Here is a 72,089-nt window from a genome sequence, read left to right as displayed (position 1 = left end):
ACACTTAGTTAAATATTGATCAAGTGGCCAAGAGACGTGATAATCAGCAGTTTATAAAGCCTCATGGAAAGTTCGAGACCATTCATGAATAAAACAGCCACACCCTCTCAATTTAATTGGCTAGCTTAAAGTTACACACTAAATCGAAGATGAAGCCTGTGATTGGTAGGAAATTAATTACAGAAATTCTGGATTGGCTAAATTCAAAACTGGTGGAAGGAAAAGCTAAATATTGCCAACCCACAAAAGAATGAACGAAATTTAGTAAAGAAAAAAACTTATGAATACAAAATTTCTGCAAAAAAGTTCCTTCACTTCGCACCAGGGTGCATGATCATAGTTTTTTTGTAGAGGCATCTATGAGAGAATGTCTACACTTGTTGAAGAACGGAAAACAAAACAAGGTGATATCCACACAGTACTGGCAACTTCATAATCACAGAATTAAGGTAGTGACATCTTCTGAGCAAACGTTTAAGGAGGTCTAGTTTTAAGTTCAGTGTTTCTCCTATAGAGGAGGTCTTATTGGCGCAAGATTTAAATGTGCGGCGTAGAGATGTACCTCCCGGTTCAATTATTATTATTATTATTATTATTATTATTATTATTATTATTATTATTGTTGTTGTTGTTTTTGTTTTTGTCAGTCAATCAGGTAAACCGTGAATTCATCCACGAGGAGAGAATCAGGGCCATAACTTATGCGATATGGGCCTGCCTGCCAAAATACAAAATATCCCCCCCCCAAATAAAATGTAAAAACCCATGAATAACTAATATAAATTGAATTACAGCAGGTAGAATCAGTGCAATAGATTATCAAGTTATACAAACAAATGAATTATTCGTTATTGCTAGATCATTTAAAAAACTGTTGAATAGGTTTTATTTGATAACCTCCATGATTTAACTGCTGAGCTGTTGAAGTGTTAACAATGCACCACTTAGTTGTTCGAACTTAACTTTAATTGGTTTCATTTTTCAGTAACTACAGAACTATACTCTATAACCGACACCAAAGTCGATTACTAAGAAAAATAAAGAACAAAATTAAATCAAAAACTGTTTAAATAAAGTTTGAAAAATGTCAAATTGCATAACTGATAAGCCTAATATATTATTAACTTCGTGCGGAGAGAGCTCGCTCAAAACCGAGTTCATGGCATTGTACGTTGTTGTCCAATAAATGTGTGACAAAAGTTAAATGTTCAGCAAAATTTGTGCATAATACGATCACAGGAGCACTACACATTAACAAAGTATCACTTTCTAACTTAAATATATTTCGGTATCAATTTTCATTGCTGTAATTATTTTTCAATAATTTGGTGCAGGTATTTGTAAGGATCTTGTCGCGGTGTTGGGAGAGACTGCAAGGGCAAGAATTGTTTACAATTGTGCTGTGTTACACACAACACAATAAACTGCTGCTAGGTGCATTCAAGTGGCAATTCCTCAAAGTACAATGTTTTAAAAAAATGACTTATTCTACAAAACCGCCTGATCATTTCAGTACAGAGTGACATTAGACTAGATACAAAAAAAAAAAAAATAGTGGATTTTTTTTTGTAACATCTGGTGTGTGGACGTTAATTTGGTAGATGGGGCTCCAATGCTCGTACAGCATACCTTGAGACCTTAGCTACTCAGGGTTTGTCATCGAAGTTATAGTCCATCTGTAGGCGAAACCATGTATTAAACTGTCAGGTGAAACCTCAAAACACAGTGAATAGCGGTGCGTCCGTGTGTCGTTGTGAGGTACACAGACTACTGCGGTCATTTGAGCACGTTGTACGTAAACCAGCCTATCCCATGAGACATCTTAACGAGGTTCAAGTTCACTTTGATCCAGGAAAGATGGATTTTTCGTCATGTTGCTGTGGATCTCATAATAACCCTACAGGATGACCGATATCTCACCATCTGTGCGATGCGGCGTCGTTCAGCAACTGCCAGAGAACTGCAACAAGACCTCAGGAGGGTCACTGGAGTCACGGTGTTTGACCAGACAGTAAAGAACAGGTTAAGAGGAGTGTCCTTACGACCCAGACGTCCTGTTCGAGTGCCCCGTCCAACGCAGCAACATCGCGCAGCTCGCCTTCTGTTTGCCCGTACCCACGTCAACTGGCAACTTCGCCAATGGAGACCTGTGCTGTTCACAGACGAGTCCAGATTTCACCTGACACAGTGTGATGGACGTCAACGTGTATGGAGACGCCGTGGTGAGCAGTACATGCCAAATGTTGTCCAGGAAGGCGACCGATTCGGACAAAGTTCTGTGATGATGTGGGGTGGTATCAGTATTGATGGCCGTACGGATCTTGTCGTCGTCCGTGGTAATCTTACCGCTGCGGGGTACATCGAGCAGAAACTGCTACAGCAGGTGTTGGTTGCTGCATACGGTGTTGGCCCTGAATTCGTACTCATGCACGGCAATGCCAAGGCTCATGTAGCGCGCATCCCCAGAGCTGTCTTGCGAGAACTGGACATTCAAGAGATGGACTGGTCACCAGTAGTCCCGACCTTAATCCCATCAAGCATGTCTGGGATATGCTTGACAGAAGTGTTCGTGGGCGTCTTGTTCCACCACAGACTCTCCATGACCTCAAACAGTCTCTCATTGAAGAATTGGACCTGTTAGCACAACGTGACCATCCTCGACTTATACGGAGAACGCCACGTAGGTGCCAAGCTGTGATAAATGCTCGTGGAAGACATACTGTACACCATACTGAAGCTCTCCAACTGTGATATAAATCCACCTTGGAGGACTGTTATCACTTTGTTTTCGTTTCCGTTTGTGTTCTGAAAATGAACGCGAATCCATCGATGTACTTCAACGGTAATGAATAAAGCTTTAGTTGTTAACATACCTGGGTGTGAGGTATTGTTTTGTAGAGCATAGCATACGTTCAAAAACACGTTCCCCTAATTTTTTTGAACTGAGTTTTTTATTTATTTGCGAGGAGTTTGTGGGGCCCCTTAAAGGCGGGCCCACCTGAATTGCAGGCCCAAGGCCCTAACGTTACGCCTCTGGAGAGAATACTTAGGAATGGTAAGAATGGCAATACAACTGTTATTATTATTATTATTATTATTATTATTATTGCTGCTGCTGTTGCTGTTGTTGTTGTTAGTGAAGGAGAGAAAAAGTGAATTTCATCCCCGAGGAGAGAATACTTAAAAATTGTCCTCGGTCTGAAAAGAATTTTCAGCCTTAGCAATCCTGCTGGTAGATGCATGCACCTTGTAACTGCTCGCTCTAATATTAGCCTTCATTTCACGGGGAAGTAATACGCGATGAATTCCAGAGCATTTTAACCTGGCCATAGCTATTAATAAACTGGAGGCGCCTTGTCATAGCCAGGAATTTCGAGGACCGAAGAAAATAGTGGTATCCTTAACGAGGGAGAAGACTACGTAACTGCTTCCCTTGAATTATTCAGTACTTGAAACCTAGTATGGGCGGAAGCTGAGTTAAAGTGTGTCGGTGCTAGAACAGACAACTTCTCTTCCCTAGTTTTGTATGGATAGAATCGAGGAAAGCAAATTCGTTTATTGCTACACTAATTTCATATAGATTGTATACAGTACCGGTCAAAAGTTTAGGACCACATAAAAAATCATGAAATGTCATCTAGAACCTAAAATTGTGCCACTAGACCTCTGTATTTTTTTCCTGAGCTCTCGCATATAATATGATACAAATATACATCGCCTGATTTCATTGAGTTACACCAAGTATTCTACAAGTTATACAGTTTTAACTGTTGGAAGGTCACATCAGAAGGCAACATTTTTGGATATATATTATGTGCAATATAGAAGCCTCCGTGGCTTAGGCGGCAGCGCGCCGGCCTTTCACCTCTGGGTTCCGTGGTTCAAATCCCGGTAACTCCATGTGAGATTTGTGCTGGACAAGCGGAGATTTTGACGATTGAGTTTCCCGAATTTTATTTCTAGCTCTCTCAATCGGAAGCCATATTTTGGTCATGCTAGGCCGGGAGGGCAATATAGTAAGTGGAGATGCAACTCTCCCCTAGTACCTCGGCACTGCATTGTGCTTATCACATGTCAATGGCTGTCTTTTAAAACCTCGTATGTCCAAATGTTCTTCCTACCCATTATATTCCTTAAGACTGGTCACGCCTCCCGATCATATATTTATATGCAGTCCATCAGAATAATTTTCGCTGTGTTCATTTTCCTTTGCCGATGTCTAAAGGAAAATGGACCTTACCGTACCGTATTGTAGGGATGATGATTGCATGGCAAATTTACTCACTCCTGCAGTATAATGTACTTAAGGTTCATTTTCCTTTACAAAATGGCAGAGGAAAATGACCATAACGAAAACTATTCTTTTGGACTGCATATAAATATGTGACTGCGAGGCGTGACCAGTCTTAAGGAATATAATGGATAGGAAGAGTATTCGGACTTACGAGGTTTTTAAAGAAAGCCATCGATGTATGGCTTGCACTGGTGTCGCTACCGGCGTGCTAGCCGGCCAGTGTCTTCGAAAAGGTGCGGTATCCAACTGATGAGCCCATGCCGCACTTTGGGCGAAACACTGGGAACTTTTGACGATTGAGTTTCCTGAATTTTATTTCAAGCGGAGGCGGGACATGTTTTTCTCCGGGTACTCCAGTTTTCCCTGTCATACTTCATTCCAGCAACACTCTCCAATATCATTTCCTTTCATCTGTCATTAATTAATTATTGCCCCAGAGGAGTGCGACAGGCTTCGGCAGCCGGCACAATTCCTATCCTTGCCGCTAGAAGGGGCTTCATTCATTCCATTCCTGACCCGGTCGAATGACTGGAAACAGGCTGTGGGTTTTCATTAATTTTCATGTGCAATATAGTCTAATTGGTTTCAAGTATCACCACTAAAATTGTTTTATAGACTTAGCAATAGGTGGGGGTCATCTTAGTATAAACAAATACAGTAGAGACAATACACGACACTTACGGATTTCGCCTTGCTAAAACGGGAGACAATTCGACGGTGGCGCTCCTAGTGACTTGACCTGAACAAATCGCGCTAAATTCAAATATCAATGGAAATGTACATAAGGAAATGGATAAATAAATTACGTCTAGAAAGAAAGTGGTATTGAGATATTAACTTCGTAGTTGCTAAAGCAATTCTGGATAAATGAATGAAGAATTATTTAAAATGTTATTATTCAAAGACTGAAATTAGACATATAAACAAGGTGTGACATGGACTGCTGTGAAATGGCTTGATCTTTCATTTATTCATTACTTTTTTAGCTTTAGCATATCTGCCTGAAATCTTACGGTTGGATTTGTCTTTGTTCCTCATTTAAAAACAATGTTTCATCATATTAAGACATTTGTCAATAAAAATATCGGCACATTCCTCACACATATGATGCAATGAATTAACATTTAATAGCTGGACAATTTTCCTCTTAACATGAAGCCTACTAACAGGAAGAAAATCTATAAAATCCCGGCTTTAATCTGAGAAGAGGGATAAAAGAAAGAAAAGTTTGAAAATGTTGTTGATAGTGATGCTTTGAGGAATATTTACGTACAATTAGAGTAAAAATGTAACATGCCTTGGCTGTACATTCGAGGATTTTTAAAGTCGCTGGCCTGGAAATGATCTGAACAGATCTTATAATTCTTATATAAGCGTAACGTCCCTTCTTTCTTGTACACCTTATCCAAATCGCTTCTGTGACATTTCAAAACCCACAGATCACACCTACAACAACACATCGGTATTGAAGGTTAACTGCTGCACTATACAATAAAATATGCGTATTATATTTTAAGCCCGTTAAAACATGGGTCGAGCAGGTCAGAAGATTATGAAGTACTATAAAAATCTCTGTCACTGGAAGAATATATATGCAAACACAATATTACTTACATGTTCTTGTCACGAGGGAAGCTGAGGAAAGAGCGCGCATTTTTCTCTACTTCGTAATTACTGCAGCCAAACACAGCACATACCTTTCCCCTCATGTTGAGAGGAGATATCAAGGAATGGCACACGCTACTATTTAATTATGTCAACTCACTGAAAACGCATAAATAACACCAAAAACTTCACACAAAAATACACGTGCTCTTATGACAGAATCAGTACCGTTCAGGTCTATCCGCTAGAGTGTGCTCCAATAGCTGTCCCTCGATATCTCGCTCAGTGTCGTGTATTGTCTCTACTGTATTTGGTATAAATATAAATGTTCCGAAAAAATGCGGCACCGATTTTTGTTCGTTTTTTTTCAAACCAGCGCTAAGATGGTCAATTTTTCCTTGTTCTTGTCATAGGACCCAGTGTGAGCTATCGGCAACAGAAAGGTGTTCTTGGATGCCATCTGCAGAGTCCAAATGAAACTATCAGGGCAGATAATTCTGACACCGATAGCTCGCCCCAAGACCTTGGGTCATACATGGCAAAGACAAAGAAAAATTAGCCATCTTGGTGCTGCTTCGAAAATAATAAAACACGCAAAAAATAGGTAGTGCATATTTTCGGAATTTTTACATTTGTACTAAAACGGCCCCCATCTACTGCTAAGTCTACAAAAAAAAATCTTTGTGATGATACTTCCAACCAATTAGAATATTCTTTCTTCTTTCTTAATCTGCTTACCCTCCAGGGTTGGTTTTTCCCTTGGACTCAGCGAGAGATTCCACCTCTACCACCTCAAGGGCAGTGTCCTGGAGCTTCAGACCCTGGGTTGGGGGATACAACTGGGAAGGATGACCAGTACCTCGACCAGGCGGCCTCACCTGCTATGCTGAACAGGGGCCTTGCCGGGGGTTGGGAAGTTTGGAAGGGATAAACAAGGAAGCGGCCGTGGCCCTAAGTTAGGTACCATCCCGGCATTTGCCTGGAGGAGAAGTGGGAAACCACGGAAAACCACTTCCAGGATGGCTGAGGTGGGAATCGAACCCACGTCTACTCAGTTGACCTCCAGAGGCTGAGTGGACCCCGTTCCAGCCCTCGTACCACATTTCAAATTTCGTAGCAGAACCGGGAATCGAACTCGGGCCTTCGGGGGTAGCAGCTAATCACACTAACCATTACACCACAGAGGCGGGCACCAATTAGAATATACAGTACATTATATTACCGGTACCCTTTTTTTTTGGTCTAACCTTGCAAGATTTACAGATTTCTACAGTGCTTGGACTAACTCAAGAAAATTAGGCGACATATATCATATTATGTATGTATTAGGATATATTGAACCTTACAGGCCTTCGCCTAATACAGTGTTCAACTCCATAATAGCCTAAGCAAATACAGAATGTATAAACTCCCCTGCTTAAGAACAATCATATATCGTATTAGATGTGAGAGATCAGAAAGAAAATTACAGAGGTCTACAGTAGTTGCACAATTTTACGCAGCTCAGACGATAGATTGCAGGATTTCTGAAATAGAGCTGTGAGGTTCAATCCCGCGTCAGTCTGCTAGTATTTGAATATGCTCAAATATGACAGCGTCGTGTCGGGAATTTACAGACACATGAAGGATTTCCTGAGGAACAAAATTCTGGCACTTCGATGTATTGTGAAACCGTAAAAGTAGTCGGTGAGATACAAAACCAATTTACAGAATTTACAGAATTTACAGAATTTACAGAATTTACAGAATTTACAGAATTTACAGAAGGATGGAAATACAAATTGAAACTGAGTTGAGAGAAGATCAATTTGGCATCAGAAGAAATGTTGGAACACGGGAGCCAATCCTGACATTACGTCTTATCTTTGGGGACCGAATTAAGAAGAACATGCCGTTCTTAGATCTAGAAAAGGCCTTCGATAATGTAGATTGGGCCAAACTATTTGAGATTCTGAAGGTGATCGGTATCAAATACCCGGAAAGAAGAATTATTTACAATCTGTATAAAAATCAGTCTGAAGGGATAAGAATTGAAGGATTTGAAAAAGAAACAGCAATCCAGAAAGGAGTGAGTCAAGGCTGCAGTTTGCTCACACCTCCTTTTCAATGTATGTACGGAACAGGCCGTAAAAAAAATCAAAGAGGAATTTGGAAAGGGAATCAAAATCCAAGGAGAGGAAATCAAAACACTGATATTTGCCGATGATATTGCTATTTTATCTGTGTCTGCGGAAGTTCTAGAGAAATTGCTGAATGGTATGGACAGAGTCTTGGGGAAGGAGTACTAGATGAAAATAAATTTCAAAACAAAAGTAATGGAGTACACTCGAAGGAAGTCAGGTGATGCAGGAAATATTAGATTAGGAAAGGAAGCAGATGAATATTGCTACCTGGGTAGCAAAATAACTAACGACCAGAAGTAAAGAGGACCTAAAATGCAGACTAGCACGAGCAAGGAAGGCATTCCTTAAGCAAAGAAATTTGCTCATTTCGAACATTGATATAGGAATTAAAAATATGTTTTTGAAGACTTCCGTCTGGAGTCTGGTATTGTATAAAAAACTGACACATGGACGATAAATAGCTCAGAAAGAAAGAGAATAGAAGCTTTTGAAATGTGGTATTTCAGAATAATGTTGAAGGTGGGATGGATTGACCGAATCACGAATGAAGAGATAATGAATGGAATTGGTGAAAGGAGGTTGATTTGGCTAAATTTGACGAGAATAAGATATAGAATGGTAGGGCACATCTTAAGACATCTTAAAGAATTGTTCAGTTGGTTTGTGAGGGAAGTGCAGGTGGTAGGAATGGTAGCGTTAGATCAAGCAGATTAGAACAGATGTACTGTAGTAGTTATGTAAAAATGAAAATAGCACAAGATAGGGTAGTATTGAGAGCTGCACCAAAGCAGTGCATTCAGGAGATAATGGGTTCAAATCCCACTGGCGGCAGGCCTGAACATGGTTTTCCATGGTTTTCGATTTTGACCACCGGAACATCTAAATTAAGGCTACGGTCGCTTCCTTCCCACTACTTGTTCTTTTCTATCCCATCGTCGCCATAAGATCTTTCTGTGTCGGTGCGACGTAAAACAAATTATATAGACTAAAAATAAAAAAAAAATCAATAATAATGTTCTTGTACGTGCCAGTAAATTTATCGACACGAGGCTGGCGTATTTGAGCACCTTCAAATACAACCGGACTGAGCCAGGATTGAACCTGCCAAGTTGGGGTCAGAAGGTCAGCGCCTCAGCCGTCTGAGCCACTCAGCACAGCGAACAAAAATGCAGACACTTGACAATAATGGCGTATGGCCTCCGGAAAGATCTTTTTCTAGTAGATGGTCTATAGGTCACATGCATATCTGTGAAGATGGGGCCCTACCAAAGATTTCTAATGCTGAAGATATCACAAACACGCAGCTCCCGAGCCAGCCGAATTAATCAATTAAGGTCAAAACCCCCGACCCGGTCGGGAATCGAACTCCGTATCTTTTGGGCCAATGGCCAGCGCACTGACCATTTAGCCATGGAGCCGGACAGATTAGTGGTGATTGATTGATTGTTTGTTTGATTGATTGATTGATTGTTCTCTCAAACGAAGCACCACCACCACCACCACCACCACCACCACCACCACCGCCAACAACAACAACAACAACAACAATAATAAAACAAAACTAGAAACTTGGGACGAAACATATTGTAGATATTCATCTATGAAGAGGTGGTAGTCGCGCGCTGCGGTGACCAGCTTCCCACCAAAGTCGGCCTTGATTCGAATCCTGGCCAATGGACATGAGATTTTCGCAATGAAATTCACGTCCGTGTGGTTCGGATTCCATATAGAACGGGAGGTCCAACAGCTATGATCTCGACAGCAACAAGTAACATTTTGTTTATCAATATTGTAACACGAGAACTCGTGATGAAGCAAGTACTTGAGCGTTTTTAAAGGGTTGTGAGAACATGTGATTCTCTCCCCTGCTGTCAGCAGTAGGTTCTGGTCTACCACGAGTACGAGAGAGAAATAAACAGAGGGGAACATTACACATGTTTACTGAACTGCAAATATGACACATGTTCCTACAGCTTCTGCTCAAGTCTTATCCTCACCTCAAGAGGGAGGCTAATTGGCTAAACAGACCCTTCTCCATTATCACACGCGAGCCTAATTCACCCCTTAAGGTCACATCTCTCGACACACTTAAGACAGGAAGACTTGTAGTGTGTGTCGCTGTTGTAGTGTACGATAAGACCCATCGGAGACAGAATTTAACTCTTCCGGTGGCGATGGGAGGAGGGAGGAAGAAGTGAATTCTAAGAGGTATGAGTTTACGTTCTAAAAAGTAATAATAAAAACACTAAGATGAAGTAAGAGTTAACGCACTAAAATCTCATTTTTTCATCGAAGTTGCTGCAATAGATCCAGGCTTTACAAAACACAGAACACCCACCTGGACGAGAAAAATTACTATGAAGTTGTCAAAAATGTATCACATCCCATCCATATAGTATTAGATTCAAGACACCGAAGTGCCGCAATTAAACCCTCGTGGTGGTGGTGGTGGTGGTGATTATTGTTTTAAGAGGAAGTAGAACAAGGCAACCATCATCTATATAACACTAATCAAAGAGAAAAAACGGGAAAGAGGAGGCCTTCTGTCCCTGTTAACTGTGAAAAGTATCTAATGTATTTTTTTTAATAGTTGTACAAACCTTCCCATCAGTAAATATTTTTTCCACTTTCCTTGCCCTTCTGCTATTACCTTGCCCCTGTCTCCAAGCCTGAGCTTAATTTCCACACACCCGTCCTCGATGCCACCCGCCTTAAATGCACCAACAACCAAAAACCAAATTCTCTCCATAAAAACAGTCACTGTTGCCCAGGAATTATTGTTCCAGTGCCCTGATTTCATCTGAGGCTGTGTCATAACAACTGGCGAGAGGTGCCGGCGCGGAGTAAGGGCCCACCTTGCTCTGGCCCAGTCTCCTTCACCAAGGCAAAATTGGACACCATCATTTGTGTCAATGGCTGGGACGCGGTAACACAACCGCCCACTTCATCGTTGGGTAGAATTCCTGATTTGATTTGTGGCGACCATCACCTCACCTACCCCTCTCAATGTAGCGGGAGAGAGGTATCTGAGGGTACTTGGCAGGGGGGGGGGGGTCTGGGGGACTCCACCTTTGTATCGACAATGGCGGCCGCTCTTGCTGTCAACTTAGGGCAAAACTGGTAGGACTTCCACGTCTTCATAGTTACATCAAGAATTATTTTCTTTAAATATCTGGTGAATAAAATCTCCATCAAGAATGTTTATTTTTTATTTTTCGATCACTAAATATCAAATTTTTCTCTAATGCTAAATTTCAAAACTGCTTCAACCGTGGAAGGACTTCCAGGGCGAGGGTGAAGGTCTATATCGGAGGTACACCATCTCCGTGCATTTAAATTGAACCCCTTTCAGAAGCCCATCTCTATCGTGTACTTGAAAATGTGCATTGGAAGAAGCTTGAACGTTTATCATCAGATGTCTCTACTGTCGAATTATGTGCCCTCTGTGGTAGGAGGATGGAAAATTAGTTTTCAAGAGAATTTCTTTTGTGTTCATTAATTTTCTAAACTGAATTGTTTGTAGATTGTTTTTGGTGTTCTAAGGTTACTAGCACTTCTACATCTTCCCGCCTGGTTAAAATTTTAGCCAATCAAGAATGTTTGATATTTATTTCATTAACGAATAAGATTTGTGGGTGTGTACAGTGCTTCGCTCCAGAGAATTTTTGAGCTTTCCTCTCAACTATAAAAGCTGGGACCTTTTAGGCCATGTAGACTTTCGTTCGCTCCAGTCAGAAGTTTAGAGTGTGTTCGCCTTGCCCATCTCCGGAAGGCCCACCATCTCAAGGTAATGGCAGACATCTTTTAATCATGTGATAGTTTCAGAAAGCTAACTCGAGGGGAAGGTTTCAAAATTCCTTCTTAATGTAAAAATCAATCTTTCATTGTAAATTTTCAAACAAGTCTAAAGATCTTAGTCTAACTTAGGGAATAAAGTTGAGGTGACTATGATTTCGTAAACCTTAACATTTATCTCTTCGTCTTGTAATTTAAAAATTTCTCTCCATGTAGTCACCTCTGTAGTATATTCTTAGCCTCTGTAACTTTCGGCCATAAGCCCACATAGGATTTTTAAGAACTTTCATGTGAATTTCAGAGGAGTGCAAATGTTCGCCTCATAACCTGTTGGTTTACCGCCGAGATATTAAATTATTTTTTTCATTAAGGCCACGTAGAATGGGCACTTATTGTTAATGTTTAACTATTCGTATTTAAATATAACTTTGTCGAGCGAATAAGACAGTGGAAACTAGTTTTATTTAACGTAATGTAAAAGTTAGACTTGAATCTTGTAAATTTTGGAGAGTAGTCTCCTAGAGGGGCAAAAACGATCTTTTGACATTTGTAACTTGGGAGATTCAAGCTCGTTCTCTAAATCTTTTTACCTGATTATTCTAGACTTTTCTAATAATGTTACTAGAGCTGATGCGCTAACCTTTATCTATCCAATTGTTATTTGATGTTATTCATTTAAGTTTCAATTCAAGAAAAAAAGGTAGGAAAGAATTAAAATTTCAAAATTTTAGAGTTTTAAATGATCTTTTGATATTTTTTCTGTCCACCCATTCATGCCCGCACCTCTGTGCTCTATGGTATTCCCATATCAATAATATAATAATAATATTAATAATAATGATAATTGTACCGGAGATACACCAACTCCGTACATTCAAACTAAGCGCCTTTTAGAAGGCCATCTATAATATGAACAGTGAAACCTCTAGTGGAAGAGGTTTGAACGTTTATCGTCAGATGTCTCTACTATCGATTTAGGCGCTCCCTCTGGTGGGAAGATGAACAATTAATTTTCTAAGAAATTTTTAATGTTGAGGTTTTCAGCACTGAAGTGTTTTAAATTTTTTTGTGTGTTCCTAGATTATTAGCTCGGCTATCCCTTCCTTGTTCTTCTAAAGGTTCAACCAATCAGAAGTTTTTAATATTTATTTGATTATCCAATCAGAACTGTGGGTGTGTATAGGGCTTCGGCCCAGAGAATTCTGAAACCTTCCTCTCCGCTATAAAAGCTGGGACCTTTTTGGGCCATGTTGTCTTTCGGTCGCTCCAGTCCAGCAGTAGAGTGTGTTCATAGAGGAGGCAGGGGACGCGCCTCGCCCATCTCCGGAAGGCCCTTCAGCTCAAGGTACTGGCAGACATCTTGTAATCATGTAATAGCCTCATAAAGCTAACTCGAGGGGAAGGTTTAAAATTCTTTCGCAATGCAATCTTAAATGTAATCTTTCAAAGAACTCTAATGGCCTTAGGGTAGCTTAGGATATAAAGAGTGTAAACCCTCTTGTATTCCCCTTCAACTTGGTATTGAGATGACTATGTTTTTGTAAACTTTAAAATTTTCCTTTTGTAATTTAGTCTTTCTCTACAACTAGTCACCTCCGTAGTATAGGCTTGGCCTCTGTAACTACGGGCCATAAGCCCACAGAGAGTCTTAGGTATTTTCAAGCGTATTTCAAGAAGTGCAAGTGTTCGTCCCCTAACATTTTGATTTCCGGCCAATAACTTTAACCTTTTATTTTTAAAAGGTCAGGTAGAATGGGCACTTATTGTCCCTGTTAATTGTTCTAATACTGATTGTTGTTTACGTAACATAAAAGTTGAACTTGAGAGGCTTGAATCTTGCAAAGTTTGGAGAGTAATTGTGTGGAGCAAGGACGCTCTTTCTTATGTTGTAAATTTTGGATCCGGGTCTCCTTACTTGTAAGTGATTGGATTAGTAGTTCTCTTGGTGATTATGTAAAGTTCGAGCTATCTAACTCGCCCCTTTGCATCTGATTATTTGTTATTGTTCAACAAAGTTTAAATTCTGAAAATAAACAAAAAGCATGGAAAGAAATGAAATTTCGAATTTTAGAGTTTTAAATTAAAATTTGATCTTTTATTTTCCTATCCAACCATTCATGCCCGCACCTTGTTACAACTCTGAAAATCGCGGGATCCCTGTAAAAATAATAATAAAATAGCCTAATATGATAACTAATTATAATACTCGGAGCTTTCTTTGTTTGGCGGGTTGATACATTCTTGTTTCACGTTTTCGCTGGATAAGAGCTGGGGGTAATGTTAGGGGTAGGAAGCATCTCAGTATAATTTGCCAACTCAATTTAATTTAATTCCGTGTGGTTATTGGCAGCCTATAAGTCAGAACCTCTGACGAGGGTGAGCTCCGTCCGCCGTGTGTACAAAATTACGGGTTTGTGTGGTGGAGGATGTGCTGACTGATTTACATGAATGTTGGAGACAGCACATACATCGAGTCCTAGCGCCAAAGTAATTAAACTGTTTAGATTAAAATCCCTTGACCCAGGGGGGAATCGAAGCCGGGATCTCTGGGACTAAAGGCCAAGACGCTGACTACCGTGGAGCTGAACAGGATGGCAATGACCTAAATCTAGGCCATGCATGTACGTTCTTGGATGAAGACACTGCTGTTTGTTTGAATGTTTGTTTGGCCTCGCCTTAAGTTATCGCAGGTTTTCGGCGAGTTGAGGATGGGAGAGGCTAGGACTTTGGAGGTAGTGGCCATGACCTTAATAGGAAACAGTTCCAGCATTTACTCAGTGTGAAAATGGCATACAGCCGTTTGATTAGGGTCACGCAGCTTTGAGCTTGCATTCGGGAGAGAGCGGGATCGAATCCCACCGTCGGCAACCCTGAAGATGGTTTCCAATGGTTTCCATTTTCACACTTTAATTAAGGCCACGGCCGCTTCCTTCCATCCCACCCTTCAGTTACGTCGCACCAACTTAGATTTTTTTCTTCTTACAAGTTTCTTTACGTCGCACCGACACAGAGTTCTTATGGAGACGGAGGGATAGAAAAGGGTTAGGAGTGGAAAGGAAGCGGCCGTGGCCTTAATTAATGATACAGCCCCGGTATTTACCTGGTGAGAAAATGAAAAACCACGGAAAACCAACCTCAGGGCTGCCGACAGTGCGATTCGAACCTACTACCTCCCGAATGGAAGCTCACAGCTGTGCGACCCTAACCACACGGCCAGCTCGCTCGGTTAGACACATCTTATGATGACGATGGGTTAGGGGAGGGTTAGGACTCGGAAGGAAGAGACCTTGGCCTTAATTGTAGTCGCAGCATTTCCGTAGTGTGAAAATAGGTAAACCATGAAATACTATTTTCAGGGCTGCCGACAGTGGGGTTCAAACCAACCATCTCCACAGCTCGGAACGCATTGCCAACCACTCAGTGGGTGAACAGTTGCGCTACGATCCCAGTCATATGGTGAGATAAGGTTAGTTCTAGAAAACGTATTTATTTATTTATTTATTTATTTATTTATTTATTTATTTATTTATTTATTTATTTATTTATTTATTTATTTATTATAATTTGCTTTAAGTCGCCCGATACAGATGAGTCTTATGGAGACGATAGAATAGGAATGGGCTAGGAGTGGGAAGAAAGCGGCCGTGGCCTTAATTAAGGTACAGCCCCAAGATTTGCCCGGTGTGAAAATGGGAAAACACGGAAATCCATCCTCAGGGCTGCCGACAGTGGGGTTCGAACCCACTATCTCCCGGATGCAAGCTCACAGCTGCGCGACCTCAACCGCACGGCCAACTTCCCCAGTGAGGTTTAGAAAAAGAGGAACTATCTTGTATCAGTCAAGTGTAGTTGCAAATCATTGCTTTAAGATGAAATGTCCATTTATTTACAAAATAAATAATATTCCCCATTGCCGAATTATTTTGACAGGTCTACATGAAAAGAAAGTGTTGAAAAAGGGAGGAGAGCCGCATCACCGGAGATGTCAACAGTAGCACACTGACCACTTAAGATGTGCTGGAAGACATCCGACCCATTAGTCTGGAGCCACCCACACGGCTTGTCGGCTGCTGGGCGCCCCAAGGGTTCCTCACGAGTTTTATGTCGGGACTGGTAGTTTACATCAATAAACAACATATGACATTTTAAGAAAATCATAAAACGATCCTAAAAACCGTCTGAAAATTAAGGCTGGGGTGCGCCACCCCTGTCTGGGGTGTGAACGATGTGGGGGGTTGATTCAGTATCGTTCTTTCTGCCTGTCTTCTCTTCCCGTTATCTCATCATGCCAACTACGATGAGGAGCTGACTACTCAAGGAAATGAATCCATAAAGTGGCTTTACTTGATATGCAATATTGTTGTTATATTACGTTAAATGAAATTTTGTTTGGCTTTTAGTGCCGGAAGAGTCTGAGGATATGTTCGGCTCGCCAGGTGCAGATCTTTTGATTTGACTCCCGTAGGTGACCTGCGCGCCGTCATGAGGATGAAATGATGATGACGACGACACATACACCCAGCCTCCGTGCCAGCGGAAATTAACTAATGATGGTTAAAATTCCCGACTTTGCCAGGAATCGAACCCTTTGACCAGAGGCCAGCACTTTAACCATTTGGCCATGCAGCCGGACTCTATTACGGTGACCAGAAATGGTTGGATGGAAAGAAATATACAGGTGTATAAATATTGTATAGGACACGGGACCAAATCAGTATTTGAAATACCATGAATATTTATATATATACAGTATATGTAATGGAAGATACAGTTTTTAATCTGGATGAGTTACGTTTGCCAGTAGTTTTTTTGAACCTCTCTTTATCTTTTCTGGGATTAATTCCCACCTAAAGCATCATGCCTGCCAGATGTGGGATTGAACCATTGTGGTTAATTGGCATAATCTACCACATATTTCTTAAGAAAGTATTACCGTGCCATTGGCCACAAGGCAACAGATAACCTATGGTTTCAATCAATCAATCAATCAATCAATCAATCAATCAATCAATCAATCAATCAATCAATCAATCAATCAATCAATCAATGACCTGGATTTAGGACAGTCCAGCAGGTGACACGTTACCTATCACTTGTTTAGGCGTTTCATTTACAGTAATAGAACAACAATATTACATATCAAGTAATGCCACCCCATTGCGCAAGAGTTCCGAAGGGCTTTGGCCTACCAAGCGATCGCTGCTCAGCCCGAAGGCCTGCAGAATACGAGGTGTCGTGTGGTCAACACGACGAATCCTTAAGGTCGTTATTCTTGGCTCTCTAGACCGAGGTCGCCATCACACCGCTAGATAGCTCTCTAATATTGTAATCACGTTGGCTGAGTGGACCTCGAACGAGCCCTCAGCTACAGGTAATAATAACGGCGTATGGCCTCCGGAAAGGCCTGGTGCAGGTCTTTTTCTCGTAGACGGCCTATTAGGCGACCTGCATGTCTGTGAAGATGAAGGCCCTACCTAGGATGATTTCTAATGCTGAATACGTCACACCCACCAGCCCCCGAGCCATTGGAATTAACCAATTAAGGTTAAAATCCCCGACCCGGTTGGGAATCAAACCCGGGATCCTCTGGACCAAAGGCCAGCACTCTAACCATTTAACCATGGAGCCGGACAGCTACAAATAAAATTCCCTGACCTGGCCGGGAATCGTACCCGAAGCCTCCGGGTGAGAGGCATACACGCTACCCCTACACAGTGGAGCCTGCCTATCAATTGTTTACCTAGTGCTTTTATTAAATGATTTCAAATAATTTAGAAATTTATGGAACACATTCCTTGGTAAATCATACCGATCCCTAAGATTATCTTACTATAGGTGAATATTTGTTCCAATTTGTCCTCTTGAATTCCAAATTAATATTCGTCTTGTGATGTTGCCTACTTTTAAAAACATCGCTCAGATATATTAGTCTACTAATGTTATTCCACGCCATCCCTCCAATACCAGCTCGGATCATAATGCTTACTCGAGCAGCTCGTCTCCTTTCACCCAAGTCTTCCCAGTCTAAACTTTTCAACAGTTTAGTAATGCTACTCTCTTGTCGAAAATCATCCAGAATGCGCCTAGCAGCTATTCTTTGGATTATTTTGGATTACCTCCTTCATTTTACGAAGTGTCGGACCCTTCCCATTTCCCCTCGGGTTAGTGTTGACAGAGGATGGTATAGTAGCTTTACTTCTCCTTAAAACAATAATCACCAGAACTATCACCACATACAAACAACTGAAAAATAATGTACAATAATGATCCAGAGGGGACATTTTTCTCAAAGCAAAATTAAACATATTAGAGATCTCGTCGTAAGAAGCTGTCCTTGACCTTGCTGGAGTTTTGACATCGCACTAATACAAACAATATTTCTGCCACACTCGAAGAGCTAGGACTGAAAAGACATTGCTGCATCGTTTATTAAGGAATAGTCCTAGTAGGTGCTGGGATGATAAGAAACCATAAAAAGCTCTTTCCAGATTGTAAACTTACAGTTACACTCCAGTACCATAGGGCCAAGTCATCAGTAGACCCCAATAATAATAATAATAATAATAATAATAATAATAATAATAATAATAATAATAATAATAATAATAATAATAATTGTACCGGGTGGTACACCTCTACGCCGCACGTTTAAATCTTGCACCAATTAGAACTTCTCTATTAGAGAAACACTAAACTTGGAACTAGACCAACTTAAATGTTTCCTCTGAAGATGTCACTGTGTGAATTTCGACTTGTTTTCGTTTACTATTTATCAAGAAGAGTGGACATTCTCTCATAGATGTCTCTACTAAAAACCTATGATCATGCACCCTGGTGCGAAGTGAAGGAACTTTATTTGAAGAAATTTTGTACTCATAAGTTTTTGTCCTTACTAAATTTCGTTCTTTCATTTGTGGGTTGGCAATATTAATCTTTCCTTCCGCCAGTTTTGAACTTAGCCAATCCGGAATGTCTGTAACTAATTTTTGACCAATCGTGTCTTTCTTCTTCGATTTTGATGTGTAACTGTAAGCTACCCAATAAACGCCTGTGAGTGTGTCTTAATTATTCATGAAAGGTGTCGAACCTTCCCCGAGGGTATAAAAAATGCTGATTTTCCTGTCTCTCGTCCACTTCATCAACATCAAACTTGGTGTATGGACGTGTAGCAGGAGGCGGGAAGCGCCTCTTTCTTCAGGCAACAGTTCTTCAGTAAGCTAATGGCCGCTTAACGTCTTTATTTCTTGCTAGATCAGCAGTTTAACCCGCGGGAAAGGTCCGAATGTAAATTTGTGCCGGCTGATGTAAAAACATATGTCTTTAACTGTAAATCGCGGATAGAGAGTGCTTTACCCTCTCGAGTTCCCCTTCATTTTGATTTGAGGCGATTACGTTTTGGTAACTGATTTTCTACTCTTCCTTAATGTGTTAAATAATTCATTATACGAGTCACATCCATAGTTTGGGAATAGCCCCTGTTTCATCGGCCTAGTGCCTTTTAGGTTTTAAAACTTGTATTTAGGAGTGCAAGTACTCGCCTTCATACCTTTGGTATTGCGGGCCATTCACTTAGTCTTTTCTTTTTCTGCTATGGCCCAGTATATTGGGTACAAGATACCCTCGTTTCAGTGGTGTAATTTGTGCCTTGATGGCAAGTGATTGTAAAGTATGGTATGCCCTTGAAGAGGCTTGAAAACCTGAGAGCGTGTAAGCTCTTTTCTAGTGTTGGAAAAGTGCCTCTAGGAGGCTTGATATTGTAATTAGGAGCAAGTGCTCCTTGAATGAATGGGTTTTCTGCCCTTGAAGGTCTTGTGCTTGGTATATTTGAGCTATGAGCTCAAGGGAATTGTAAAGCGAGGGGCGTAAGGCCCAGAATTGTTCTGTATCTTGGCTTTTCCTGGTCTTGTACCTGGTTGTCTGTTATTTGTTGACTTGTTGTTATTCGTTAAATTTTGAAATTCTATGTGAAAATTGTTAAGTTTTGCTGTTTTCGAAAATATAACCTCCAATGAAATTTTAATTCATATCTCGGCTTTGTAGTTAAACCCATTCGCCCCGGCACCTTCTTTCACCTCTGCTGTTCCACAAAAACCTCAGAATAATAATAATAATAATAATAATAATAATAATAGTAATTGTTACGAGGGTTACCCGTGGAGCAGAAAGAGGTGATGAAAGAAGGTGGGGACTTGAATGGGTCTAACTACAATGTCAAGAATTGAATTTAAAACTTAAACTGAAGGTTATATTTTCAGAACTTCAAACTTAACAATTTTTCATCATAATAATGAAACATCAGGTACAGTGATAATCATAAAACAAGTCTAGGAAAAGACAAGATTAGTAGTCTTAACAAATCCTGGGCTTCAAGCCCCTCGCTTTACAATTCTTGAGCTCCCAGCTCAAATTTACAAAAGGACAACTTGAGTAAAGGGCAGAAATCCCCTAATTCATGGAGCACTTGCTCCCGAAATACAATTTCTAGCCTTCTAGAGGCACTCTTTACGATTACAAAACTAGAAAAAGAGCTAACCGGCTCTCCGTTTCTTTCAGCCTCCTCGAGGCAACCTCAAAAATCTTATACTTTCTGGCCTTCCATGGCCCAACTTACAATTTGAAGCAGGGGTATCTTGTACCAAACCTATAGGGCCTTTGCGGAAAAGAACAGGTTAAGTAAATGGCCCGAAATAAAAAAAAACTGAATTGAAGCGTACTGCGGTTTACAGTTAAAGATTGTATGAAGGTTTTACATTACCCGGAAGAATGTTACATTTTAGGAAAGCTTGTTACATAACTAAAGAGTCGGACTTTTCCCTCGGGTTAAACTGCGGAGGTAGCAAGAAACAATAAAGTTATGTGGCCATTATCTTATAGATGTTCTGGTTGCAGACGAAGAGGCCATCCGCCTCCTGCTAAACATACACACACTCAGATAGACGTCGATGAATTGGCCAAGAAACGTGAAAAGCTGCAGTTTATAAACCCTCAGGGAAGGTTCGAGATCATTCAAGACGGAACGAAATTTTAATGGTAAATTTCAAAAGTAACACTCAGAATCGAACAAGAAGCCTGTGATAGCTGAAAAATTAATTACAGAAATTATTGATTGGCTAGATTCAAAACTGGCAGAAAGAAAAAGGAAATACTGCCAACCCAAAAATAAATGAACATCAATCACTTACAAGAACCTAGAAATAAAAAACCTTTAAATTATAACTTCTTACATTTTGCACCAGGGTGCGCGATCATAGTTTTTTGGTAGTGTCATCTGTGGAGAAAGTCCAAACTTCTTGATGTATAGCAAACAACACTAGTAGAAATTCAGTCAGTTTAGGAAACTTCACAATAACAAAATTACATCATATTTCTGTGGTGACATCTTCTGAGTAAAGTTCTAAGTTGGTGTAGTTTCAGTTTCACTGTTTTACCAATAGAGGAGTTCATTTAGGCGCTGAATTTGAATGCGCAGCTTTGGGGTGTACCTCCCGGTACAATAATAATAATAAATATTAGTGTGAGCCGGATTCAAGTACACTAATGAATTTGGCTAGCTAACACGCTGTGAAAGAAGTGTTCCCATGTAAAATCAGTGGATTCTGAGGTGCTTCTGGAAGCCTATCTTTAAGTACCAACCACGAGATCCCAGATAATGTCATCCTTCTGGCATAGTCTGTTACAAATGCCATTCTCGCTCCACCCGATAATTTGTTGGCGAGATAAGCTCGGTGAGAAGTAAACACTGAAAGTTATTCCGCTTTCCTTATGTCAAGAGCTCCTTCATACTTTCATAAAAGTCTCTTCACACACAGCCAGATTACATGAGTTCGTAGGGGTAAGAAAAGAAGAGTGAATCTATTTCTTACAAAAGCCAAAGCGTTAAGGATCTCTAATTATCGGCATAAGTAAAACATAAGTAGGGGTAGGTGCCAGGAATTCTTTTCGATCACGTTCTACCTGCCGTCGATCCTTTAATAAAATTATACAGGGGCCCGGCTAAGTGGCTCAGGCGATTGAGGCGCTGGCCTTCTGACCCCAAGTTGGCAGGTTCATTCCTGGCTCAGTCCGGTGGTATTTGAAGGTGCTCAAATACGTCAGCCTCGTGTCAGTAGATGTTTTGGCACGTAAAAGGAATCCGACGGGACTAAATTACTGCACCTCGGCGTCTCCGAAAACTGTAAAAGTAGTTAGTAGGACCTAAAGACAATAACATTTTTTATTATTAATTATAAGGGGCATTCAAAAAGATTCCGTTCGACGGCCGTACAGTCCTGAATCGCGGTGCCAATCAGGCAAAATCGCAGTGGACATTGAGGTATTCGTCCCATCAACGCTCCAGGTTGAAGATTCTCGTTGTCCGTGTCCTGCTACATGAAGAAGTCGATAACCACCTGCTGCACATCCTCGCCCGACAGGAAGCGTCGACACTTCAATGCCTTTGAGGGGACCGAAGGCATGATACTCCCATGGGAAGAGATGAGGACTACAGGGCGGGTGATCGAGTGTCTCCTACTTGAGTTGTTGTCCGTAATGGATGAGGCTGGCCTCCCAGATCGACCGACATCTTGCGTCGAAAAGTGACCTGCACGGATTTTGGGGCAACATTACACAACGCCGGTTTTCGACTGACATGCTGCCCCATACACAGTCTTCATTCTCCGATGGATGCCCACCGGTATTTGTCCTTCGTTAGACAACAATAGAATAACAGCACGTTGGTCCTGTTTGGACGCAACGTCGCCATACTTCACGTGGCCGCATTTAACGCACGCACTACGCACGACACGACTGCCACATTAATCCCTTTGCCTACGTGTCCGTCCTTATATACACGCATCGGAGTCGCGCTACGTTCCATGTCTGCTGCAGCAACGCTCTCAAACGGAAATTTTTGATCACGCCTTATACAGGCTTATTCACCTAACATGTTACACGCAAATAACTTCTAAACCATTAAAGATATCAGCATTCTGTTTTCATATTCTTAAATGGTACCCAGGGTCTTGTAAAATAACGTGCTACCTAGTCGCATGGGGTGATTAGCAACTGAGATATTGATACTAACTTCATATTTTTAAATGGAACGGCACAAATTTATACAGCTGATTTAAACGTTCACCTGAGTACAAGTTCAAATATGTAAGTATTTTCAAAATCGGACAATTACTTTTTGAGATATAAATAAGAACAGCATGCGCGGTTTTGCATGCCGCTCAGACGGCGTGCAGTCGGGCAAGGACTTATTGAGGCGCAAGCTGCTTCCTGGCCTTGATTACAGCCACAGAACGGATACCAGGCATGTGTTGTAAACATAATGTGATGTACCGTAACATACCCTAGGTGTGCAACGTTATTGTATGACTGGCGAACACACAACGGGGAAGGGAGATTAAAGTTGTATTGTTTTGTTTTGACATGTAATAGGCTGCGCTCAGTTTAGCGTTTTTCCTGACGGATGGGAATGGGAAGGATTTGGAAAGAAAGTCGGCCGTGGCCTATCACAAAGGTACCTATCCGGTATTTGCCTGGTGTTGAACATGGGACAGCATGAAAATCAATGTCAGGTTGGACGAGGCAGGACTCGAACCTACGCTCTCCCGAATGCACGCAACTACAGTCGCGCTGGAGCTCTGCGGAGATTAATGCGTGTAAAATAAAACATAAATAATAGTGTTGCTGCCATCTCACTACGATCAGCCCTGAACATTTGCTTTTCTATAAGCAGCTCTTCCGGTGTTTTGTGTTATGTTTATTTCTCAACTCATAGAGTAGTATGAACTGTACACTAAAACCAGTGACAATTATAGCTTTCGTTATGTTCCTTTCAAGGCAAAGTATTTATTTTATTCGTTTTAATCACATCAACCCTTTCTGTCCTGTCATGTGTTCGCCTGTCATACACACTTTGCAAACCCATCACATGTGTACGAGGTGCTTACATGCCTGGTACCCATTCTGTGGCTGAACTCACTCCCAGGAAACTGCTTGCGCCTCAATATGTCCTTGCCCGACTTCACGCCGTCTGATGCGGCATGCAAAACAGCGCATGCTGTTCTTACTTATATCTCAAAAGGTAATAGTCCGATTTTGAAAATACTTACACATTTGAACTTGTACGCAGATGAACTTTTAAATCAGCTGTATTAATTTGTGCTGTTCCATTTAAAAATATGGAGTTAGAATCAATATCTCGGTTGTTAATCACCCCATGAGACTAAGTAGCACGTTATTTTACAAGACCCTACGTACCATTTACGAATATGAAAACAGAATGCTGATATCTTTAATGATTTAGAAGTTATTTGCGTGTAACATGTTAGGTGAATAACCCTGTATAGCATATCCGTATGTACAACGTCTCACAATCTGAACTTTCTTCCTCTAGATCAGGGGTTTCCAACTTCCAAGGGGTTGAGAGCCACACTGGAAATCTTAGGCATGATCGTGGGCCTCCCTTTAGTAATAGGCCAAATTTCGAACAATTCTTAAATAGAACAGAGGTAAATTGTCTTCAGTTAGGGTATTTTTCGCTTGATAGCAGTTTGTCTGGTCCACATCTAAAGATCTTCCCTGTGCATTTTATAATATTTAAAACCTAATATTACTGACATTTGTGAGAACTCATCTTCATGGGATTTAAGTATAAAAATCAATCAAATATACTCTATTACTTAAATCAATGTGAACATACTCGTCGCGAAATATATCAACAATATTGTTTCTGCATAAAATCATAAAATGGCCGTATAGACTGTGGTGAATTGCTCACCCGAATTCATTTTAACGTAAGCAAATCAAACTTACCTAGCCGAAAACACTTTAAATCCTTTATCAAAGATATTAATTCACAAGAATTCTTCGTTAATAAGAATGTACTCTCCTTTTAATATACTAGTCAAGAGCCACATTATTTAATTATAGCAATTAATCATGCACCTTATCTGTCTTTAAAACTCTGTGTCTGCACATATACACATATTTGTACATATATACTGCATAACTTGTAGAGGGAATAGTCAATAATTGTAAATCTAAAGTAAAATCTTATCCTGGTCTTTCGTTTAAATCTATTCTTTATTGTTGCGTTATTTTTTCAAATGTATTATTGTAATGCCAACTATGTAATGCTCGTTGTAATAGGAGTACAACTCTGTTACAGGCATAAATAAATAAATAAATAAATAAATAAATAAATAAATAAATAAATAAATAAATAAATAAATAAATAAATAAATAAATAAATTAAATACATAAATAAAAAAATAAAACAGGAAATAATATAAAAGAAAGAATTATTTCTCATTCGGGCCTCTAATGGGTATGCAAATTAATAATACTAGTGACCTGTCGCAGCAATAGCTGACTAAAAATGAAACTGATGACACAGGAAGCGCGAGGAAAATAACGGAAGATATTGAACTCCTGAATGCCATTTATTTGCCTTTAAACTTGCACTTGTGCTAGTCAGTGCATGAAAATGTTATTCAATAACCCTACACTGAATAATTCATTATACATTTCATAATAAAGGACTTTTGAAGGATGGATTTCTTTCCGATCCTCGCTTATTAGAACCAACATGGAGCAACAAATAACATTCTGGTGATAACTTGATTTCACAGAGCCATCTATCGGACTAACTTAGAAAGATCTGCATGGACAATTTCCATAGTCATCTACCGGTGAATACATTTAACTGCAACCATAAGTAACTGCAATCGTAATATTCCAATAAATGCCTGTTTACAAATAAAAAACTTAATGAAATAAATCATATTCTCCTAGTAATCCTGAGAGGGAGACCTTCTTTTGATGTATAATACATAATAGAAATTCAGTTTACTCACAATATTTCTTACAAGTTCAAATAATATAGAGATTTTTTGAAATAGCTTTGAAATATTTTTCGTAAATTTTCTTCAAATTTCTTAAAATATTTATTTTTAGAAATATGTTTTGCGGGCCGCAAATTAGCCTTGCAGGTCTCATGCGTGCCGGGGGCCACCAGTTGGAAAACCCTGTTCTAGATGTAATCCCCTGGAATTCTTGGCACCGTACCTTCTTTAATGGCGCATGCCACCCATTTTGATTAATATGACTTATCGTCTCTATCTGTACTATAATTTCGTGTGGCTATTCCTAGTCTAGTGCAGCCCTTGCAGGGCATTCCCTCCGACGAGGGTGGATGGCATCTGCCTTGTATGGAAAAGTATGTATTATTGTGCAGGATAATACTGTTGTGTGTGGAGTATGAGTTGCGGGTTGCGTGAATTGTTGGGGACAGGGCAAACATCCTGTCTCCAGACAAAGGAATTAACCATTTATATCCCCAACCCGGGCTGGAATAGAACCTGGGTCCTTCTAAACCAAAGGTCACTATGCTGACCATTCATAGAAAGAGCTGGATTCCGGAATATCGGTATTTTTGTTATTAGTCTTCTAGTTCCACCATTCTTTTCTTCTTCAAAGACATAGACTATCATTTGAAACATTTTCAAATTTGTTCTCTTCAGCAACACTTGGTTCTTTTCCTTTAAGTTTATTTTATAACTGTTAGGTTATTTAGTTTGCCGAAAGTATTTTTTTAAATAAATGCATTTATGAACTATGTAACAGGTAAACGTATGGTAACAGAATTATACCTGCAAAAAGAAAGAACTTGCCCAAAGTTCGCAACATTTTCGTAACCATGTCGGAAATCACCAGGGTAAAATCGTGCTGCTTTCCTTTGGACTTCTTCGAGTCCTCGTATCGAATTTTAATGGTGTGGATCCCATACACTGGAACCATATTCTAACTGGAGTCTTCTTAGAGACCTATACAGTGTATAGTGTTCTCCACCTCTACAACTACAACAGACAGACTGAGGTAAATTCGAACATAGTCGCAGTATTTTACTTCTTCCAGAGCTATTGTCTTGTAAGAACATGAATATGTATTCACATATAAGAGTGAGATGTATTTTTCCTCACTTTATTTATTTTTCTGATATCACAAACTTACTTCGTGCAATATTAGACTGAACTCCATATAAGTAGCCTTTGTATAATTCCATATTATTTTAAAGTGATCGAAAATTGTTGATTAATGTATATTCTCACATGACTGAAAGTATACAGTCCAAATCCCAGTAGACTTCGGAAGATTTGTAAATGATAAGAAACTAGACATAAAGTCCGGCTTAATGGCTAAATGATTAGCGTGCTGGCATTTGGTCACAGGGTCCTGGGTTCGATTCCCGGCAGGGAAACCAAACTAAACGAAACTAAAAGCCATACGCCATTTCCTTTCATTTCAACTAACTTACTGTTACGTTCTTTGTGCGGATTGGACTGTGTCGTCGGTCTATGTACATTATGAAGAGGCTGACAATGTTTCGAATACATATTTTTTAATTTTTTTATTTTTGCTATTTGTTCGGGGCGTCGACCCATATGGATCTTTAGCCCCTACTGGCACCATATTATATGAACCTGAGTGTATTTGGAATGGCGGTAGTGTGGAATGTTGTGTGTGAGGAAAGGAAGGACGTTACAAACACCCAGTCCCCAGGCCAGGGATATTAATCATTACAATTTAAAAACCCTGACCCGGCCGGAAATCGAACTCGGGGCCGCCGGGTAACAAGCGAAAGCGTTGCCCCCTACACCGCGGGGCCGGACTTCGAATACGTTACAATGTGTTTTCTCCATGAAGGTGACTGACGTATCAATCCGAGGTAATGACTCTCCCAGACAGCTAAAATTCACTAGCCTACAGCAGCACGATTCAACCAGGGTGGAGAACATAATAATAGTCTAACTTAACGAAACAACATTAGTCGATTGTAATTTTATTTTTATTTTCTGGAATCAGGATCATATCTGGGAGAACAATACAGAAATCATCATCATCATCATCTGTTTACCCTCCAGGTTCGGCTTTTCCCTCGGACTCAGCGAGGGATCCCACCTCTACCGCCTCAAGTGCAGTGTCCTGGAGCTTCAGACTCTTGGTCGGGGAAGATGACCAGTACCTCGCCCAGGCGGCCTCACCTACTATGCTGAACAGGGCCCTTTGTGGGGGGATGGGAAGATTGGAAGGGATAAGCAAGGAAGAGGGAAGGAAGCGGCCGTGGCCTTAAGTTAGGTACCATCCCGGCATTCGCCTGGAGGAGAAGTGAGAAACCACGGAAAACCACTTCCAGGATGGCTGAGGTGGGAATCGAACCCACCTCTACTCAGTTGACCTCACGAGGGTGAGTGGACCCCGTTCCAGCCCTCGTACCACTTTTCAAATTTCGTGGCAGAGCCGGGAATCGAACCCGGACCTCCGGGGGTGGCAGCCAATCACGCTAACCACTACACCACAGAGGCGGACACAATACAGAAATATGGAAATATATCCTTCGCTCAAATTTCTCATGTCCACCGCCGTGGTATAGGAGATAGCATAGTAGTTTACTGCTCGATCGTCAATGGTTCGATCATTGCTAATTTAAGATTAGTCCACGAGACTCGTAAAGATCGCACTTAGCCCTAGGTGGCAGTTTATACGAGGTTAAGTATTTTCTATATTTATTACAACCCCTACATACCCTCATAACCTTGTGAAGTGATCTGTAACCTTTCTTTATAACCTCTTTAATGTGATTACCCCAATGAAGATCATTCCTTGTATTAACACCTAGGTAAATACAGTGATTCCCATGGCGTATTATCACCCCATCACAGATGCGGATATCCGCGAAGTTAGTGTCTTGGCGGATACAAACTGGATGGCAGTGCGGATAATTTGCTGATAATTTCTAAATGATGAAGTTTATTAATTTCCACTCAGGTATTAATTTTGCTTGTAGGCGACCCTTGACAGTGGTATAGGAGAATGGTGATATATAAAGAGCCTTGAGACCATAAAGCCGTAAATCAGACCTAAGCGTAACTGGATCCTGCCTGCAATTAATAGAAGGAAGTAACAAAGGTCAATACGTCGGTAGTTGTCGCAAGAGAAAATCCCTCATAAACCTGTGATTGTGGGAGGTCTGGTGTATTATGTTAACAGAAATATCCGTTTCAATACATTGGATGTAATATACTGTAGTTAAATATTTACAATACCCGCGGATAACCATTCGCGAATGCGGATAATATTTTGTATATCTGCGCAATAATTAAAACTGAGAGGACTTTTCCTCTTGGTGAGGATTACAACCTGACTCTTCATCTCGTTTCGCCTCAATGTGACGTGAACAGAAATGTTGTATAAAGTAGGAAACATAGCTCCGAAGTGAAAGCTGCAGTCGTAAGAGACTCCATGAGGCTGTGATGTGGGAGGAGACGCTGGTAGGCGGAGGAGGCCCGCTACTCGCAAGGAGTGGAAGAGGTAAAGAAAGGGACAGTGTGACAAAAAGTGTCTTGTAGGAGGGCCGTGCTGTGCCACCCACGTCGAGAGGAGAGACCCTGGGGGCGTTATGTGCCCCGTTAATGCTTTATTTAGAGCAGCCAAAGGGATGAAGAACAGGGAGAATGGACACAGCTACTGCACCACCAACACATGTTCGACACGTGTAAACATTACATTCCTGTCTACCAGTGGAAACTGACTCCGAGACTAGGTAAACCTTGTTTGAACTTGGGACATCGTCGTCAACAGTCCTGCTTACTTAATGTTCGAGACGATATTCTGGTGTCGTATGAAGCTGTGGTGTCTATAATAGCGTTTGCAATTATAATAAATAGACTCGGATTTTAAGCAAAAATCTATTTTGTTCCTGAAGAGATAAGATAAGGGACAGAACCACCTATCTCACCAATGTTAAATTTGTTAAGTTCATGTTCCTTTTCCTCAGGATCTAATAAAGTTATGATAATGAAATTTCTGCCACATATTCTTCATAGCTAACGTAATATATTGTCCTGCTCCATGGCTAAATGGTTAGCGTGCTGGCCTTTGGTCACAGGGGTCCTGGGTTCGATTCCCGGTAGGGTTGGTAATTTTAACAATAATTGGTTAATTTTCCTGGCACGGGGACTGGGTGTATGTGCCGTCTTCATCATCATTTCATTCTCATCACGACGCGCAGGTCGCCTACGGGAGTCAAATCAAAAGACCTGCAACAGGCCTCTCTGGAGGCCACACGACACGACTTAACATATTAACGCAGTCGTTACTTGTTTGGGCTTCACGTGTGTCAAAAAAAATCCTTTTAAAATCCCACATTTTAATTACTTTTTCTTAATTTAATAAGCCAAATCTCAAAGAGCACTGCTTAAATAAAGAAATCCCTCCTTTAAAATGTGAATCAATATAAACCAGTTTGATGGTGAAAATTACACGTATCTGTCATAAATAGTCACATACAAAGAACATACACTTTAAAAAATAAGAAACTAAGAAAATTGCCAGCAATGCCAGCGAAACCGAGGTGTATTACATTGCCATAACCGGTTATGACAATTTATAATGGTTAAACTGTCATCGTTTAAAAGGGCAGATTTCAGGGATGCATAAAATATAAAAACATACAATATGATGATTTTAACCATTTTAACCGTTCTGTAAGCCCTTAAAATGAAGTTGTATTTACACGTTTCATGTATTTATAAGTTTAAAAACTGTGGTCCTACAGTGCCTAAAAATTCATAAATTGACGTTAGAAACTTAATTTACCTATATTCCTATAATCCCTATTTTTTATCCCTAAATCGGTTAAAATGCCTTTAATTTATTCCGAGAAACTAAAATACTTGCAGACTCATTTTCAGTATTTTGACCAGAATATTCTTGAAGTACTTTACAAACATAATCTTAAATTCAGGACCCATACACCCCGCAAGTCCTTAAGAGCCTCCCGCAGTAACACCCATAGTTTGGGTCACGAGTGAACACAAGGAAGTGTCATCTTCCAAGTCGTCTTTAATTAAAAGGATGCAGGAGTTTCCCCACCTCACATAGGATCGTACAATTATATTCTGTGACGTTTTTAGCAAAAAGGTGAATTAATTTGTTTTGTATTTCCCCCCTTAAATGTCTACTTGTGTGGTACAACGGTTAGTGTGATTAGCTGTCACTCCTGGAGACTCGGTTTCGATTTCCGACTCTGCCTCGAAATTTGAAAAGTGGCACGAGGGCTAGAAAGCGGTCCACTCAGTCTCGGAAGGTCAAATGAGTAGACGGGGATTCGATTCCCACCTCAGCCATCCTCGAAGTGGTTGTCCGTGCTTTCCCACTTCCTCTCCAGGCAAATGCCGGGATTGTACCTAACTTGAGGCCACGGTCACTTCCTTCTCTCTTCCTTGTCTATCTCTTTCAATATTCCCATCCCCTATTCAGCATAGCAGGTGAGGCAGCCGCGGTGAGGTATTGGTCCTCCTTCCCAGTTGTAGACACCATCACAAAGTCTCACGCTCCAGAACACGCCCTTGAGGCGGTAAGGGTGGGATCCCTCGCTTAGTCTGAGGGTAAAGGAAGAAAGAAAGAAAAATAAAGATTTTCCCCTAAACAGTAATTATAAATAGCAAAACAAAAATGGTATTTTGATTGATAAATGCCTATTAAATACCTGAAATTGAAGCTGCCTAAAATATATTTTAAAACCTATTTTGCATATTTGAGAGAACCTGTTTTGGGTACGTAAAATAACATTTTGTGCACCTAAAAATTCGAGGCCTATTAATAACGTTATGCTTGTACGTTCCACTGAATACTTCTACGAGTTTTTGGGACGCCGAGGTGGCGGAATTTCGTTCCACAGGAGTTTATTTTCGTGCCAGTAAATCTACTGACACGACGCTAGTTTACTCTACCTGAATGATTTCAAATCCAGTACAACCGGACTGAGACGGGGTGGTACCGGCGAACATGGACGTAGGAGACCAGCGCTTGTGCGCTCAGCCTGGTCGTTTGTAATTAGTTGGGGAATCACAGGGAAGGACGAGATGGTAGCTTGTACATTAGGTATAAATCAGATATTTTCTTCGCGTTGAAACACTCTTAGAACAGGTTACTCCCATCTCATAGTTCCGTATCACCTGAAAATAGGGAGAAACGAATCATTTATTGTAATCCAAATAGATTTTGAGCTTCTTCTTCTCCTCCTCCTTAGGACGGCATCTTCCTATGAAAGTTGGCAATCCAATTGATTGTGATAACTCATGAAACAGTGGTTCGAAAGATTTCAATAGAAGTTCGTCCATACCAGCGGAGCAGGTATTTAAGCAGGAATTTCTCCGTCTCCCCACAGGTTCTTTTCCTTCAATTTTCCCGTCGATGATGAGTTGAAGTTCATATCGTTCATCTCTCATGATGTGCCCGTTGTACCAGACATTTCGTTCCTTGATGGTTGTTAGAAGCTTTTTTCTTATTTAACACGTTGATGACTTCCTCATTGGTCTTACTTTCTACCCAGGATATTCGAAACATTCTTCTGTACAAGTACATTTCGAAAGCTTCAATCCGCCTCTCTGGCAAAGTGCTGAGCGTCCGGTCTTCAAAATCATACAGAAAGGCAGGGGAAAAGTAGCATCGCAACATCCAAACTTGCAGCTGAAGGTTGAGATCTCTGCTGGTGAATACAAAGATTTGGCTGCCAATTCCTGGTTAAGATTTCATTCTTTGATATCGCAATGCTCAGTCAATGTACTCCCAAGTATTAGAAGGATGACACTTGCTTAAAAATTGTGTTGTTGATGTGCAGGGAGGACTGCGTAGGAGTTTTCGAAAATACAATCAGTTTGGTCGTTCCGGTACCAACATTCATGAACAGACCAAATGCTGCACTGATCCTTACAATACCATTAATAATAATTTGAAGATCAGCAAGGTTACTGACTAACACAACCGTATAATCAGCAAAGACTTGTACATATTCTTTGTGTGTTGAAAAGCAATTTCCATTTTATGATTCTTAGGGGAACATCCTCGACAGGTTCTCTGAACACGGGCTAAGAGTAGGTATTAAAAAGGAGAGAGGACAGGACACAGTCTTGTCGTACGCTTCTACGTGTAACTATGTCCTCACGAGTGTCTCCCTCTATTTTGACCTCTGCTGTTTGGTTCTAGTAGAGCTGAGTGATGTTACGCAGATCACCAGCATGAACAGCAGTAGGTTTTGAAACGCCAGCAAGTTTTGCATGAGATACAGGCATTATTTTCCACATTAGGATTAGTTTATTTATTACTACATTTATAATTAAGCCCAGTAACTATTTACACCCTATGTCTAAATTGTCGTCTTTTAAGTTTATTTATTTATTTATTTATTTATTTATTTATTTATTTATTTATTTATTTATTTATTTATTTATTTATTTATTTATATATTTATTTATTTATTTTGTCCTAGATGTTTACAATGTTATACAGTCCAAGACAACATGTATCTTACCCTTCATAGGTTGAATTAGTGATTACTTCATTTCCTTTTATTCTTTTCTGCCACGTATTCTTATTATTCTTATTCTGCGCGAATGGGTCACTTAGGACCACGCGGAATTAACATTTGTTGCGCTTTCCTCTTTGCCCAATAGTTCTTCATTTTCATCGATTGTTGTAATTTCTGTTCCTCCAACCAGGTACGTGGTGTTAATTTTTTTTCTCATCTTCCTTAAATCCCCTTGTGTGAACAATTTTCCTGATTACATTTCGATCCTGAAGATTTGATGATCCTACTTCAGTGAGGTCTTTCCCTACTTGCTTATATCATTTTGATCTTGAACGTTTGATTTTTAGAAATTTCTGTATTTGATAATGAAGTCTGGTGATATTCATTATTTCCAAATGGCTTAAAAATTGAATTTGTCGCAGTCTCATAGTATCAGCAAGTTTAGAAAGTTCGGGGAAATGTATTCCATTTTCAATTCTGGGCCCTAAGAAGTTTCTCATCATTTTCCTATCATTAATCTCTAATTGTTCCTTTAAGTTCATATGATGTAAAGTGAGCGTTTCTGAAGCATAACGAGCTTCAGGTTTGACCTCTATTAAGTAATAACCAATTTTATTGTTCTAGGACAACAATTTTTTGTTATAAACATTATTTGTGTATAAAAACCAATTTCTATTTTCTGAATTCATGAAGCTACTCACTTATTTTCATTACCAAAAAATGTTGGTGTACTACCCAGTGCGATCCCTTCTTTGTTTAATAATGTTATTATCGTATAAAATTGTTTCGTTTTATTTTTGCTTTGAAATCGAAACGCAGGTATTTTATCCTAAGTGAGTCTGTTTCCCTACATACTCTCAAAAAAAAACCTTTTTAGAATGGGCAGTAAATGTGTGTTCCCTAGAATAATTTTACTACAATCCAAAATTTTCACATCAGGATTTAAATCCTCTTCACCCCACTGTGGACAACCCTGTCGCCAGTCAATTTGGTCACATGCAAGGGTAGTACCTTAATTAAGGTTACGATCGGTCCCTTCCCATTTCTAACCCATTTCCATCCCATCATCGCTATAAGACCTACCTGCGTCGCTGCGACGTAAAGCAAATTGTTAAAACGAAAATCCTCCTTGATAATGTCAGGACTCGAAATCCATACTCATTTGTAGAACAGTAACCGAACTCCTGAAACACGAAATTACCCACTTACTCCTTTTCCGGTCGATGGTTTCTACATTTTGCTACATTTTTTCTCGATTTTGGTCAACTTAGGACCACGTATAATATGTTAACCCACTGCATCATTTCCGTTTCTACTTTCTTTCTTGCTTTCTTCTTCATTATGTCACTGTGTTTAACCCTTTTCCGTCCTCCCTTCTGCCCATTTGTTATTCCGTTCCTTCTTTCCTTTCTCCTGGAAACACTTCAAACCTTGTATCAATCTCCTAAATAGTTGTTCTATCCTATGTTATTTCTTTTGTTATTCCCATCTCTACCATATGTATGTCTTTATACTTTTCATCCACTGATTGTCATTCTTATTCTAATAAACATGATTAAAATTGTTTTGTGGCATTATTCATCCTCATTGTGTGATCAAAGAACTTAACTCTCTTTTTATTTTACATAATAATGATATCAGTCTGTAAATCATTTTCTTTCCGTTTTCGAGATAGTGGGTCCGATCCAGACTGAGGTCTACAATATTTGAGAGTATTTAACTACGACAATTTCGTGTTGTTGGCTTACGGAACGTTAGAGAAACTCCTGGAGGATAGAGCATATCGTCGTTGCCGGGATAAAACCTCCTATGTGATAATATTTATGGAGATATACTGACCCGCAGCACATAAATTATGAAGAGCGAGAATGCCTTGACAATATTCACTCAATATTGCACCTTAGATGACAGAACCTTACCGGCCACAGTTCCAAGCTAAAATATTTCACATAGGAGGTTTTGTCCCGGCAGCGACGATATGAAGTTCGGTAGCAATTGAAAGTACAATATAATATAAACAAACAATTTATTCAGTAGCTTATGCAAGTGAATTCTGGAGTTGTTGATGTCATTCGGGTTAATTTTTGGATGTAACTGCGCTACACCAAATTACCTTTTAAGGTGAAAAATCCCACCCATAATCCACCAGAATTCGAACTTTCCACAGAGAAAGCTACAACAATGACAAATTATATTCAATGCTTCCTGAATGATATGTTCGCTTCTGGTCAGTATTTCCCGAGAATTATGTCATATAAGTGTTTTTGTAGGCGCAGCGACGAAGTATTTTATTTAGTAGAGGAAACGATGAATTATAAGGCCTTATAATAGTTGCCAACTTCTTCTTGTTTCGTTATGCCCATTCATAGAGTGCGCTGGAACTTGTTCACTGTCTTCCTATTCTTCCAAAATCTCGTTATGAATTCTTTATGAACACATGTCGATCATGGCCTAAGAAAGGGCTATGAGTAAAAAAGAAGCGGCCGTGGCCTTCAATATGGCACAACCTGAGCCACGGAGGCGCTATCATGCTCTTTATAATTGAAGATAGTTCACGTTCACATTCAGAAACTGTTGGTGTGAGCCATTGTTATGTGTTTACGACTGCTTGGAATAAATTTATTGCGCTTCTTCAACATACTTTAGCTTGTGGAAATTGATGTCGACATTTCTATGCTTCAACATTCTAACCGCCAGTTGACGGATTAATTGCATATGTCTCAGGGCGATGCAATAAAATTTCTTAAAGCATAATACTGGTAAATATACAAAACATTATACTCATAGAGAAATAGAGATAGACCAACGTGACGATGATCGGACTCAGGTTTTAGTGATTTAACCTTAGAAACACACTGTGCGCTCGCCCGTGACCCTACTGTCCTAAGGTCATCTATGCAAACACACCAAACGCCATTAGCTTCCTGTAATACAGGCTACATTCAGAGTTTGGGTGAAAATTGGAGTTCCAAAAATAGTCGAACCTCTTTCTTTATTTATTGTTGGTTACTTGCGCTACAGAGCTGATTGTGATAGGCTTATTAACGTTTCGTTCGTGGAAGATTTGACATTCGTATCAATCATACATCGCGTGGATTATGTTGGAGATTTTATCTCGAATGCCGTATTCATTGAGCGTATTCTACATTTCGTTCCAGTTCACCAAGTCAAATGGTTTTTCAAAATCGAAAAAAAAAATCATGTGGAACGTATGAAATTATACGTACACTGCCTGATCAAAAGTATCCGACACCCCTCTGTAACGCGGAATTGAACCCTAGATGTCACGTGAGGCGGACCCGCCTGTATAAAAAGGAGGCGCGGAGTATTGTGTTGTCAGTAGAAAAGCACTAACAGCAGAATGGGTCGGTCAGGAAAGCTCAGTGACTTCGAACGTGGAGTAGCCATTGGTAACCTGAGTAACAAATCCATCAGAGACATTTCAATCCTTCTAAACCTGCCCAACTCGACTGTTGGTGATTTGGTTGTGAAGTGGAAACAAAGGAACAACAGAAGCTAAACCAAGACCAAGCAGACCTCATTTAATGACGGACAGGGATCGCCGGGCATTGCAGTGGGTGGTTGTAAAAATCGTAAGAAATCAACGCAAGGAATCACTCCTGAATTCCAAAGTACCAGCAGCAGTCCAGCCAGTACAATAACTGTGCGTTGGGAGTTAAAATGAATGGGATACAACGGTCGAGCTGCTGCTCAAAAGCCAAACATTTCAGTAGTCAATGCTAAGCGTCACTTGGGGTGGGATAAAGAGTGACGGAACTGGATTGTGTATGACTGGAAACGTGTGATTTGGAGTGATGAATCAAGCTATACCCTATGGCAATCGAATGGAAGGGTTTGGGTTTGACGAATGCCTGGAGAACTCTGCCTGCTATAACTTGCGGTGCCAACAGTGAAGTGCGAAGGAGGTGGTGTTATGGTATGGGGGTGTTTTTCTTGGTTCGAGTTCGAATAGAGGACAAGTTCGGAGACGGTGATGGTTTGTATGAGCATGACAATGCACCCTGTCATAATGACATGTGGACAATAATATTCCTGAAATGGACTGGCCTGCCCGGAGTCCCGACCTAAACCCACTTTTATTTTTTTGTGCTATTTGCTTTACATCGCGCCGACACAGATATGTCTCATGGCGACTATGGAACAGGGAAGGAAGCGGCCGTGGCCTTAATTAAGGTACAGGCCCAGCATTTGACTGGTGTGAAAATGGGAAACCACGGAAAACCATTTGCAAGGCTGCCGACAGTGGGGTTCGAACCTATTATCTCCCGAATACTGGATACTCGCCGCACTTAAGCGACTGCAGCAATCGAGCTCGGTCGTAAACCCACTAGAACACCTTTAGGATGAGTTAGAATGTCGAATTCTCTCCAGACCCCAGCGTCCAACATCACTATCTTCTCTAGTTTCAGATCTTGAGGATGAATGGGCTGCCATTCCTCCACAGACATTCAGAGACCTCATTGAAAGTATCTTCAGCAAAGTTAAAGTCATCATAAGCCCAAAGGGTGGACCCACCCCATATTAATGTCCAATGATATGGAACGTAACAAGGGTGAATTCTAAGTGGAATTTCAGATAGGTGTCCGGCTAGTATTGACCAAGAATGTAAGGTTCCTCATTATGTACTACAGAAGGTCGTTCGGGATGTCTAGTGACGAGTTTGAAGGCCACAGGCGGCACTGTTGTCAACTTAAGCACGTCAAAAACGGAGAGGGATGATTCATACCAGTACTGAGAACTTTTGTGTAGAGTTTCGTGACATTAGCTGCAACGATGCCGAAGAGGATTCATCCTTACGGGGAGGGCTACATAACAGCCCTTTCTGATGCTAAATATAGCTATTATGCAATCCAAGTAATGTGCAAGAAGCGTGATTTCTTGATATCAAAGAACGGGATGAGCGCTGTACTGAATTAAAAAAGCAAAGACCGACTGGGCTTAATTCCAGAGGGGAAAAAAGCAGGCAAATCCACGACCAGCCACCTGCCGTACACCAGGGGTGGTGAGGACAGTGATGGCCCTTGTCTCAGGTGGTAACTCTGCCCACCAAAGGACTATCGCACGTGGAGGTGTCTGTTTCAACTGTTAACACCATAATCAACAAGAACCTGCAATTAGCAGAGCGGCCTAAGCGCCGAGTTCACAAGCTGTTGCCTCGTCACATTTCGGAACGTCGCTCTAACGCAAGAAAGCTGTATGTGTGCTATCTGGCAGGGTGCAGGTGGAAAAATGTGGTGATATTAGACGAAACATATGTGCACCTTAGTGACTGTAACAAAACCCGCTCAATTTACTACCGCCCTAGAGACAAAAACAAAAGATATCAAGCACTGTATAAAGAATACCAGGAAATTTTTCAAGAGGTTCCATGATCACCGCTGGATACAGCTACAATGGCAAGTTAACTATATGCCTTGTCGCTAATAATGTGAAGGTGAACTCTACATAGCATCGGAAAGAGGTTTTAACACCCATTTACAACACAGATATCCCAGCACTGTATGAGAGGGAGAAAAATCAGGCTCGTCTGTTCTCCGAAAGAATGGGGATGGAAACTGTGGAATCCGTACAATTCCTTTTACTGATATTGCGTTAAATACCCCCGATGGGTCACCCGTGGACTTCTGCGCGTTGGACTCCTAAAATGGGCCTTAGGAAATAGACGTCTAGGCACTATAAATGGCCTCATCCAGGCACTCAGGAGGAGTAGGATAACATAGACAGTCTATTATGATGGAAATTATGTTATCAGGCTATATAGCATGATCGTTGGTGGAGAGATGGCTTTTCATAATTACCCTTCAAGCATCGTCCCCAGAGATCTAGAACGACCTTCTGTATACCCGAAAATATAGACAAACTTGGAAAATGAAACAGTTTGATCACTTCGAATATCCTAATTCGTGAACATTTGACAAAAATGTATCTAAAGATAACGAAGAAAGAAATACCTTATGTACAGTATTGACATAGAAATCCCTCTTGATTGTAAATATACAGAGTGAGTTTGTGACGCTGTACTAGTCGTGTATCTGTAAGATTACGTCAGGAGATGATATGTTCGCGATTCTCAATTTAGATACACAGGTTTTTATAATACATCACTAAGAGATATCTTGAAGTCGTATTGTAACTAATGTTTGTACGATGATTTGAGAGATTTCCGATGCTTGCCGACAGGCTGATATATGTAATAACAGTCTAGATTAGTCAAAACAAATTTTAAACAATTCCTTCGTTTCACGAACTCAATATTGTATTTGAAAAACTGTGAATAAAGGATATAGTTTTGTTTACATCTATATAATAAAATGTTTACTAAAACAGCTTTGTTCAGTTCGTTCAGTCCACTTGTTTTTCAAGTAATTCACAATGAAATAATAAGGGTCAACAGCTTGAACACTGGCACTGCATGGACATACGGGACTCTGTACAATTTTAAAACAATGAAAATAAGCTCTTCATTTACCATTGCGTTGAAATTTGGCGTTAAAGAAAGTCTGTCTATTACACAGGGATGTATGTATGTACGTACGAGGACGGTTTGAAAAGTTCTCGGAATCACCACTAGATGTCAGTGCTAGGTTCCCGCACAATAATCACACATCCTTTATGAGTGAACACGCGGCGTGTCAGTACTCTAGCTGCAGGAGTGTGGTAGTGACGACTCTTTGTTGTTGTTCCCGCGTAGTGATTTGTGACAATGGAAAAAACTGAGATTCGATCATTGATTAAATACTTTATAAAGAAAGGTATGAAAGCAAAGGAAATTCATGCCGACTTTCAGAACATACTGCGGGACTCTGCTCCTTCATTTTCAACTGTTGACAAGTGGACCAGCGAGTTTAAATTTGGTCGGGAGAGCTTGGATGATGATCCGCGTAGTGGACGGCCAAAAAGTGTTACAACTCCAGAATTTATTGCAAAAGTGCATAAAATGGTCATGGAGGATCTTCGAATGAAAGTGCGGGAGATTGCTGAAGCTGAATGGATGTCTTCTGAACGGGTATATTATATTTTAACCGAAGAATTGAGTACGAAAAAGTTATCCGCATGATGGGTGCCGCGGCTCTTGACGTTGGACAATAAACGCACAAGATTGGAAATGTCCGAACAAAGTCTGGCCCGTTTTCAGTGCAACCAACAAGATGTTTTGCGCCGGTTTGTGACTACAGATGAAACTTGGGTCCACTAATATGCCCCAGAGACAAAACAGCAGTCAAAGCAGTGGAAACATGCTGATTCACCACCACCAAAGAAAGCAAAGGCAGTGCGTTCGGCCGGAAAGGTCATGGCCTCAGTTTCTGGGATGCAAAAGGCATTCTGCTGATAGATTATCTTCCTACTTGCCAAACAATTACGGGACAATACTATGCAAACCTCCTGGACCAACTACAGGAAAAGACACGCAAAACAAGGCCTGGTTTGGCAAGGAAAAATGTCATCTTTCATCAGGACAACGCTCCGCCGCACACAAGTATTATTGCCATGGCAAAACTTCATGAACTGGGGTACACATTTTTGCCATATCCACCTTATTCACCTGATTTGGCACCATCAGACTTTCATCTATTCCCCAAGCTGAAAATTTTCCTCGGTGGACGTAGATTTTCTACAAGGGAAGAACTGACAGCCGAATTGGAGAGGTATTTTTCAGGCCTGGAGGAATCTCATTTTCAAGATGGGATCAAGGCATTGGAACATCGCTGGAACAAATCCATTAGTCTACAGGAAGACTATGTTGAAAAATAAAAGCAGTTCCACCGAGGTAAGATACTTAATTCTAGTATATTCCGAGAACTTTTCAAACCACCTACGTATGTATGTATGTATGTATGTATGTATGTATGTATGTATGTATGTATGTATGTATGTATGTATGTATGGTAAGTAATAATAGTGACTCATTTCACGCAGTCTAGTAGCAAGGCTGTCTTAAAACACACCAAGCAAAATGTTTCATCCAGAGTGTATATAAGGGACTGAAAATTTGTAAATAAAACTCGACATTGAGATCTGTTACAGAAATAACAAACAAGACCCTTAGTTACATCATTGCACTTCAACTCTGTTTGTGTTTCGAACAATCTCAGTGATTACGATTCTGAGTAGTGCATCACAACAGTGGTTATTAGGCAAAGAAACATTTTATTAACCTCAGGAAATCTACAGAGAAATGTGAGTGTCTCCTTGACGTAGGCTATTAACATCAACATCTAGCTTTGTGTAGTATTGAGGTATATCGAGTCTGCAAACAGGAACTTATTATTATTATTATTATTATTATTATTATTATTATTATTATTTTGATTTGATAGTTGCTTTACGTCGCACCGACACAGATAGGTCTTATGGCGACGATGGGACAGGGAAGGGCTAGGAGTGGGAAGGAAGCGGCCGTGGCCTTAATTAAGGTACAGCCCCAGCATTTGCCTGGTGTGAAAATGGGAAACCAAGGAAAACCATTTTCAGGGCTGCCGACAGTGGGGTTCGAACCTACTATCCCCCGAATACTGGATACTGGCCGCACTTCAGCGACTGCAGCTATCGAGCTCGGTATTATTATTTTTATTTTGCTATGGGCTTTACGTCGCACCGACACAGATAGGTCTTATGGCGACGATGGGATAGGAAAGGCCTAGGAGTTGGAAGGAAGCGTCCGTGGCCTTAATTAAGGTACAGCCCCAGCATTTGCCTGGTGTGAAAGTGGGAAACCACGGAAAACCATCTTCAGGGCTGCCGATAGTGGGATTCGAACCTAATATCTCCCGGATGCAAGCTCACAGCCGCGCGCCTCTACGCGCACGGCCAACTCGCCCGGTGGTATTATTATTATTATTATTATTATTATTATTATTATTATTATTATTATTATTATTATTATTGTGTTTTTTAATCTTTTTAGTATTCTTAGCTTTCTCTGCGTTCACTCTCTGCCGGTATCTTTTCATCCTTACTCCTACTTCCTTTTTCTGTATAGAATCTTCCTTCTCTCACTAGAGTCTCCTGGAAACCACGGAACTTTTTGACGAGTTTTCTAAATTGATTTTTGTCCATGATACAATCTTCTGGAACCCCATCTTCGTCAAGTCCAACCTCACTTCCCGAAACCATTTCAGCTCTGTCTTCCTCTTCCTGAAGAATTCAAAGATTCTCTTCGTTAGTCTATTATTGCCCATCGTCAACAAGTATCCAGAGAACTGTAACCTTCTCTTCCTCATCAGTTCAACCACTCTCCCCTGTCATTGATATAATTCTTTCTTAGATTTGAGTCTCCTCATTTGGGTCCAGATTTTTCCTCAGCATTTCTCTTTCTTTCTTCCGGTTATCTTCAAGTCCACCTTTTCCAATTATGTCCGATGTTTCGGCTGCATACAGGCAGTGAGATTTAACAACTGTGTACAGATGCCTAAATTTAGCCCTATTATTATTATTATTATTATTATTATTATTATTATTATTATTATTATTATTATAGTTCGTTTGAGCCGCCTGAGGACCGCGGTGCTTGTGCTTTAGCTGAGTTGTTGTTGAAGTTTGCCTTTTCTGGTTTTCCTGATGGTGGGTTTGGCTGCTGCTTTCTTGGTACCTCGAGCTTTTCTGTTCGACCACAGTCCTTCATTTTCTTGCCGAACTCCATCTTGCGTTTCACAGAATACTTCGTGGCCTTACTGAGGTTTGCTTCTGGAAGGAAATTATTTTATATTATTATTTTACAATTTATTTTACGTCCCATCGGCACAGGAGAGGAAAGGCCTAGGAGTAGGAAGGAAGCGGCCGGGGCCTTAATTGAGGTACAGCCCCAGCATTTGCTTGGTGTGAAAATGGGAAACCGCGAACAATTATTTTCAGGGTTGCCGACAGCGAAGTTCGAACCCATTATCTCCCGGATGAATGCTCACAGCTGCGCACCCCTAACCACACGGCCAACTCGCCTGGTATTATTATTATTATTATTATTATTATTATTATTATTATTATTATTATTATTATTATTATTATTATTGTTGTTGTTCGGAAGTTTTTGACCTAAGGAAGTACAAAATATAGAAGCAAACATGCCCTAAGAACTACCTAGAAAAAGGTAAAATAAGACACGCATTTTAGGGATAGGTAGCTAGTATTACAGTACAGTATTACTAATATTAAACGTGCCAAAATGTGATGAGCGATAATAGAGCAGATACATTTAATCATGCAGACAGACAAAGCTACAGTAGGTAAATTCAAACTTTATACCTCGTTCAGTATCATAACCCTGAGAGGCAGTTCTTATTCTGTTTTCCTTAAAAAATAAACTTTCAGCATGCGTTTTGGTATTTGTCGGCGTAGTTCGTACAGCATATCTTTCTCGGAATCATGTCTTTCTCTTTTTTGTTGCTGAACTTACTTAACGGCGCACTAACACATCGAAGGTTTTCCGTGGGGAAAGGGCTAGGAATGGGAAGGTTGCGGCCGTGGACTTAATTAAGGTACACCGCAACATTCTGTTGGTGTGAAAACAGGAAACCATGGAAAATAATCTCCAGGTCTGCCGACAGTGGGAATCGAACTTACTCTCTCCCGAATTCACTTACAATTCCTCCCACCAGGATTAAAATCCGCGGACAGACCGGAATCGGATCCATGGTATCCTGGTAGGAAGCAAGGCATTATCATGACACCAGAGTTCTGTCTTGGTACACCATAATTTTTTATGATTTTACAATTTGCTTTCAGTTGCACCGACACGGATGGGTCTTATGGCGGAGCCTCCGTGGCTCAGGTAGCAGCGGGCCGGCCTCTCACCACTGGGTTCCGTGGTTCAGATCCTAGTCACTCCATGTGAGATTTGTGCTGGACAATGTGGAGGCAGGACAGATTTTTCTCCGGGTACTCCGGTTTTCCCTGTCATCTTCCATTCCAGCAACACTTCACAGCCATCATCATCATCATCATCATCTGTTTACCCTCCAGGGTCGGCTTTTCCCTCGGACACAGCGAGGGATCCCACCTCTACCGCCTCAAGGGCAGTGTCCTGGAGCTTCAGACTCTTGGTCGGGGATACAACTGGGGAGAATGACCAGTACCTCATCCAGGCCGCCTCACCTGCTATGCTAAATAGGAGCCTTGTGGAGGGATGGGAAGATTGGAAGGGATAGGCAAGGAAGAGGGAAGGAAGCGGCCGTGGCTTTAAGTTAGGTACCACCCCGGCATTCGCCTGGAGGAGAAGTGGGAAACCACGGAAAACCACTTCCAGGATGGCTGAGGTGGGAATGGAACCCACCTCTACTCAGTTGACCTTCCGAGGCTGAGTGGACCCCGTTCCAGCCCTCATACCACTTTTCAAATTTCGTGGCAGAGCCGGGAATCGAACCCGGGCCTCCGGGGGTGGCAGCTAATCACGCTAACCACTACACCACAGAGGCGGACAACACTTCACAGTACCATTTAATTTCATCTGTCAGTCGTTAATCATTGCTCCAGAGGAAATCGACAGGCTTTGGCAGCCGGCACAATTCCTATCGTCACTGCTAGATGGGGCTTCATTCATACCATTCTGATCCCGGTAGAATGACTGGAGACAGGTTGAGTATTTTCTGGTGTGAGAATGGGAAACTACGGAAAGCTATATTCAGAGCTGCCGACAGAGGTGCTCGAACCCACTATCTCCCGAATGCAATCTGACAGCTACGTGCCCCAAACCGTGCAGCCACTCACTCGGTACAGCATAAAACATCGTCATGTATCAGAGTAGTTATATCCTGGTTTCACACTGATTTTCAAGTCACGGTGATATTTAACTCCCTCTATGTTATCTCCTCCTTTGATTCGGTCTTTCTTTGGTTCAGTTCCGCCCTTGCTTCTTTTCTTTTCTTGTTTCTGAAGCTGGTGGTGTCTTTGTTGGCAGGCGCTGTCTTTAAACTGGGTGACGAATATCAAGTAGTATACATGTTGTCGCCAGACGCTTCCGGCTAATTGCCGCCTAATGGAGCGGCTCGAAGGCGCCTCCCCACAGGAAGACGCTCAAGCTATTTATATAGATAACTAGGAGCTGGGATTCCAAAATTATGATCACAGAGCCTACACTTTAAAAAACAGTATCGATTCGTACTTTTCTTAAACATCGATCATCGACCAATATAACTGCACCGTACTCCGTCACGTAGGACGTGGTTATAATCTATAATCAATCAATCAATACTGATCTGCATTTAGGGCAGTCACCCAGGTGGCAGATTCCCTATCTGTTGCTTTCCTAGCTTTTTCCTAAATGATTTCAGAGAAATTGGAAATTTATTGAACATCTCCCTTGGTAAGTTATTCCAGTCCCTAACTCCCCTTCCTATAAATGAATATTTGCCCCAGTTTGTCCTCTTGAATTCCAACTTTATCTTCATATTGTGATCTTTCCTACTTTTATAAACGCCATTCAAACTTATTCGTCTACTAATGTCATTCCACGCCATCTCTCAACTGACAGCTCGGAACATACCACTTAGTCGAGCAGCTCTTCTTCTTTCTCTCAATTCTTCCCAACCCAAACTTTGCAACATTTTTGTAACGCTACTCTTTTGTCAGAAATCACCCAGAACAAATCGAGCTGCTTTTCTTTGGATTTTTTCCAGTTCTTGAATCAGGTAATCCTGGTGAGGGTCCCATACACTGGAACCATACTCTAGTTGGGGTCTTACCAGAGACTTATATGCCCTCTCCTTTACGTGGATCATTTAAAGGAAATTTAAAGAAATATAGCGAAACATATTAATTTAAAACAATGTATAAAGCTAGAACAAGTAAATAATATGTAAGTAGTAAAGTGACAAACATATTTTAATGTAGACATGATAATACGCTTTTGGGCTTTTGTCGTGCCAGAAAATAGGGTGAAATTCCTTACGTTTCGCAGAGAGCTTTGGATAGCATAGGATAGGATAGGATAGGATAGGATAGGATAGGATAGGAAAATGAACTCAACGAAAATTGTTTTGATGGACTTCATATCATTACTTGGCTGGGAGGCGTGACCTGTCTTAACGGAAATAATGGATAGGAAGTGCATCGTCACCGGAACGACGATTTGATATTCAAAGCAATGCAGCAAATTTTGATACAAAGAAAACTCTCCACTTGTGAATTTACTCTACAAATCATGGCAACACAATATTCAACAGTAGCCTACTTTATGCAAAGGGGCTGTCTGGCGGAGGCGGGAAAGGCGTGCTCAGTTCGCCCGGAAGGATGTGGGTTCGAATCCCCGTCAGGAAGTCGTAAAATTTAAGAAACGAGATTTCCACTTCCGGAGGTACGCTTGGTCCTGAGGTTCACTCAGCCTACACCAAAAATGAGTACCAGGTTAATTCCTGGGGGCAAAAGCGGCCGGGCGGAGAGCTAACCACTCTACCCCACCAAGTGCCGAGGTTACGGATAGTGGAAGCCTTTACCTCCCAAGCCTCCGAAGGCCTTCATGCAGGTGGGCTTCGGCCTACAGGCAACCACAGCTGGTCCATGGTTCCACGGCTTTTGCATTCGGGAGACAGAGAGGGGCTGGCTGACACCGTCGGCTGTCCTGATAATGGTTTTCCGTGGTTTTCCATTCGCTGCACTAAGGTGAATTCCGGGACAGTTCCAAGTATAGGCAAAAGCCGCCAACCCTCTCCCCGGCCTGAGAGACGGCGTTACCGTCCAGGAGGACCACCGTCCTCTTCTAGGATGGAATGAAAACGTTCTAGTAATAGTAGAAAAACTATCATGTGAATTGCAGCGTATTATTATTATTTGATCTGTTTACCTTCCAGGGTTGGTTAATCCCTGGAACTCAGCGAGGGATCCCACCTCTACCGCCCCAAGGGCAGTGTCCTGGAGCGTGAGATATTTTGGTCGGAGGTGGGAAGGAAGCGGTCGTGGCCTTAAATTAGGTACCATCCCGGCATTTGTCTGGAAAAGAAGTGGAAAACCACGGGAAAAACTTGGTGGATGGCTGAGTCGGAAAATGAACCCCTTTTACTCAGCTGAACTCCCGAGGCCGAGTGGACCCCGTTCCAGTCCTGGTTCAACATTTCAAATTTCGTGGCAGAGCCGGGAATTGAACCCGGGCCTCAGGGAGTGGCAGCTAAGCGTACTAAGCACTACATCACAGAGGCGGACGAACTTAAGTTTAATTACTTAAGTTTAATTACTTAAGAAGGCGTATGACTCTATCGACAGACAAACTGTTGTAGATATCCTAGGAGAGCTCAGTGTGGACAAGAAGACCACAGAATTAATCCGCCAGACTCTCACAGACACAACATCTCAAGTGAAGTTTCTAGGTGAACTATCAGAGCCTTTTGAAGTGCATACAGAAGTTTGACAAGGAGATGGCCTCTCCCCAATCCTTTTTAACTTAGTGTTAGACAAAGTCATCAGGGAATGGGGAAAATAAATCGAAGGTATAAACATTGGTACTCGGGAACAAAGAATTAACGTGAAGTGCCTAGCTTTTTCTGATGATCTAGCTATCTTTACTAAAACTAGTGAAGAAACCAGGTATGCCACAGAGAAGTTGCATGAGATAGCATCAAAGACAGGCCTCCAAATATCGTATGAGAAGACTCATATCATGGTTAATGGACACCAGAATATCCAAAGATCCCCACTACAGACAAATTAAGGAATAATCACACAGGTTCCTTCCTTCAAATATCTAGGAGAAATCATTGTACCATCCGGATTGGACAGGAAAGCTAATTTAGAAAAGGCCACCAAACTCCTGAAAGCATACCGAATAACATGGAACCACTACAATAAAAGAGTGATGTCACGAAATGCAAAACTTCGGCATTACAAGACTGTTGTTCTTCCGGAAGCCTTGTATGCCTCAGAAACCACATCTCTAGGAAGCCACTCTAAAATTGATGAAATTGAAAAACAAGAACGAAAAATTCTGAGGAAAATATATGGCCCCGTTCATGTAAATGGTATATGGATCAAAAGGAAAACTGTAGATTTCTACAAAGCAATCGACAAGTTCACCGATACCGTACGCAGGAGACGATTGAAATTCTATGGCCACATCTGTAAAATGGACGACACTAGATATGCAAAAAGATTGCTTGGTATAATTAATTCAAAGAAGGTCAAAATAAGCTGGTTTGAGGAAATAAAGCAGCACTTAAAAGAAATGAACATTACAGAAGATATCATCAGGGATCGCAAGGCTTTTGCGAATCTGGTTGCAAAGCACACGTTCACGGAAAAAGCTAAAAGAACCACAGGGAAACAATGGACGGAAGATCGCAAGAAACAGCATAGCGAGTTCATGAAGAGATTTTGGGAGGAGAAGAAGAAAGGAAAACCATCATCAAGCTAACAAGTTCTAACGCGCTCTGTAAACGGGCATAACGAAGAAAGAAGAAGAATAATATTATTATTATTATTATTCATAATAATAATAATAACAGTAATTGTACCGGGAGGTACACCTCAACCCCGTGCATTTAAGTGAAGCGCCTTGAAGAACGCTATCTAACGCAAAAGTTTGCAACCGCTATTTCAGGAAGTTGGGACTTTTCTCCATAGATGTCCCTGTTAAAAAACTGATGTCATGCACTCTGATGCAAAGTGGAACAACTCGAAATTTAAAGAAATTTTGTGTTTATAGGTTTTCTGAACTGAATTGACTTTCTTTGTTTTGATAGTTTAAGGTTTGCAACACTTCTTACTCATCCCGCCAACTTTGGATACTGGCCAATCAGAAATTTTGTGTATTTATTTCTCAGCCAATTATATTTATCTTGTACCCATTTTATCTACCAATAAAATAAGAAGGTGTGTCTGGTTTTAGTTCAGAGCCTTCTCGAACCTTCCTCGCGGCTATAAAAGCTGACGCCTTTTCAAGCTAACTTGTCTTATTGATCGTCTTGTTATTGTGTGTGTGTGTGTGTGTTTGTGTGTGTGTGTGTGTGTGTGTGTGTGTGTGTGTGTGTGTGTGTGTGTTAAGAGAGGAGGCGAGGGCCTCATCCATCGGCAGGCAGAACATCAGCTAAGATAATGGCCACCATTTTTCCAACTCCGCAGTTATCTCTGCAAGCTAATTCGAGGGGAAGGTTTCCAATCTTTAAAAATGTAACAGTAAATTTCCTAAAATGTAAACTTTTCTTTCGTGTAAAAGTTCGAGTAAATCAAGTGTACTTAACTGAAATTCGGGAATAGAGAATGTAGCAACCTTTCGAGTTCCCTATCAACTTGTATTTGATGTGACTAGGTTTTTGTAACCGTTTTCTATCTGTAGCCTTGTAACTTAAAATCCCTCCCTCCCTCTCTCAGCCTACACCAAAAATGAGTACCAGGTTAATTCCCGGGGGCAAAAGCGGCCGGGCGTAGAGCTAACCACTCTACCCCATCAAGTGCCGAGGTTACGAATAGTGGAAGCCTTTACCTTCCAAGCCTCCGAAGGCCTTCATGGCCTGTACGGAGATGACTTTGCTTTGGTACTTTATGCAAGATATGTGGTCGGAGGATGCAGGTGGGCTTCGGCCTACAGGCAACCACAGCTGGTCCATGGTTCCACGGCTCTGCACTCCGACCGGCCAACCGAGCAGAGGAGGGGTGGTAGTATCGGATTAGCCCCTGTAACGTCGGGCAGTGAGACCTACTAGGGTTTTAAACTTCTAAGTATCCGGGTCAAGGAGTGCAAGTGTCTGCCTTCACATCATTTTGAATTTCGGGCCAGGAACTTTAAACTGGTTTTTTTTCTTTCCACCAAGGCCCGGTAGAATGAGCATTTCTATACTCCTGTAAAAAACTTTTCTGTTAAGTGGTTAAGCTGTTGAGTGTTGAAGACAGTGATATCTGTTTGAACTATTAAATGTAGGTTGAGCCTCGAGAGGCCTGAAAGTGTAAAATTTACTGAGTAAAGACGCTCTAATCTCTAATGTAAACTTTAAGGTTGTAAGGGTTTGTGAGCGCAGTCTCCTTGGTTGAATTATAGAGCATAGAGGCTCTTTTTTGTAATGTAATAGATATTTTTGTAAATATTGAGTAGGGTCTTTGGAAGGCCGTAAACTGAAACCGTTGGAGCAAAATGCTCTTCAAAATTGTGTTTTAAATATCCTGTAAAAGAAATTGGGAGATTCATATCCTTGACTATCTGTCTAAACGCAACATTCGTGATGTAGGGGCTCCTGTAAATAGGGTGCTCAAATTGTAACTAACCTTTTCTAGGTTTTCCTGTTTTTCTATTTTGTACGAAACTAGCTCTGTACCTGAAAAATTGTTGTTTTGTTAACTTTTAATATCTGAAAAGAAATATATTCTTAATTTTTAAAGTTTTAAATTTATCTTTGACTGTCGTATATGAACCCATTTAAGCCAACACCTTCTTTCACCTCTCTGTTCCACGAAAACATGGTAACAATAATAATTATTATACCGGGGGTACACATTCTCCGACCCGCTGAACTGCGCGCCTTCTAAAAGGCCATCTGTGTGGTGAATCCGGAACTAATGTAAATCAAGATACTTGGACCGTTAACCTTGAGGTGTGTCTACCATCGGCCTATATGTCCCCTTTGGCGGGATTACGGACAGTTAATTTTTAAGGAAATTTTTAATGTTCATTGTTTGTAAACCTTGAGTTTTTGTGGATTGTTTTTTCATGTGTTACAGTTGTCAACACTGCTACGGCTTTCTTCTTCCTTAAGTTAATAACCAATCTGGAATATTGTGTATGTTTCTCTAGCCAATTAAAATTGGGCTGTGTACAGGCATTTTGCCGATCTCAAGAGAGTTCTGGAACTTTCCCCTCTGAGATGCTTTAAAGGCTGGGCGCTGTAGAGCGGTACTGTCATCTTCATCGCTCCGGTCTAGTGAGTGTGCGGCGTAAGGAGGGGGCTGCCTTCTATCGTCGGAAGGCCCAACTACTCAAGATATTTCTAAACATGTGATTGCTCTAGGCAGATATCTTGAGAGGAAGGTTTCAAACTCCTTTGAACTAATGTAAGGTTCTAAAATCACAGTTTAAACGTAAATTTTCGGCAAGTCCGAGGACTTTGTTCAAATCCTTGCTGGGAAACATGAAATTTAGGGAATAATGTGTGTTCACACTCTGTTAATTCCCATTCAACTTGGTACAGGATGACTAAGATTTTATAAACCTTTAAATACTTCACACTGCTTTGGTACTTAATATTTCGCAAGGTGTTTCGCCTCTTAGCCTTTTGTTCTTGGCCGATCGTCTGAAACATTTTATTTTTGTATTAAGGCCATTTAGTATGGGCACGCATTGCCCCCGTCTAAAGTGTAATTCGTGATAGACAAAACGAGTAAAAGACCGTTGAGCAGAAGTGACTTTAAACACAGTATTTGAAGTTTATCTGGCGTAATTTTGTAAGAAGCTTGTGCCTCTGAGAGGCTGGGCTGTAGTAAACTTTGGAGCTCAGTCTCCTAGAATGTAAGTGAGTGTAGCAAATATGCTCTTGTAAAACAATATACCTTCAGAGCTACAATGCTCATCCCTGATACATTATATCGTTGATAATTCTATCCAATTCCTGTACCTGATTTTTTACTTTAAGTCATTATTGTTGTGGGAGCTGACGAGCTCATCGTTATTCCCATTAACTGATATTTATTGTTATAGTACTTGTTCAGATTATCTATCAATTTTTAAAATAAAAAAAGGAAAAATAAAATTCAAAATGTGGTGCTTTAATTTATGCTCTGGTCTAGTTATGCCCTGTCCACCCATTCACCCCAGCACCTTTCACACCTCTCTGTTCCACAACATTTCGTTAATAATAATAATAATAATAATAATAATAATAATAATAATAATAATAATTGTTACGGAGATACGGCGGTGAACAGAGGAGTAAGAAGGCGTGGCTATGGATAGAGAAAAGATTAGATAGCAATTTAAAACTTTAAAATTCGAGATTATATTTCTTTCTTAGATTTCGTTTCTTTTCAAATTTTAAACATGCTTACACAATCTATATAAATAAAATTGTAGGGGTCCGCTGTCTCTAATTTCTTTTGTTATGCCAATTTTTCAGATATTTATCCGTTTTAGGTCAACTCAAGACCAAATCGGTGGTTTTTACGTTTCGTGTCTGTTTGTTCGTCTGTTTGTCTGTCTGTTTGTCTGTTCCATCATCACGTCGAAACGGCTGGATAGATCTCAACCAAACTTCATATATAGAGTATACTCATCTCGGAGAAGGTTTCGATATGCACATCGTTTTAAAATCTTTGAATACACGGGGGGTTTATAGGAAAACCAGAATGTTTTTTCCACCATCACGTCGAAACGGCTGGATAGATTTCAACCAAACTTCATATTGAGAGTATACTCATCCAGGGGAAGGTTTCGATATGCATATAATTTTAAAATCATTGAATACACGGGGGGTTTATAGGAAAACCAGAATGGTTTTTCCACCATCACGTCGAAACGGCTGGATAGATCACAGCCAAACTTCATATTTGGAGTACACTCATCCCGAGAAAGGTTTCGATATGCATATTGAACCGTGTAAACTGTGATCCCCCTCCCAGACTATCTTTCTCCAGTGTTTTTACAGTGTATGTGCTTGCAAGCTGTACTATGTATTGTGTAATTTGATGTATTTACATGTATTTTATTTCCTATCCTTGCCCCTCTTATGGAATAAATGTATTTTTGCCCGTTCCGCATGTCTTCAGGGAAATGTAGAAGTATTCTCGCCCTGAAGAGTCCTCCCTCCCTTCCGAGCTCTCTCTATCTCTCTTGCTTCGCGCCCCTCTGCAACTCCCTTCTCTTCTAGAGGGGAGTTTCGGTCCACGTGACCGCTGCTCGGCTCGCGGTCGTTCTCCTCGGCCGGCCGGGCGATTCGGCTGTTGGCACTCTGAGCAGTCTGTTATCTCCTGGGCTTGCCTTCTAGCCCCTCGAACCCGGCACGCTAGCGCGGAGGTAAGAGAGAAAGAGGGATCTTGCTATTGTACTGTCCCCTTAAGATGTCGAAATTTAAGGTGCCTGAGGTAAAAACGAGGCTTGTCACTGTGTAATGATAGGAACTTTGTGCTTTGGATTCGATCTTTATTTAAGATTTCTAGTTGATGTGTTTGATTCAGTTTAAAGAAAGTATTTTCATGGCCGAAACATTCCATTGTGGGGTTAAGTAGGTGTTGCTTTTCTACGTTATTGTAATCCACTACGGATTCTCTATGTGCCTTCGGGCGTTGCGTTGGTTAAGAATTCGGAAGGCCATGCTTAATTTATTCTCAACCTTATTGTAATATTAGAAGGTCTTTCATATTATGTTCGGAAAGTTGCAAAGCGAAACCCTTCACGTATGCATGTGAACTTGTACCTGGTAGAGAGGGCTGGCTCCCTCATTAGTGTTTTGTAATAATTCTGAATGTATATACGGGTATTATCCTCTTAATTGTAAATTGTTGTTACTTGATGTTTTTAAAGCAGTTAAAGTTTCCGAACTTGTAATTAAAGAAGCTTGGCGAGATATCGTTGTTAATTGGTGTTGGTATCTTTCGCTTAATGCGACCTTCATCCAGCCCCTTCGGGCCGCCGCTTTTCCTAGCCCGTACCTGCCGTTCCAGCTGGTAGCAGAGCGTGGTTGTATGGGGCTGGTGTCGTATTAGTAAATGTACTTGATCGCTTGGGAGGGGGTCTCTCGGTGTCCCTCCGCCACGTTGCGCCCCATTTTGTCCCTTAAGTTATCAAAATGTCTACTCGAGATGTAGCTTATCCGGGCTCACTCCGAAAGGAAGAATTACTGTATGAGTTGACCATTCGGAATCTTGAATCTCGAGGTACGGTCAAGAACGATGAAGCATTATTACGAACCAACTTAGATAAGCCAGTCGTTGTACCCTGTTATACCGATGGCGAGGTGGGCAGTGCCGCGTCCTTGATTGATACTAATTTAACTGATATTGTGTCTAGTCATCAGTTGAGGAGAGTTCAAGGTCGCCTCACGCATTATGTTCAGCGTATTAGGGACCTTTTGTCATTGGAGTTAAAGGATGAATTGAGGACCCAAATCAAGGACTTGGAAGGTAGAGCGCTTAGCTCGTTGGAGAAAACTGACTTATGGTTGACGAAATTGGCAGGCAAAACCAAACCTGTTTTGGTCTCCGTGGTAGGTGGAGATGATTCGGATAAACCTATAGGGAATAGAGAGGTTGGAGAACAGCAAGAACAGCAACCTTTGCAATCTATCCCACCGTCAAATGTGTCTATATTCTCCAATATTCCTCATCCATTAACGCTAATGTTGAAGGGGGCCCCATACTACTCTGTCAATTCGGCGAGCGACACTGTAGCCTTCCTTCGTTTCTTGGTCGAATTCCTGGACCATGCCCTGGTTTTTGGAATTTCTCATAGTCATATATTGCAGATTATCTATCCCTCCGCGAGTGGTGAGTTGTCGTATAGGATTGTTAAGGCCATTGAGGAACAGGAAACTATTCAGCAATTCCACGCGCACTTATTGACGCATTTTATTCCAGCTAGGGCGTTAAATTCGTTTGTGCAGAAATTTTACTTCAGAGTCCAGCGTAATGATGAGTCGTTGGCTGATTTCATTTTGGATATTAAACATTACGCCAGGGTCTTCGCGCTCCATTTTTCAGAAGAGCAAATCGTCTCGACTATTGTTGAGGGCATAAACCCCTTGTATCGTTCTTGTTTGTGTTTCGCGGCCTATCCCCGCAATTTTTCGGAGTTGGAGGCAATGGTCGTCGCCGCGGAAGGAGTTCGTCATGCGGACACCTTGCGTACGGGAAGTAGTCCTTCATCGCCCTATGTATCCGGCGCTCCCGCTTCCAGAAAGCCTGCAGACCTGAGAAGGTGTTATGAGTGTGGATCACGCGATCATTTGCGGAACCGTTGTCCCACTAGGACTCCTGGTCGTCGCCCGGTGGGCACGTCGGCTAATGCCAGTGTTCCTAATAGGAGTAGCAATTTGGCTTGTTTTAAGTGTGGGCGTCCGGGGCATTTTGCGAAGAACTGTGCTGGAACTTCAGCGTCAAGCTGACTAGGTAAGGGGGCTTCCGTCCCTCACGGTCCCCCAGTTGATGACAGCCCTCGTTGTGCTTCTGTTCAGCCTTTATGTGATACGTTTCCGCCCGAGTGTTTACGGATTTCTGCGGATTTGAAAGGCAGTGCTCCCTTCATTAAGGTTGAAATGGGGAACGAGCCTGTATCGGCCTTGCTGGACTCGGGGAGTGTAGTTTCCTTGGTCAGCGAGAAATGGTATATCGCACATAAAGCTATATGTAAGTTTTCGGACTTGCTTCCTGTCTCTGTTTCCTGTGTATCAGCCAATTCTTCTATGGTCGATATTATAGGTAGCTTCACTAGTAAAATTAGAGTGTCTAACTTTTCTTGGAAGTTCTCCTTTTATGTAGCCAAGGATTTGTCATGTCCCGTAATCCTTGGGACAAATTTCTTTTCTTACTCCGGATTGGTTCTGGACCTACAAAAGGGGGTTTGTTGGTTCAGATTCTCTCAATCGGTAAAGATTCCCCTTGGTTCATTTAATTCTGTCTCTTTCCGGTCGGTTACGTCCCCTCAAGAGGAGATGGTATGTGATCTTAGCCATCTCCCTGAGGATCAGGCGCGGAGTGTGAGGGAGTTGTGCGACACTTTTTCGGACGTATTTTCTGAGGAATTGGGCGTGACCAATCTTTTGGAGTATAAAATCGAACTCTCTGATTCAACTCCAGTAAGGATTCCACCTTACCGTTTGTCCCCGCCTAAGATGAAGGCGCTCAAGGAGACCATCGATAAGATGCTTGACCAGGGGATTAATCAACCATCTACGTCCGCTTATTCCTCGCCCATCTTCCTAGTCCCTAAACCTCAGGGCGGGTTCAGGTCTGTCCTGGATTATAGGGTCCTCAATAAGAAAATTGTGTTGCAGTCCGTGCCGCTCCCCGATTTACACTCCTGTTTCTCCTGGTTTAGGAAGGCTCGATATTTTACTATCTTGGATTTAAATCAAGCCTACTACCAGATCCCCTTGGCTCCTGAGTCGCGGCATGTGACGGCATTTGCCACAGACTGGAATTTATATGAATTTTTGCGCGTCCCTTTTGGCATATCGACGGGCGCCGCCGTTCTTACTAGGCTTCTGGATAAGCTGTTTTCGGACATTAAATTTAACTACCTATATCACTATCTGGATGACCTTGTGGTCTATTCTGAAACTTTCGAGGAGCACCTGTTGCACCTTAAGGAAGTGTTGATGCGCCTTCGGGAGGCGGGCCTTACCGTCAAGCTTTCTAAGGTCTCCTTTGCGAGGCCCCAGATGTCTTTTCTTGGGCATGTGGTTTCGCCTGACGGTGTTTCCGTGGACCTCTCTCGTACCCAGTCCATTCGTGAATTTCCCCCCCCCCTAAGGATGTGAAAGGCGTAGCACGGTTTATCGGCATGATAAATTTTTTTCGCAAGTTCATTCCGGACTTCGCTAAGCGTGCCAGCCCGCTTAACTCCTTGCGTCGGAAAGGGGTTAAATTTGATTGGGGACCCTCTCAGCAGGCCGCCTTTGAAGATCTTAAGTTGGCCATCTCCAACGCGCCTATTCTTGCCATGCCCGATTTTTCTAAACCGTTTATAGTCCAAACCGATGCTTCTGCATCCGCTGTCGCCGCGGTGTTGTTGCAGGAGTCAGAATTTGGCAGACGCCCGATTGCCTATGCATCCAGGACCTTGTCCGCCCAGGAATCTAAATACTCGGTGTACGAGCTTGAAGGTTTAGCCGTGTTGTTTGCCCTCGAGAAGTTCCGGATGTATTTAGAGCACGTTAAATTCCAACTTGAAACGGACAACCAGGCGTTGAGCTGGGTTCTGGGTCGTCCTCGTAGAACTGGCCGTTTGGCCCGGTGGGCGATCAGGATCTCTGCCTTTCAGTTCGAAGTGCGCCACATCCGGGGGTCGGATAATATTTTGGCTGATTCTTTAAGCCGTATGTACTCTCCCGAGGGGGTTCAAGATGATCAACCCTTTGCTGTTGAGTCCCTTGCCCTGCCGATTTCTGCGGTGTTTCTGTCAGATACCCCCATATTGTATCATGACATTGGAAAAATTCAAAGAGAAGACCCTTACTTGGGACCCATCATCCAAGATTTAGAGCTAGGTAAACCGGTTGCTCCCTACGAGTTACGGAACGGAGTTCTGTGTTGTACGGCTCGCCATGATAAAAGGATGAAGGTGGTGGTACCTGCCGTTCTCGTGCCCATGATTTTTAAATATTTTCATGAGTCTCCCCTTGCGGGCCATCTCGGGGTCTTTAAAACAAGAGAGAAAATCCGTGAGAATTTCATTTGGAAGGGATTGGATGGTGAAGTGCGCGAATTGGTTAGAGCTTGCAAGCTTTGTAAAATTAGCAAGCCACCGCTGAATACTAAGGTCGGGTTTCTATCTTCTTCTCAAGCTACTCGCCCTATGCAGCGTATGTTTATAGACTACGTTGGGCCCCTCCCCAAATCGAAAGGGGATGGTAATAGGTTCATTCTTGTTTGTGTTGATGCTTTCACTCGCTTTACCTGGATGTTTCCTACCAAGCTTGCTACTGCTGACACCACGGTAAGGTGTTTGAAAAACATTTTTTCTTCGTTTGGGCCTTGTCAAGTTTTAGTTTCCGATAATGCGAGGGCTTTTACGTCCAATTGCTTTAAAAAATTCTGTTTCGGCCTTTCTATCTCTCACGTTACGACCTCTGCTTACTATCCTCAGCCGTCGTACGCGGAGAGGGTAAACCGTAATTTGCGCTCTGCGCTTATCGCCTTCCATCATGAAGATATTTGGAGGTGGGATACGACTGTTCCTTGGTTAACCTATGCTTTCAATACTGCTGTTCATGAGGCGCATAAGTCCTCCCCGTTTTCTCTCATGTTTGGTTTCATACCTAACTCACCCTTGTCAAATTTGTGGAATATAAATGATCTGTTGCCGGAGAATATCGATCCTCCTAATGTTAGGGCTACGTGGAAACGTGCTATGGCTAACCTTAAGGTCTTTAATTTAAGGAAGCAGCAACGTTACAATCAGGGGCGAAAACCTGTCAGCCTGGCCGTCGGTGATAAGGTTTTTGTGAAGAATTTTGTACCTTCGAGTAAGCTCTCCCCCCGCTTTTGGGGGCCTTGTACTGTCATTAAATTTTTGACTCCTGTCACATTGCTCCTGAGGGACCCCGTGGCGGAGAGGGTGTTTAGAGTCCACCTCTCTCAAGTCAAGCCTGCCTAAATTGTCGGTGCCATTTGCACCAAGTTCGCCTCGCTTCGAATCACTTGTGGAGGGTTTCCTTAGTTAAGGATGATATCTTGTTGTATTTTAAAATGTTTACCATTGTTAAACGGTATCTTTTGATTAATTGTTCTTGTATTTCCTTTTACCTCACGCCCCTTCCGGCCTTTCTCTCCCTCCCTTCTTGATTTCCCGCCTTACCTCCGCGCTGCTGCCGGGTCCTTATGCGGCCTGGCGTTGTCGACATACCCCCGGTCCTTCCTTGAAAAGTGCAAAGAGACAGACTTCTGTTGGCTCTGTTATTTTTCCAGTCATTTGGTGCATCCTGTTGCCGAGCTCTCTGAGAGGGCCCCTCGGTGGAGCTGTTGGTACGTCTTGCCCTGGCTGTGACCTGTTTTTCGGCTCCTCATGGACCATGTTACGCCTTCGGAGCCCCTATCTTCGTGCCTATCTGTTCTTATGGCGCACAACTCTTTCTGGTTGCTCACCTGCTGCGACCTAGCTATGTGAAGGACCGAGTGGGAAATTCGTCGCTGTCACTTATTCGCCAAGTTCCTGTGCCGCTTATGAACTTTTGGTGTGGCTCAAATTCCTTCTTCCGAGTCCACTTGTTATTCTACAAAAGTCTGCTCCTAGTAACAGGAAATTTTTAAGGCACAGAACCTCTTTATGTGCATTTCTATTCAAATTTGAATTTGACGTTTTGAAGTGATTTTGGGAATGTGTTCTCCTTGAACTGGGAGTATTTTCCAACTGCATGGAACTCTTTTTAGAAGAACTGCATTTATATTATATTTTTAAGGTCTACTCTCATCTTCTCCGGCGTCGGCTTTTAGGCGGGGAGGATCTGAACCGTGTAAACTGTGATCCCCCTCCCAGACTATCTTTCTCCAGTGTTTTTACAGTGTATGTGCTTGCAAGCTGTACTATGTATTGTGTAATTTGATGTATTTACATGTATTTTATTTCCTATCCTTGCCCCTCTTATGGAATAAATGTATTTTTGCCCGTTCCGCATGTCTTCAGGGAAATGTAGAAGTATTCTCGCCCTGAAGAGTCCTCCCTCCCTTCCGAGCTCTCTCTATCTCTCTTGCTTCGCGCCCCTCTGCAACTCCCTTCTCTTCTAGAGGGGAGTTTCGGTCCACGTGACCGCTGCTCGGCTCGCGGTCGTTCTCCTCGGCCGGCCGGGCGATTCGGCTGTTGGCACTCTGAGCAGTCTGTTATCTCCTGGGCTTGCCTTCTAGCCCCTCGAACCCGGCACGCTAGCGCGGAGGTAAGAGAGAAAGAGGGATCTTGCTATTGTACTGTCCCCTTAAGATGTCGAAATTTAAGGTGCCTGAGGTAAAAACGAGGCTTGTCACTGTGTAATGATAGGAACTTTGTGCTTTGGATTCGATCTTTATTTAAGATTTCTAGTTGATGTGTTTGATTCAGTTTAAAGAAAGTATTTTCATGGCCGAAACATTCCATTGTGGGGTTAAGTAGGTGTTGCTTTTCTACGTTATTGTAATCCACTACGGATTCTCTATGTGCCTTCGGGCGTTGCGTTGGTTAAGAATTCGGAAGGCCATGCTTAATTTATTCTCAACCTTATTGTAATATTAGAAGGTCTTTCATATTATGTTCGGAAAGTTGCAAAGCGAAACCCTTCACGTATGCATGTGAACTTGTACCTGGTAGAGAGGGCTGGCTCCCTCATTAGTGTTTTGTAATAATTCTGAATGTATATACGGGTATTATCCTCTTAATTGTAAATTGTTGTTACTTGATGTTTTTAAAGCAGTTAAAGTTTCCGAACTTGTAATTAAAGAAGCTTGGCGAGATATCGTTGTTAATTGGTGTTGGTATCTTTCGCTTAATGCGACCTTCATCCAGCCCCTTCGGGCCGCCGCTTTTCCTAGCCCGTACCTGCCGTTCCACATATCATTTTAAAATCTTTGAATAGACGGGGGGTTTATACGAAAAGGTGAATGGTTTTTCCACCATCACTTCGAAACGGCTGGATAGATCTCAACCAAACTTAATATTTACAGTATATTCATCCCGGGGAAGGTTTCGATATGCATATTATTTTAAAAATCTTTGAATAGACGGGGGTTTATAGGAAAACCAGAAAGGTTTTCCTCCATTTTCTCTTATACTATTGATTTTCTGTAAACTTAGTTTACCGCGAAACGTCTCTTCATTATAAACAACTTTTGTTATGTTCATAATTTACCTTACTCTTCACATGACGGAGAAATTTACAATTTTCCGCTGGTATCATGCTCTGCATTGAGTGACCGACAGACCGACAACGAACCTACAGGTTACCATGGCAACGTCTCTGACTGCATGCCAGCAGGGAAGTAACGTATTGCCATTTTCCTCATCATGCTTTTAAATTCGTGGTTGTTCCTTGCGTAGAAGGCAAGAGAGGCGTCAATCGGCCTATCTGCGGGATATTGGCGGAATATCGTTGGAGTATACAACCGCCCTCGAATAGATTAAGTAATAACACCATTAGTCATCTCCTTATCTGTTTACTAAGAATCACTGCGCCTAAATTTCTCCTCTGTTACCGCCTTATTATATCCATAACTCACACCAGCTTAATTTGTTGAGGGGCTTTTGATTTTCCAATACATTCACTTGGCATTTACATATTTGTCGTTATCCGGCTGTCCTCAGTTATAATCCATTTTCTATTACTTTCAACTTTCTTAACTGTATTATTTTCTTCCTTAATTACGCCGTATGTACGCGAGTGCTACAAACTACTGGATGTATTTTCACCAAGACTCATATTTAGAATACACCTGTCCTTGATAGGTTTTAGGGCAAATATTGTTTCATATCCCTGAACTGACTGGGGGTTTATACAAAACCGAGACAGTGATTTTGCACTTCCACAAAATATACACAACCAAACTTAATGGAAATCTACCTACCTTGGTAGAAATTAATTTCTAAACCTTTTTTCTCATGTGCATCATTTCGATACGAGGATTAATGAGATATCATTAACGGACCGTTTTTCTGTACAAGTCCCATCGGACTTAACTCACGAGCGGGTGCGTGTAAAGCGTATTTCTTACAACTTGAAAACTACTGAAGACATTCGAACCAAAATTTATATTTAGCATCCACCTGTCCAAAGGTAGGTTTTAAACGTAAATAACATTTCATGTTCCGGAATGGACTGGCGGTTTATGGGGAACCGAAATGGTGATTTTACTCTTCCACAATATATACAGAACAAGACCAACCTGACTGGAAATCGACCAAACGTGATGGAATTCCACCTCTAAACCTTTTTTTCATGTGCATTTTTTCGTCAGGATAAGGGAGATATCATGAATGGTCAGTTGTGCAGGTTAAGTCCAGCGGACATAGCCCAAAAGGTGTTTTACATGGAGCAGATTCCTTATCTATATAAATCAAATCGTAACGACTGTGTGCCTCTACACTGACTATTTTGGCGAAATTTTCGTACAGCTTTCCGTTTAAGGGGTAATAATGACCAACTCCATAATTTTTGGTTTAGTTTCCTGAAAGTCCTAATTTTTACCCGCCTCGCCCAAAATCCAGATTGCGGCATAATCTGCCAGAAGAAAAAGAAGATAATTGAAATTTGACAAAATTATACGTTTTAGCCTGTAACGAATGGAAAACATCGAAGATCATTAAATTTTTCACTTTTTATCCCCGAAGAATATCGAAATATGCAGGCAATTTCAATGATGGTGCAGACCTTCGGAAATTCCTATCACATAACGGATTGCACAATCTCCGTTCAATTTGGAATGATCTACAACCTTGGTCTTATGACTTTTTGCCGTATCTGTATCCCTTTTACGTTTGATTTTTCTCTATTAATCGATGCTAAGTCAATTTGGAATTTTCACATGCATAATTCATACTTTCAATTACTTATATGAAATACAGAATCATTAAACTCTTCACGTAAATTGGCCCACCCAGTAGCCGTATGTGAGCCAAATGCTAACTATGTAGCTGTCACATAATTATCCGAAAAGTAATGTAATGTGAGATAATCTTACAAAACCTTTACCCTGTTCCACGTTTCCAACTCAATTTGACCCAAGAATAGATGACATATCATAGGACCAGCCATTTAAGCCACTAAATCCGGCGTGCCTTATGGTATAATCCTTTGTCGATATGACGTACGTTTAGTAGCAGTTAATCTGTAAATGAAGGTCTTCAATATTGTAAACACGCATATACTTCCGTATGTCGATCTATATATATTCACTGATGTCGATTTTTAGCGATCGAGAAAGGGTGGGTCTGCTATTGTAATCAGTACTCCCCACACCGACTTTGACTGGCAGTAGGAAAGGGTTCCTTCTCCAACTCCTGTGTAACTGTCATAAGTAAGGAAGGCCTACAATTGTAATGAATAGTTCCCTTCTCGATTTGACTTGCAGAAGGCAAGTGAGCATGCAGTTTTGTTTAAAACTCCCCTACCCGATTGTGTTCGGCAGTAGGCAAGGGTGCCCGCCATTATAAAGAAATGTCCTCATCTAAAATGTGACTGGCATTAGGCATAGTGGCCTGCTATTTTGATGGAAACTCACCAACTTGGTGTTACTGGCAGTAAGCTGGCTGGCAGTAGGAAAATGGGCCTGGCATTATAATGATAACTGCACAACTCAATTTCGAGTGATATTAGGGTAATTGCCTGCCATTATAATAGAAACTCCTCAACTGTAATCTGTCTGGAAGTAGGAAAGGGGGCTGCCATTTTAACGAAAACTCCCCAAATCGATTCTGTCCGCGTAGTAGGCAATGGGGCCTGCAATTATAATGTAAACTTCTCAACTCGATTGTGAATACCAGTAGGCAAGTGAGCCTGCCGTTATATCACAAATCCGTAACAAACACTTTACATTGGAAACAACGTACGGGGACCTCCCCATACTCTTTCTCGGATAACGCTAAGAGACATGTAATTTTAAAACAATCTTATTTACTGCATGTACACTATTTACTTCGATATTCGAATACAACGTAGAATACCGTAGCGAAGCACGGGTACATTCGCTAGTAACCAATAATCAGGTTCAAAAGTTTAGCTCGAGAGCTTGAGTAACAATGTTAGAAAGGTCCAGAATAATAAGATAATACCCATTTTACAGACTGAGCTTAAAGCTCTCAATTTGCAAATGTAATGCTCAATTCAATAACTCCTCTAGGAGACTATTCTCCCCAACATTTACAATTTCAGGCCTCTAAAAGAACAATCTACATTTCACCAAAACTAAACAGTATTCATCGTCTTATCTGCTCAACGTTCTGATTTACTTTGAAAGAAAATGAATAATATGTGTTGACTTTAACAGGGGTAACAAGTACCCATTATCCGTGGCCTTACTTAAAAACAAAAGGTTAAAGTTACTTTTTTGCTATTGGCTTTATGTCGCACCGACACAGGTAGGTCTTATGGCGACGATGGGAAAGGAAAGGGCTAGGACTGGGAAGGAAGCGGCCGTGGCCTTAACTAAGGTACAGCCCCAGCATTTTCCTGGTGTAAAAATGGGAAACCACGGAAAACCATCTTCAGAGCTGCCGACAGTGGCGTTCGAACCCACTATCTCCCGAATACTGGATACTGGCCGTACTTCAGCGACTGCAGCTCTCGAGCTCAGTAAGGTTAAAGTTACTGGCCGAAAATCAAAATGTTAGGAGGCGAACTCTGGCACTCCGTTAAATTCACATGAAAATACTTAAAACCCTATGTGGGCTTATGACCGACCTTACAGAGGCTAAGCCTATACTACGGAGGTGACTAGACGAAATGAATTTTTTAAAAGTTACGAGATAGATCTTAAAGGTTACAAAATCATAGTCATCTCAATGCCAAGTTGAAGGCGAATACAAGAGGTTCCCACTCGTTATTCCCTAAGTTACATTAAGTTCTTTGATTATTTTGAAAGGTTACATCTAGAAATAGAAGTTTACATTACTAAAGAATTTCGAAACCTTCCCCTTGAACTATCTTTCAGAGATACATGTACATGATTACACGGAGTCTGGCGTTAGTTTGAGCTGGTGGACCTCCCGGTGATGGACGAGGCAGCCCTTCCCCTACCTCCGGTACGAACACACTCTAAACCTCTTGACTGGAGCGATCGAAAGACAACATGGCCCGAAATGTCCCAGCTTTTATAGCGGAGAGGAAGGTTCCAGATTTCTCTGGGTCGAATCCCTAATACACCCCCAATTTTCATTGCACAATCAAATAAATATCAAAATTTTCCCATTGGTGAATGAAATAAATGTACAAAATTCCCTGTTGGCTACAATATTAAGTTGGCGGGAAGAGATAGAAGTGTTGATAACTTTTGAACACCGAAATTAATTTACAAACAATTTAGTTTTACCAACTAATGACTACGAAATTTATCTTGAAATTTAATTCTTCATCCTCTCATCAAAGGTAGCACCTACGTTAACAGTAGAGACCTCTGCCGAAAAACGTTCAAACTTCTTCTACGACATAGTTTAAAGTGTAAGTTGCAGATGGCTATCTAAAAGGCGCTTAAATTAAATGCACGGAGCGGGTGTAGCTCCGGTACAGACCTCCACCCCCAAAAGTGATTCCACGGTTGACACAGTTTTGAAGTTTTACATTTTAGAAAATTTTGAATTGCAAGATTGGAGTGAGAAAATTTCTACATGGAGAGTTCATTTATAACTTATTTTGCAGAACATAAGTCTTGAAGTGTTTATGAAGTCGTAGAAGTCCGGTAAGTACTGTCTAAGTTTGGCGGCAAGAGCGGCCGCCACTGCCGATGCCAGGGTGGGGTCCCCCAGACCTCTCAAGTACCCTCAGATTTATCTCTCCCGGTACCTTGAGAGGGTAGCCATGGTGATGTTCGCCACGGGCCAGATATTGAAGCACTGCCTCACGATGAAGTAGGCGGTCGTGGCACCGCACCTCAGCCCTTGCCACTAATGACGGTGCTCAAGTTTGCCGTCGTGAAGGAGACTGGACCAGAGCGGAGTGCGCCCTTACCCCGCGCCAGCATCACTCGCCAGTTGTTGTGACACGGCCTCAGATGACAACTGGGCACTGAAACAATAATTTTCTGGGCGACAGTGACTGTTTTATGGAGAGAGTTGTTTTATATTTTGTGTTGGTGGTGCAGATAAGGCGGGCGGCATCAAGAATGAGTGTGTGGAATGCAGGTTCGGTTTTGGAGGCAGGGGGTAAGGTAATGGCAGACGGGAAACGGAAGAAAAACATAATATTTCTAAAGGGGAAGGTTTGTACAACAGAACATCTTAGGTATATTTGATCAGGGCAGAAGGCCTTATCTTTCAACTTAATACTAAAATTTAAGTTTTTAAGTAGTTAAGGAAAGAAATATAATTACATGCTCAACGCCATGTCTTGGTGGCCAACACAGAGAAACAGAGATATGTCATATTAGTTTTACTTGGGACAGATGAATCCTGTAAATTCTTTCGGTGGCTGGATTGCTCACCAAAAAGGGTGACCGCGTTAAGAAATCCAAAATAATGCACGGTCCATGAAATCTGGTGGCAAGCTTGCCTGCAGGTACAAAATTCTTCACCATGACCTGATCTCCAAACTTTAAATTGGTGGGTCATATCATATATCTCTCTAAACTTCTCATGAGAAGCCTTTCTTTTGGCCATCTTCCACAGGCACCTGATATAATAGGGGTCTATTGTCTTTGGCAATATACCGCTGATGGACCATAGATTAGACAACGGCGTGTTAGGTACAAACTTGAGAGAAACTTGTGTGACTCGTGAACAGCCGAATTTAACGCAATGCAGAGAAGTTCCCACCTAGAATGGTCTTCATGATGAAAAGCTATCAAAGCAGATCGAAGAGATGGTTGTAGGTAAAAAGCAGAAGCAGTGACATAGGATATACAGAAGTCAAAACAAAATTTGCGTAATAAATTAGCGTTATCGGAGACTACATATTGGCAAGGACCAAAAGAAGTAACAATAGTATTAAGGCAAGAAATGGTAGACTGAACGGTATCCATCTTAGTTGGAAATAGCTATGAAAATCTGGTGAAACCGTCTACACACACGAGAATGAATTTGTTCCCGTTACCCTTACATTGAGGAAGGGTCCGAAGTAATCTATATACACTGACTGACAGAGCAAATGCAACACCAAGAAGGAGTGGTTCGAAAGGGATGAAAGTTGGGGAAAAAACAGAGACGGCACGGACGAATAATTGATGTTTATTTCAAACCGATATGCAGGTTACACAATGCGCACGGCATCGACTCAGTAGGATGTAGGACCACCGCGAGCGGCGATGCACGCAGAAACACGTCGAGGTACAGAGTCAATAAGAGTGCGGATGGTGTCCTGAGGGATGGTTCTCCATTCTCTGTCAACCATTTGCCACAGTTGGTCGTCCGTACGAGGCTGGGGCAGAGTTTGCAAACGGCGTCCAATGAGATCCCACACGTGTTCGATTGGTGAGAGATCCGGAGAGTACGCTGGCCACGGAAGCATCTGTACACCTCGTAGAGCCTGTTGGGAGATGCGAGCAGTGTGTGGGCGGGCATTATCCTGCTGAAACAGATGAAACAGAGCATTGGGCAGCCCCTGAAGGTACGGGAGTGCCACCGACCGCAACACATGCTGCACGTAGCGGTGGGCATTTAACGTGCCTTGAATACGCACTAGAGGTGACGTGGAATCATACGCAATAGCGCCCCAAACCATGATGCCGCGTTGTCTAGCGGTAGGGCGCTCCACAGTTACTGCCGGATTTGACCTTTCTCCACGCCGACGCCACACTCGTCTGCGGTGACTATCACTGACAGAACAGAAGCGTGACTCATCGGAGAACACGACGTTCCGCCATTCCCTCATCCAAGTCGCTGTAGCCCGGCACCATGCCAGGCGTGCACGTCTATGCTGTGGAGTCAATGGTAGTCTTCTGAGCGGACGCCGGGAGTGCAGGCCTCCTTCAACCAATCGACGGGAAATTGTTCTGGTCGATATTGGAACAGCCAGGGTGTCTTGCACATGCTGAAGAATGGCGGTTGACGTGGCGTGCGGGGCTGCCACCGCTTGGCGGCGGATGCGCCGATCCTCGCGTGCTGACGTCACTCGGGCTGCGCCTGGACCCCTCGCACGTGCCACATGTCCCTGCGCCAACCATCTTCGCCACAGGCGCTGCACATCCCTATGGGTATCGGCTGCGATTTGATGAAGCGATCAACCTGCCCTTCTCAGCCCGATCACCATACCCCTCGTAAAGTCGTCTGTCTGCTGGAAATGCCTCCGTTGACGGCGGCCTGGCATTCTTAGCTATACACGTGTCCTGTGGCACACGACAACACGTTCTACAATGACTGTCGGCTGAGAAATCACGGTACGAAGTGGGCCATTCGCCAACGCCGTGTCCCATTTATCGTTCGCTACGTGCGCAGCACAGCGGCGCATTTCACATCATGAGCATACCTCAGTGACGTCAGTCTACCCTGCAATTGGCATAACGTTCTGACCACTCCTTCTTGGTGTTGCATTTGCTCTGTCAGTCAGTGTACAATCGCTCCATGGGACGAGATGCTTGATGAGATGACAATAGCCCTAGCTTAGTGGACAAGGTGGGCTTACTAAGCAAGCAAGATTTACAGGCTTTAACCATTTCCCGGTTCGCCGTCCATACTCTTCCATACGGCCATCTCTCAATTTCTTTCTCTGGTTTTGAAGATGCCTTCCCCCTAATGGGGTCTCATGGTAGTACTTGAAGATCATAGGCACAAGCACAGCTGGTACTACAACCTTCATTTTCTGATCATGCTTCGAAGGGCAACACAGAACCCCATACTTCAGAACATAAGGAACAACATCTTCCCCAGAAGAAAGGGTTTCCATAATAGGAGCCAGCACTTGGATCTTCCCGTTGATATTTTTCGATATCTCGAAATAACATAGGGGAATTTGTCAAAATAGTCAAAAGTGTTGACAACTTCGGTACATTAAAAACAATCCTCGGAAAAGGGTTTACCAAATCCCAAAATAAATATTACCCAATCCAGTAGTGAGCATTAATAAATTGAAGGTAGAGCCATCTCACCACTGAAGAAGTTTTTTGGGAGGTTAATTTTTTTTTTGCTAGGGGCTTTACGTCGCACCGACACAGATAGGTCTTATGGCGACGATGGGATAGGAAAGGCCTAGGAGTTGGAAGGAAGCGGCCGTGGCCTTCATTAAGGTACAGCCCCAGCATTTGCCTGGTGTGAAAATGGGAAACCACGGAAAACAATCTTCAGGGCTGCCGATAGTGGGATTCGAACCTACTATCTCCCGGATGCATTTGGGAGGTTAAAAGTTCTGATCCGTTGGCATAGATGGCCATGGAGAAGGCGCGCAGTTTAAATGGGCGAGAAGAGTGTGCCCCTGATACAATGATGAATGAGAGAAAAATGTTGTTATAGATTTCATTTGAACGTATGTGAGTGTACATGAAAAATTAAAAAAACGGACTTTTATAACACAACATTCAATATTTATATTCTTCTATGAGTGCAATCTAAGGCTCCTATAACAACGAGAAAATGTGATCATTGTTATGTCTTGAATGCTTTCTCGGGCGTTCTTTTACTGCGGGGAAATAATATAATGCCTTGTTAATGCTGCAATGGCAGTAGGAATTCTTTTGCAGAATTCTACACACTCTTGTCATGCACTCATGAACATGGTTGCCTACTATGACACATGAAAAGAGTCTGAAGCATATTATCTGAGAATTATAAGCAACTAATGCACTGGAGAGACACTTATAAGCGTCAATCTGTGAGAAAATCAAACCTATTTTCAATTTCTTCTAGTACCTTGTTCAATATGACTTTGGTAATTAGGCATCTTTGGAGAAAACTTGCTTCTGACAACTCTAAAATGTCGTTTCTTCTTAGTAAGGGTCATCGTTTGCTTTCTTCGATTTACAAACAGTATTCATACAGCAGTAAAGCTTCAAACTTGCGTATTCTACACTCTACTGTTAAGAGGTTAAGAGGTTTAACACAGGTCTGTTGCCATGCTAATTTAAAACAAGTAGTAACAATTTGTTAGAGTTAACAATTCTTGATAACACGGCCATTTTGTTGAATTATGTGTTAAGTCACCTTAACGACAGTGATAACCTAGAGTCCGGATTATTAGGTGCTGATAGGTTAGAATGCAAACAAGCCAGTAACAAGTATACCCTACACTGTACAACGGTTATGCTATGAGATTTGCATAGATATTAGGGGTACAGCCTATAGAACTCCTTGAATTTATGCTACTCTTCCTACATTGTGGTACAACGGGTTGCATTACACTTCCTACAAACCAAATTACTTTGCATTCTAACTTATTACCACCTAAAAATCCGAGGTATAGTGATAACACTTTACATTCGTTAAACAAACTGGGCCTTAGTAGTAGTCTCATAGTCCCAGTAACAGGCGACTTTTTTTTTAAAGTCAGAGGACTGTGTTTTGAGACGTTGGTTTACCTCCGACATAAGGACTAATGCAGGTTTTTTAGATCCCGACCTTTACGTTTTCAGATCTGACATCTTCTAGATTGCCTCAAGAGGTGAAATGTATCCCCAGCTAGTCTTCTAGTACACGTCGACAAGCAGTGGAGATGTTCGCTAATCTCAAGTGGGTAAAATGAAATGCTATTTCTGATCAGTGTCGCGGTACCACTTGCACAAGTTGCTAATGTCAACTTAAAGAGTGAGTGTAAACCATGTTGACTGACATGTTATTGTGAATGTATCAAGACGAATGTAGGTTAGTGTTCCACCATGTGAGGTCTTGCCGCCGGGCGCCACAGACACAAATATGACTGCTAATGTCATTACTTCTGCTAAATGTCAGACAGATATCAACGACGATTGTTGAACGGTTCCCATGGTGAGTATACAGGGTGGCTGTAACTTTATAAGCATCATTTCGAGGGCATATTCCTTATTGGATTCTACATTGATTTAACTCACTTTACCTGAGCACAAATTGTAATAGTTTACGAGACACTCAAACCTGGGGTTAGGAAATTTTAACTACGATTTCTGTGATATGGTAGGTTAATAATAATAGAAAGTATCACAACTATCTAGCGAACCGCTCTGACGTTGCACTGGAGCAGTTTTTAATTTAGGGTGAAAAGTCTTATACGATTTACTTTTGATAACATTAGTTCTAGATCCTTGTGCGTACTTCATTATGACATTTTCCCACGCTCCTTCCGGCCATCTGCATGTTAGTTCACTTCTCTTCCCATGCGATATTTAAACTATTACTGTAAATGATCCCTTTGTGGACCAGTGGTAGAGTGTCGGCCTCTGGATGCCAAGTTGTGGGTTCAAACCTGGCAGAGGTAGTTGGATTCGACACTCCATGTCGTATAATGTCGGCTTGTAAAAGATCACTGGTTACACATTTAGTGTTCATCAGACAAAATTCATTTGAACTTAATCAAAGACACCCAACAGAGATTCGGCTTACTCTGCAGTGTAGTTGTGAACTTGCATTGAGGAGACGGTGGGTTCGAACTCTGCTGTTGGTAGCCCTAAAACCGGACGAGTTGGCCGTGCGGTTAGGGGTGCGCAGCTGTGAGCTTGCATCCGGGAGGTAGTGAGTTCGAATCCCACTGTCAGCAGCCATGAAGAGGATTTTCCGTGGTTTTCCATTTCCACAGCAGGTAAATGCTGGGTCTGTACCTTAAATGAGGCCACGGCCACTTCCTTCCCACTCCTAGCCCTTTCCTACCCCATCGTCGCCATAAGACCTGTATGCGTCGATGTGACGTAAAGCAGATTCTAAAGAAAAAAAGAAAGTTAGCCCCAAAGATGATGTACCGTGGTTTTCCACTTTCAAGCCAAAGAAGTATCTTAAATAAGGTCATGGTTATTTTTTCCAAGTCCTGCCATGTCTTACCGCATCGTCGTGAGGTCAGACTGAGTCGCCCCCTGTGGGTGTGGGTGTTGGAATAACACCCACAGTATCCCCTGTCTGTCGTAAGAGGGGACTAAAATGGGGACCGGGGGCTCTCAACTTGGGTTGGTGACCACGATTCCGCTAGCTTAATCTGGCATTGTTTCCACTTACTTGTGCCAGGCTTCTCACTTTTATCTATTTGTTCCTTTCCAACCCCGTAGGTATTTGAGAAGGTGTTAGAATATTCATTCTCACGGCCTTCGTGGCCCCTTGTCTTTCTTTGTCCGATACCTAATTATTATGCTTATAATACATGTATTGGTAATACAATCAAATCAATGCACTGTACGAAGTGATGTGTTGTGGTTAAATGCTAAATGTAAGTTGTAAATCATGAATCAGAAATATAACAGGGAACCGGAATGTTGAGGTGGAAGATGAATGCGCTTGGTGCTCGTGTGCGGTGTGTGGCCATCAATAAGAACAGTGGTCCTTTGAATTTATATACTGTGCAGTACACTGAATTTCATGCCTACTAAAAGTAAAAAAAACACACTACACTATTGTCTTATGTCATTTTTATTTTGCATATCGCACTATACACTACATACCCTTTTCTGTTTAGGGAAAAAAATCAGTCATTCTGATTCAATTTTACTATGTAATCCAAAAAAAGATTTTCAATAATTTCTGGTTAGTTATATGCAAACGCATAACGTTCCAATTCATTAACACATT

Source organism: Anabrus simplex, chromosome 5 (genome assembly GCF_040414725.1).
Source record: "Anabrus simplex isolate iqAnaSimp1 chromosome 5, ASM4041472v1, whole genome shotgun sequence".
Classification (NCBI taxonomy): domain Eukaryota; kingdom Metazoa; phylum Arthropoda; class Insecta; order Orthoptera; family Tettigoniidae; genus Anabrus; species Anabrus simplex.
The sequence above is the reverse complement of the archived record's forward strand: the minus strand, read 5'-3'. Positions refer to the sequence as shown.